We start from the raw sequence: 72,089 nt of genomic DNA on the forward strand, positions 1-72,089 counted from the left end.
AACAAACCGTAGCAACCATTTGGAGTACCCTAGCAACCGTACAAACACATGAATGAGCTATATCTCAGCACCAGAACATTGTATAGACATGGGGGTGTGTTTGTTTGTTTTGGTTGGGAAACCAGTCTGTAAATATCATCATGGTAACTGTGTAACCACACCATAGCAACCGTTTAGAGCTACCTAGCAACCATAGCAAAATCCTAGCAACCGAGTGGTGAGTTTTGCCACTGCAAGCACCACTTCACATTTTCTTCAGGAAATGTACATTCTAGTGTTGTGATTACTATTCATCTAGACAAAACTTCGGCACATTACTCCTCCCGCACCGTTTCTCGTAGACCCATGAATGAGGTGTCAAATCGACTGGTTTATTGAGGAGAGGTGTGCTATGACTTTTATAATCGATCGGGTGTACGATGTTCGTCTGGCGGGCGAAAAATTAGCCGAAAAATGTCCCATAGACTTAACATTGGCACAAAATTTGGAAAATCATATCTTTGGCTCAGAAGGTCATAGAGGCTTGGGGTTGGGCTCTTTTGATTCGTCCTATCAAGCAGCCAATAAGTAGTGACATAACAACTTCATAGCCATGCCCTAGCAACCAGTTACAGGCCCCTAGCAACCATTGAACAACATTTACAAGCCATATCTCAGCATCAAAACATTGTAAAAACACAGAGTTGGGCATTTTTTGACCCAGACCTTCAAATACTCTTTAAATATTACCCCATAAACTGTATAAACAAACCTTAGCAACCATTTGGCGTACCCTAGCAACCGTACAAACACATGAATGAGCTATATCTCAGCACCAGAACATCGTATAGACATGGGGGGTGTGCTTGTTTGTTTCGGTTGGGAAACCAGTCTGTAAATATCATCATGGTAACTGTGTAACCACACCTTAGCAACCATTTAAAGCTACCTAGCAACCATATTTCAACATATAGAAGCCATATTTCAGCTCCACAACATCGTACAGACATGGTTGTTGGCTCGTATGCAATCATGTACAACACCGTAGCAACCGAGTGGCGAATTTTGCCACTGCAAGCACCACTTCACATTTTCTTCAGGAAATGTACATTCTAGTTAGTGGTGCTTTTTCAAAGCACCACTAGTGTTATTGTCACTCATACTTATTAGTGGTGCTTTTCAAAGCAACACTATTGTTATTGTCATACTATATTCTGGACAAAGTTTGGCGCGTAACTTGCCCCGCACCGTTTGTCACAGACCCCTGAGTGAGGTGTCAAATCGACCGGCTCATTGAGGAGAGGTGTGCTATGACTTTTCTAAGCGATCGGGTGTACGATGTTCGCACAGCGGACGAAAAAGCGGCCAAAAAAGTCCCATTGACTTAACATTGGGCATTCTAAAAAATTCAAATCCAAACCGACGTATTCACACACACACCACTCCAAAGGGCCTGACACCCCTGCGTTTCTCTCCCTCTCTCTCTCCCTCAGAGGATTTATATTATCAAGCAACCAATAAGTAATGGCCTAAAATCTTCATAGCCACACCCTAGCAACCAGGTACAGCACCCTAGCAACCACTAAGAGCTCCCTAGCAGCCACCCTAAACCAATAAAAAAAAAATTATTATTTTTTTTACATTTTTTAAAGCAATATCACACTCGTAGCCTTGCGATATTGCTCCATACTTGTGCCTATTCGGCCATAGTGAAGGAACTCGTTATTAAAGATTTTAAGAACTCTATAAAAACTCCATAGTAACCATCTTTGACAACTACCAACCACCTAGTAACACCATAGCAACTACCAAAAATTCCTTAGCAACCACCCTGAACACCCTAGCAATGTCTTGAAATGCTCTAGTAACCACCAAAAAACTCTAGCAACCACACAGAACACCCCATCAACCACCTAGCAAAGCCCTAGCAACCACCAATAATACCCTAGCAACCACCTAGCAACCACCCAGAACACCTTAGCAACTGCCTAGCAACACCATAGCAACCACCCAGAACACCCTAGCAACCACGTGGCAACAGCATCTTGCTAAAAATATGCTAGCAACATGCTAATCATGCTAGCATCATGCTAGAAACATGCTAATCAAGCTAGCATTATGCTATCAACATGTTAATCAAGCTATCAAAATGCTAATAATGCTAGCATTATGCTACCAACATGCTAATCAAGCTAGCATCATGCTAGCAACATGCTAATCATGTTAGCATCTAGCTAAAAACATGCTAGCAACATGCTAATCATGCTAACATCATGCTAGCAACATGCTAATCAAGCTAGCATAATGCTAGCAACATGCTAATAATGTTAGCATCTAGCTAAAAACATGCTAGCAACATGCTAATAATGCTAACATCAAGCTATCAACATGCTAATCAAGCTAGCATCATGCTAACATAATGCTAATCATGCTAGCATCATGCTAACAATATGCTAATTAAGCTAGCACAATGCTATTCAAGCTAGCATCATGCTAACAACATGTTAATCAAGCTAGCATAATGCTAGCAACATGCTAATCATGTTAGCATCTAGCTAAAAACATGCTAGCAAAATGCTAATCATGCTAGCATCATGCTACCAACATGCTAATCATGTTAACAACATGCTAATCATGCTAGCATCATTCTAACAACATGTTAATCATAGTAAATCATGCTGGAATGTGGTAAATCATCTTAGAAACATGGTAAATCGTGGTAAATAATGCTAAAACGTGGTATATCATGGTATCACAACATGTTAATTGTGTTAGCATCTGCCCAGTGGCGAGTTTTGCCACTGCAAGCACCACTTCACATTTTCTTCAGGAAATGTACATTCTAGTTAGTGGTGCTTTTTCAAAGCACCACTAGTGTTATTGTCACTAAACTTATTATTATTCTTTTTCTTATTATTCTGGACAAAAGTTTGGCGCGTAACTTGCCCCGCACCGTTTGTCACAGACCCCTGAGTGAGGTGTCAAATCGACCGGCTCATTGAGGAGAGGTGTGCTATGACTTTTCTAAGCGATCGGGTGTACGATGTTCGCACAGCGGACTAAAAAACGGCCAAAAAAGTCCCATTGACTTAACATGGGGAGTTCTAAAAACATTTGAATCCCAACTGCCGTTTTCACACACACCACTCCAAAGGGCCTGACACCCCTGCGTTTCTCTCCCTCTCTCTCTCCCTCAGAGGATTTATATTATCAAGCAGCCAATAAGTAATGGCCTAAAATCTTGATAGCCACACCCTAGCAACCAGTTACAGCACCCTAGCAACCACTCTGAGCTCCCTAGCAACCACCCTAAACCAATAAATAATATAAAAACATTTTTTTTACATTTTTTAAAGCAATATCACACTCGTAGCCTTGCGATATTGCTCCATACTTGTGCCTATTCGGCCATAGGCACGAGGCCGCAGGCCGAGTGCCGTACTGAAGGAACTCGTTATTAAAGATTTTAAGAACTCTATAAAAACTCCATAGTAACCATATTTGACAACTACCAACCACCTAGTAACACCATAGCAACTACCAAAAATACCGTAGCAACCACCCTGAACACCCTAGCAACGTCTAGAAATGCTCTAGTAACCACCAAAAAACTCTAGCAACCAACCAGAACACCCTAGCAACTGCCTAGCAACCACCCAGAACACCTAGCAACTGCCTAGTAACCACCCAAAACGCCTAGCAACCACCCAGAACACCCTAGCAACTGCCTAGCAACACCATAGCAACCACCTAGCAATGCCCTAGCAACCACCAAGAATACCCTAGCAACTGCCTAGCAACCACCAAGAATACCCTAGCAACTGCCTAGCAACCACCCAGAACACCTTAGCAACTGCCTAGCAACACCATAGCAACCACCCAGAAAACCCTAGCAACCACCACCTGACAACAGCATCTTGTTAAAAACATGCTAGCAAACATACTAATCATGTTAGCATCATGCTAGCAAAATGCTAATCAAGCTAGCATAATGCTACCAACATGCTAATCAAGCTAGCATCATGCTAGCAACATGCTAATCAAGCTAGCATTATGCTAGCAACATGCTAATCATGTTAGCGTCTAGCTAAAAACATGCTAGCAACATGCTAATCATGCTAGCATCAAGCTACCAACATGCTAATCAAGCTAGCATCATGCTAGCAAAATGCTAATCAAGCTAGCATAATGCTAGCAACATGCTAATCAAGCTAGCATCATGCTAGCAACATGCTAATCAAGCTAGCATCATGCTAGCATCATGCTAGCAACATGCTAGCATCATGCTAGCAACATGCTAATCAAGCTAGCATTATGCTAGAAACATGCTAATCATGCTAGCGTCTAGCTAAAAACATGCTAATCATGCTAGCATCAAGCTAGCATCATGCTAACATAATGCTAATCAAGCTAGCATCATGCTAGCAAAATGCTATTCAAGCTAGCATTATGCTAACAACATGTTAATCAAGCTAGCACAATGCTAGCAACATGCTAATCATGTTAGCATCTGGCTAAAAACATGCTAGCAAAATGCTAATCATGCTAACATCTTGTTAAAAGCATGCTAGCAACATGCTAATCATGCTAGCATCATGCTACCAACATGCTAATCATGTTAACAACATGCTAATCATGCTAGCATCATTTTAACAACATGTTAATCATAGTAAATCATGCTGGAATGTGGTAAATCGTAGTAAATCATCTTAGAAACATGGTAAATCGTGGTAAATAATGCTAAAACGTGGTATATCATGGTATCACAACATGTTAATTGTGTTAGCATCTGCCCAGTGGCGAGTTTTGCCACTGCAAGCACCACTTCACATTTTCTTCAGGAAATGTACATTCTAGTTATTCTTCTTCTTCTTTTTCTTATTATTCCGGACAAAAGTTTGGCGCGTAACTCGCCCCGCATCGTTTGTCACAGACCCATGAGTGAGGCATCAAATCGACCGGCTCATTGAGGAGAGGTGTGCTATGACTTTTCTAAGCGATCGGGTGTACGATGTTCGCACAGCGGACGAAAAAGCGGCCAAAAAAGTCCCATTGACTTTACATGGGGAGTTCTAAAAACATTTGAATCCCAACTGCCGTTTTCACACACACCACTCCAAAGGGCCTGACACCCCTGCGTTTCTCTCCCTCTCTCTCTCCCTCAGAGGATTTATATTATCAAGCAGCCAATAAGTAATGGCCTAAAATCTTCATAGCCACACCCTAGCAACCAGTTACAGCACCCTAGCAACCACTCTGAGCTCCCTAGCAACCACCCTAAACCAATAAATAATATAAAAACATTTTTTTTACATTTTTTAAAGCAATATCACACTCGTAGCCTTGCGATATTGCTCCATGCTTGTGCCTATTCGGCCATAGGCACGAGGCCGCAGGCCGAGTGCCGTACTGAAGGAACTCATTATTAAAGATTTTAAGAACTCTATAAAAACTCCATAGTAACCATATTTGACAACTACCAACCACCTAGTAACACCATAGCAACTACCAAAAATACCTTAGCAACCACCCTGAACACCCTAGCAACGTCTAGAAATGCTCTATTAACCACCAAAAAACTCTAGCAACCACCCAGAACACCCTAGCAACTGCCTAGCAACCACCCAGAACACCTAGCAACTGCCTAGTAACCACCCAGAACGCCTAGCAACCACCCAGAACACCCTAGCAACTGCCTAGCAACGCCCTAGCATCCACCCAGAATACCATAGCAACTGCCTAGCAACACCATAGCAACCACCTAGCAACCACCAAGAATACCCTAGCAACTGCCTAGCAACCACCCAGAACACCTTAGCAACTGCCTAGCAACACCATAGCAACCACCCAGAAAACCCTAGCAACCACCACCTGGCAACAGCATCTTGCTAAAAACATGCTAGCAACATACTAATCATGCTAGTATCATGCTAGCAACATGCTAATCAAGCTAGCATCATGCTAGCATCATGCTAATCAAGCTAGCAAAATGCTAATAATGCTAGCATAATGCTACCAACATGCTAATCAAGCTATCATCATGCTAGCAACATGCTAATCAAGCTAGCATAATGCTAGCAACATGCTAATCAAGCTAGCATCATGCTAGCAACATGCTAATCAAGCTAGCATCATGCTATCAACATGCTAATCAAGCTAGCATCATGCTAGCAACATGCTAATCAAGCTAGCATAATGCTAGCAAAATGCTAATCAAGCTAGCATCATGCTAGCAACATGCTAATCAAGCTAGCATTATGCTAGAAACATGCTAATCATGTTAGCGTCTAGCTAAAAACATGCTAGCAACATGCTAATCATGCTAGCATCAAGCTACCAACATGCTAATCAAGCTAGCATCATGCTAAAATAATGTTAATCAAGCTAGCAACATGCTAATCAAGCTAGCATTATGCTAGCAACATGCTAATCATGTTAGCGTCTAGCTAAAAACATGCTAGCAACATGCTAATAATGCTAGCATCAAGCTACCAACATGCTAATCAATCTAGCATCATGCTAACATAATGCTAATCAAGCTAGCATCATGCTAGCAACATGCTAATCAAGCTAGCATTATGCTAGCAACATGCTAATCATGTTAGCATCTAGCTAAAAACATGCTATCAACATGCTAATCAAGCTAGCATCATGCTAACATAATGCTAGTCAAGCTAGCATCATGCTAGCAACATACTAATCAAGCTAGCAACATGCTAATCAAGCTAGCATCATGCTAGCAAAATGCTATTCAAGCTAGCATAATGCTAGCAACATGCTAATCATGTTAGCATCTGGCTAAAAACATGCTAGCAAAATGCTAATCATGCTAACATCTTGTTAAAAGCATGCTAGCAACATGCTAATCATGCTAGCATCATGCTACCAACATGCTAATCATGTTAACAACATGCTAATCATGCTAGCATCATTTTAACAACATGTTAATCATAGTAAATCATGCTGGAATGTGGTAAATCGTAGTAAATCATCTTAGAAACATGGTAAATCGTGGTAAATAATGCTAAAACGTGGTATATCATGGTATCACAACATGTTAATTGTGTTAGCATCTGCCCAGTGGCGAGTTTTGCCACTGCAAGCACCACTTCACATTTTCTTCAGGAAATGTACATTCTAGTGTTGTGATTACTATTCACCTAGACAAAACTTCGGCGCGTAACTCAACCCACACCGTTTGTCACAGACCCCTGAATGAGGTGTCAAATCGACCGGTTTATTGAGGAGAGGTGTGCTATGACTTTTATAAGCGATCGGGTGTACGATGTTTGTCTGGCGGGCGAAAAATTCGCCGAAAAATGTCCCATAGACTTAACATAGGCACAAAATTTGCTAAATCATATCTTTGGCTCAGAAGGTCATAGAGCCTTGGGGTTGGGCTCTTTTAATTCGTCCTATCAAGCAGCCAATAAGTAGTGACATCAAAACTTCATAGCCGCGCCCTAGCAACCAGTTACAGGCCCCTAGCAACCATTGAACAACATTTACAAGCCATATCTCAGAAACAAAACATTGTAAAACACAGAGTTGGGCATTTTTTGACCCAGACCTGCAAATACACTTTAAATATTACCCCATAAACTGTATAAACAAACCTTAGCAACCATTTGGAGTACCCTAGCAACCGTACAAACACATGAATGAGCTATATCTCAGCACCAGAACATCGTATAGACATGGAGGTGTGCTTGTTTGTTTCGGTTGGGAAACCAGTCTGTAAATATCATCATGGTAACTGTGTAACCACACCTTAGCAACCATTTAAAGATACCTAGCAATCATATTGCAACATATAGAAGCCATATTTCAGCTCCACAACATCGTACAGACATGGTTGTTGGCTCGTATGCAATCATGTACAACACCCTAGCAACCGAGTGGCGAATTTTGCCACTGCAAGCACCACTTCACATTTTCTTCAGGAAATGTACATTCTAGTGTTGTGATTACTATTCACCTAGAAAAAACTTCGGCGCGTAACTCGCCCCACACCGTTTGTCACAGACCCCTGAATGAGGTGTCAAATCGACCGGTTTATTGAGGAGAGGTGTGCTATGACTTTTATAAGTGATCGGGTGTAAGATGTTCGTCTGGCGGGCGAAAAATTTGCCGAAAAATGTCCCATAGACTTAACATAGGCACAAAATTTGCAAAATCATATCTTTGGCTCAGAAGGTCATAGAGCCTTGGGGTTGGGCTCTTTTGATTTGTCCTATCCAGCAGCCAAAAAGTAGTGACATAACAACTTCATAGCCACGCCCTAGCAACCAGTTACAGGCCCCTAGCAACCATTGAACAACATTTACAAGCCATATCTCAGCAACTAAACATTGTAAAAACACAGAGTTGGGCATTTTTTGACCCAGACCTGCAAATACTCTTTAAATATTACCCCATAAACTGTATAAACAAACCTTAGCAACGATTTGGAGTACCCTAGCAACCGTACAAACACATGAATGAGCTATATCTCAGCACCAGAACATCGTATAGAAATGGGGGTGTGTTTGTTTGTTTTGGTTGGGAAACCAGTCTATAAATATCATCATGGTAACTGTGTAACCACACCTTAGCAACCGTTTAAAGCTACCTAGCAACCATATTGCAACATATAGAAGCCATATTTCAGCTCCACAACATCGTACAGACATGGTTGTTGGCTCGTATGCAATCATGTACAACACCCTAGCAACCAAGTGGTGAGTTTTGCCACTGCAAGCACCACTTCACATTTTCTTCAGGAAATGTACATTCTAGTGTTGTGATTACTATTCACCTAGACAAAACTTCGGCGCGTAACTCGCCCCACACCGTTTGTCACAGACCACTGAATGAGGTATCAAATCGACCGGTTTATTGAGGAGAGGTGTGCTATGACTTTTATAAGCGATCGGGTGTAAGATGTTCGTCTGGCGGGCGAAAAATTAGCCGAAAAATGTCCCATAGACTTAACATAGGCACGAAATTAGCAAAATCATATCTTTGGCTCAGAAGGTCATAGAGCCTTGGGGTTGGGCTCTTTTGATTCATCCTATCAAGCAGCCAATAAGTAGTGACATAACAACTTCATAGCCACGCCCTAGCAACCAGTTACAGGCCCCTAGCAACCATTGAACAACATTTACAAGCCATATCTCAGCATCAAAACATTGTAAAAACACAGAGTTGGGCATTTTTTGACCCAGACCTGCAAATACTCTTTAAATATTACCCCATAAACTGTATAAACAAACCTTAGCAACCATTTGGCGTACCCTAGCAACCGTACAAACACATGAATGAGCTATATCTCAGCACCAGAACATCGTATAGACATGGGGGTGTGCTTGTTTGTTTCGGTTGGGAAACCAGTCTGTAAATATCATCATGGTAACTGTGTAACCACTCCTTAGCAACCGTTTAAAGCTACCTAGCAACCATATTGCAACATATAGAAGCCATATTATAGCTCCACAACATCGTACAGACATGGTTGATGGCTCGTATGCAATCATGTACAACACCCTTAGCAACCAAGTGACGAGTTTTGCCACTGCAAGCACCACTTCACATTTTCTTCAGGAAATGTACATTCTAGTTAGTGGTGCTTTTCAAAGCAACACTATTGTTATTGCTCATACTTATTAGTGGTGCTTTTTCAAAGCAACACTAGTGTTATTGTCACTCATACTTATTATTCTTCTTTTTTTTATTATTATTATTCTGCCAAAAGTTTGGCGCGTAATGCGCCCCGCACCGTTTGTCACAGACCCCTGAGTGAGGTGTCAAATCGAGCGGCTCATTGAGGAGAGGTGTGCTATATCTTTTCTAAGCGATCGGGTGTACGATGTTTGCACAGCGGACGAAAAAGCGGCCAAAAAAGTCCCATTGACTTTACATGGGGAGTTCTAAAAACATTTGAATCCCAACTGCCGTTTTCACACACACCACTCCAAAGGGCCTGACACCCCTGCGTTTCTCTCCCTCTCTCTCTCCCTCAGAGGATTTATATTATCAAGCAGCCAATAAGTAATGGCCTAAAATCTTCATAGCCACACCCTAGCAACCAGTTACAGCACCCTAGCAACCACTCTGAGCTCCCTAGCAACCACCCTAAACCAATAAATAATATAAAAAATTTTTTTTACATTTTTTAAAGCAATATCACACTCGTAGCCTTGCGATATTGCTCCATACTTGTGCCTATTCGGCCATAGTGAAGGAACTCGTTATTAAAGATTTTAAGAACTCTATAAAAACTCCATAGTAACCATATTTGACAACTACCAACCACCTAGTAACACCATAGCAACTACCAAAAATACCTTAGCAACCACCCTGAACACCCTAGCAACGTCTAGAAATGCTCTAGTAACCACCAAAAAACTCTAGCAACCACCCAGAACACCCTAGCAACTGCCTAGCAACCACCCAAAACGCCTAGCAACCACCCAGAACACCCTAGCAACTGCCTAGCAACACCATAGCAACCACCTAGCAACGCCCTAGCAACCACCAAGAATACCCTAGCAACTGCCTAGCAACCACCCAGAACACCTTAGCAACTGCCTAGCAACACCATAGCAACCACCCAGAAAACCCTAGCAACCACCACCTGGCAACAGCATCTTGCTAAAAACATGCTAGCAACATACTAATCATGTTAGCATAATGCTAGCAACATGCTAATCAAGCTAGCATTATGCTACCAACATGCTAATCAAGCTAACATCATGCTAGCAACATGCTAATCAAGCTAGCATCATGCTAGCAACATGCTAATCAAGCTAGCATTATGCTAGCAAACATGCTAATCATGTTAGCGTCTAGCTAAAAACATGCTAGCAACATGCTAATCATGCTAGCATCAAGCTACCAAAATGCTAATCAAGCTAGCATCATGCTAACATAATGCTAATCAAGCTAGCATAATGCTAGCAACATGCTAATCAAACTAGCATCATGCTAGCAATATGCTAATCAAGCTAGCATTATGTTAGAAACATGCTAATCATGTTAGCGTCTAGCTAAAAACATGCTAATCATGCTAGCATCAAGCTACCAACATGCTAATCAAGCTAGCATCATGCTAACATAATGCTAATCAAGCTAGCATCATGCTAGCATAATGCTAATCATGCTAGCATCATGCTACCAATATGCTAATTAAGCTAGCACAATGATATTCAAGCTAGCATCATGCTAACAACATGTTAATCAAGCTAGCATAATGCTAGCAACATGCTAATCATGTTAGCATCTAACTAAAAACATGCTAGCAAAATGCTAATCATGCTAGCATCATGCTACCAACATGCTAATCATGTTAACAACATGCTAATCATGCTAGCATCATTTTAACAACATGTTAATCATAGTAAATCATGCTGGATTGTGGTAAATCGTAGTAAATCATCTTAGAAACATGGTAAATCGTGGTAAATAATGCTAAAACGTGGTATATCATGGTTTACCACACTCTAGCAACCGAGTGGCGAGTTTTGCCACTGCAAGCACCACTTCACATTTTCTCCAGGAAATGTACATTCTAGTGTTGTGATTACTATTCACCTAGACAAAACTTCGGCGCGTAACTCGCCCCACACCGTTTGTCACAGACCCCTGAATGAGGTGTCAAATCGACCGGTTTATTGAGGAGAGGTGTGCTATGACTTTTATAAGCGATCGGGTGTAAGATGTTCGTCTGGCGGATGAAAAATTAGCCGACATGTTAATTAAGCTAGCATCATGCTACCAACATGTTAATTAAGCTAGCATCATGCTAGCAACATGCTAATTATGTTAGCAAAATGCTAATCAAGCTAGCATAATGCTAGCAACATGCTAATCATGTTAGCATCTAGCTAAAAACATGCTAGCAAAATGATAATCATGCTAGCATCTTGTTAAAAGCATGCTAGCATCATGCTAATCAGGCTAGCATCATGCTACCAACATGTTAATTAAGCTAGCATCATTCTAGCAACATGCTAATTATGTTAGCAACATGCTAATCAAGCTAGCAAAATGTTAACAACATGCTAGTTATGTTAGCATCTAGCTAAAAACATACTAGCAAAATGCTAATCATGCTAGCATCTTGTTAAAATCATGCTAGAAACATGCTAATCATGCTAGCATCATCCTGCCAACATACTAATCATGCTAGCATCATTCTAACAACATGTTAATCATAGTAAATCATGCTGGAATGTGGTAAATCGTAGTAAATAATCTTAGAAACATGATAAATCGTGATAAATGATGCTAAAACGTGGTATATCATGGTATCACAACATGTTAATTGTGTTAGCATCTGCCCAGTGGCGAGTTTTTCCACTGCAAGCACCACTTCACATTTTCTTCAGGAAATGTACATTCTCGTTCTTATTCTTATTATTCCACACAAAGTTTGGCGCGTAATGCGCCCCGCACCGTTTGTCACAGACCCCTGAGTGAGGTGTCAAATCGAGCGGCTCATTGAGGAGAGGTGTGCTATATCTTTTCTAAGCGATCGGGTGTACGATGTTCGCACAGCGGACGAAAAAGCGGCCAAAAAAGTCCCATTGACTTTACATGGGGAGTTCTAAAAACATTTGAATCCCAACTGCCGTTTTCACACACACCACTCCAAAGGGCCTGACACCCCTGCGTTTCTCTCCCTCTCTCTCTCCCTCAGAGGATTTATATTATCAAGCAGCCAATAAGTAATGGCCTAAAATCTTCATAGCCACACCCTAGCAACCAGTTACAGCACCCTAGCAACCACTCTGAGCTCCCTAGCAACCACCCTAAACCAATAAATAATATAAAAACATTTTTTTTACATTTTTTAAAGCAATATCACACTCGTAGCCTTGCGATATTGCTCCATGCTTGTGCCATTCGGCCATACTGAAGGAACTCGTTATTAAAGATTTTAAGAACTCTATAAAAACTCCATAGTAACCATATTTGACAACTACCAACCACCTAGTAACACCATAGCAACTACCAAAAATACCTTAGCAACCACCCTGAACACCCTAGCAACGTCTAGAAATGCTCTAGTAACCACCAAAAAACTCTAGCAACCACCCAGAACACCCTGGCAACTGCCTAGCAACCACCCAGAACACCTAGCAACTGCCTAGTAACCACCCAGAATGCCTAGCAACCACCCAGAACACCCTAGCAACTGCCTAGCAACGCCCTAGCATCCACCCAGAATACCATAGCAACTGCCTAGCAACACCATAGCAACCACCTAGCAATGCCCTAGCAACCACCCTAGCAACTGCCTAGCAACCACCAAGAATACCCTAGCAACTGCCTAGCAACCACCCAGAACACCTTAGCAACTGCCTAGCAACACCATAGCAACCACCCAGAAAACCCTAGCAACCACCTGGCAACAGCATCTTGCTAAAAACATGCTAGCAACATACTAATCATGCTAGCATCATGCTAGCAACATGCTAATCAAGCTAGCATCATGCTAATAATGCTAGCATTATGCTAGCAAAATGCTAATCAAGCTAGCATAATGCTAGCAACATGCTAATCAAGCTAGCATAATGCTAGCAACATACAAATCAAGCTAGCATAATGCTAGCAACATGTTAATCAAGCTAGCATCATGCTAGCAACATGCTAATCAAGCTAGCATAATGCTAGCAACATGCTAATCATGTTAGCATCTAGCTAAAAACATGCTAGCAACATGTTAATCAAGCTAGCATAATGCTAGCAACATGCTAATCATGTTAGCATTTAGCTAAAAACATGCTAGCAACATGCTAATCATGTTAGCATTAAGCTACCAACATGCTAATCAAGCTAGCATCATGCTAACAACATGTTAATCAAGCTAGCATAATGCTAGCAACATTCTAATCATGTTAGCATCTAGCTAAAAACATGCTAGCAAAATGCTAATCATGCTAACATCTTGTTAAAAGCATGCTAGCATCATGCTACCAACATTCTAATCATGTTAACAACATGCTAATCATGCTAGCATCATTTTAACAACATGTTAATCATAGTAAATCATGCTGGAATGTGGTAAATTGTAGTAAATCATCTTAGAAACATGGTAAATCGTGGTAAATAATGCTAAACCGTGGTATATCATGGTATCACAACATGTTAATTGTGTTAGCATCTGCCCAGTGGCGAGTTTTGCCACTGCAAGCACCACTTCACATTTTCTTCAGGAAATGTACATTCTAGTGTTGTGATTACTATTCACCTAGACAAAACTTCGGCGCGTAACTCACCCCACACCGTTTGTCACAGACCCCTGAATGAGGTGTCAAATCGACCGGTTTATTGAGGAGAGGTGTGCTATGACTTTTATAAGCGATCGGGTGTACGATGTTTGTCTGGCGGGCGAAAAATTCGCCGAAAAATGTCCCATAGACTTAACATAGGCACAAAATTTGCAAAATCATATCTTTGGCTCAGAAGGTCATAGAGCCTTGGGGTTGGGCTCTTTTAATTCGTCCTATCAAGCAGCCAATAAGTAGTGACATCAAAACTTCATAGCCGCGCCCTAGCAACCAGTTACAGGCCCCTAGCAACCATTGAACAACATTTACAAGCCATATCTCAGAAACAAAACATTGTAAAACACAGAGTTGGGCATTTTTTGACCCAGACCTGCAAATACACTTTAAATATTACCCCATAAACTGTATAAACAAACCTTAGCAACCATTTGGAGTACCCTAGCAACCGTACAAACACATGAATGAGCTATATCTCAGCACCAGAACATCGTATAGACATGGAGGTGTGCTTGTTTGTTTCGGTTGGGAAACCAGTCTGTAAATATCATCATGGTAACTGTGTAACCACACCTTAGCAACCATTTAAAGATACCTAGCAATCATATTGCAACATATAGAAGCCATATTTCAGCTCCACAACATCGTACAGACATGGTTGTTGGCTCGTATGCAATCATGTACAACACCCTAGCAACCGAGTGGCGAATTTTGCCACTGCAAGCACCACTTCACATTTTCTTCAGGAAATGTACATTCTAGTTATTCTTCTTCTTCTTATTATTCCGGACAAAAGTTTGGCGCGTAACTTGCCCCGCACCGTTTGTCACAGACCCATGAGTGAGGCATCAAATCGACCGGCTCATTGAGGAGAGGTGTGCTATGACTTTTCTAAGCGATCGGGTGTACGATGTTCGCACAGCGGACGAAAAAGCGGCCAAAAAAGTCCCATTGACTTTGCATGGGGAGTTCTAAAAACATTTGAATCCCAACTGCCGTTTTCACACACACCACTCCAAAGGGCCTGACACCCCTGCGTTTCTCTCCCTCTCTCTCTCCCTCAGAGGATTTATATTATCAAGCAGCCAATAAGTAATGGCCTAAAATCTTCATAGCCACACCCTAGCAACCAGTTACAGCACCCTAGCAACCACTCTGAGCTCCCTAGCAACCACCCTAAACCAATAAATAATATAAAAACATTTTTTTTACATTTTTTAAAGCAATATCACACTCGTAGCCTTGCGATATTGCTCCATGCTTGTGCCTATTCGGCCATAGGCACGAGGCCGCAGGCCGAGTGCCGTACTGAAGGAACTCGTTATTAAAGATTTTAAGAACTCTATAAAAACTCCATAGTAACCATATTTGACAACTACCAACCACCTAGTAACACCATAGCAACTACCAAAAATACCTTAGCAACCACCCTGAACACCCTAGCAACGTCTAGAAATGCTCTAGTAACCACCAAAAAACTCTAGCAACCACCCAGAACACCCTAGCAACTGCCTAGCAACCACCCAGAACACCTAGCAACTGCCTAGTAACCACCCAGAACACCCTAGCAACTGCCTAGCAACCACCCAGAACACCTAGCAACTGCCTAGTAACCACCCAAAACGCCTAGCAACCACCCAGAACACCCTAGCAACTGCCTAGCAACACCATAGCAACCACCTAGCAATGCCCTAGCAACCACCAAGAATACCCTAGCAACTGCCTAGCAACCACCAAAAATACCCTAGCAACTGCCTAGCAACTACCCAGAACACCTTAGCAACTGCCTAGCAACACCATAGCAACCACCCAGAAAACCCTTGCAACCACCACCTGGCAACAGCATCTTGCTAAAAACATGCTATCAACATACTAATCATGTTAGCATCATGCTAGCAACATGCTAATCAAGCTAGCATTATGCTACCAACATGCTAATCAAGCTAGCATCATGCTAGCAACATGCTAATCAAGCTATCATAATGCCAGCAAAATGCTAATCAAGCTAGCATCATGCTAGCAACATGCTAATCAAGCTAGCATAATGCTAGCAACATGCTAATCATGTTAGCGTCTAGCTAAAAACATGCTAGCAACATGCTAATCATGCTAGCATCAAGCTACCAACATGCTAATCAAGCTAGCATCATGCTAACATAATGCTAATCAAGCTAGCATAATGCTAGCAACATGCTAATCAAGCTAGCATAATGCTAGCAACATGCTAATCAAGCTAGCATCATGCTAACAACATGCTAATCAAGCTAGCATTATGCTAGAAACATGCTAATCATGTTAGCGTCTAGCTAAAAACATGCTAATCATGCTAGCATCAAGCTACCAACATGCTAATCAAGCTAGCATCATGCTAACATAATGCTAATCAAGCTAGCATCATGCTAGCAACATGCTAATCATGCTAGCATCATGCTACCAATATGCTAATTAAGCTAGCATTATGCTAACAATATGTTAATCAAGCTAACATAATGCTAGCAACATGTTAATCATGTTAGCATCTGGCTAAAAACATGCTAGCAAAATGCTAATCATGCTAACATCTTGTTAAAAGCATGTTAGCAACATGCTAATCATGCTAGCATCATGCTACCAACATGCTAATCATGTTAACAACATGCTAATCATGCTAGCATCATTTTAACAACATGTTAATCATAGTAAATCATGCTGGAATGTGGTAAATCGTAGTAAATCATCTTAGAAACATGGTAAATCGTGGTAAATAATGCTAAAACGTGGTATATCATGGTATCACAACATGTTAATTGTGTTAGCATCTGCCCAGTGGCGAGTTTTGCCACTGCAAGCACCACTTCACATTTTCTTCAGGAAATGTACATTCTAGTGTTGTGATTACTATTCACCTAGACAAAACTTTGGCGCGTAACTCGCCCCACAGCGTTTGTCACAGACCCCTGAATGAGGTGTCAAATCGACCGGTTTATTGAGGAGAGGTGTGCTATGACTTTTATAAGCGATCGAGTGTAAGATGTTCGTCTGGCGGGTGAAAAATTTGCCGAAAAATGTCCCATAGACTTAACATAGGCACAAAATTTGAAAAATCTTTTCTTTGGCTCAGAAGGTCATAGAGGCTTGGGGTTGGGCTCTTTTGATTCGTCCTATCAAGCAGCCAATAAGTAGTGACATAACAACTTCATTGCCACGCCCTAGCAACCAGTTACAGGCCCCTAGCAACCATTGAACAACCTTTATAAGCCATATCACAGTAACAAAACATTGTAAAAACACAGAGTTGGGCATTTTTTGACCCAGACCTGCAAATATTCTTTAAATATTACCCCATAAACTGTATAAACAAACCTTAGCAACCATTTGGAGTACCCTAGCAACCGTACAAACACATGAATAAGCTATATCTCAGCACCAGAACATCTTATAGACATGGGGGTGTGCTTGTTTGTTTCGGTTGGGAAACCAGTCTGTAAATATCATCATGGTAACTGTGTAACCACACCTTAGCAACCGTTTAAAGCTACCTAGCAACCATATTGCAACATATAGAAGCCATATTTCAGCTCCACAAAATCGTACAGACATGTTTGTTGGTTCGTATGCAATCATGTACCACACACTAGCAACCGAGAGGCGAGTTTTGCCACTGCAAGCACCACTTCACATTTTCTTCAGGAAATGTACATTCTAGTGTTGTGATTACTATTCACCTAGACAAAACTTCGGCGCGTAACTCACCCCACAGCGTTTGTCACAGACCCCTGAATGAGGTGTCAAATCGATCGGTTTATTGAGGAGAGGTGTGCTATGACTTTTATAAGTGATCGGGTGTACGATGTTCGTCTGGCGGGGGAAAAATTTGCCGAAAAATGTCCCATAGACTTAACATAGGCACAAATTTAGCAAAAGCATATCTTTGGCTCAGAAGGTCATAGAGCCTTGGGGTTGGGCTCTTTTGATTCATCCTATCAAGCAGCCAATAAGTAGTGACATAACAATTTCATAGCCATGCCCTAGCAACCAGTTACAGGCCCCTAGCAACCATTGAACAACATTTACAAGCCATATCTCAGCATCAAAACATTGTAAAAACACAGAGTTGGACATTTTTTTACCCAGACCTGCAAATACTCTTTAAATATGACCCCATAAACTGTATAAACAAACCTTAGCAACCATTTGGCATACCCTAGCAACCGTACAAACACATGAATGAGCTATATCTCAGCACCAGAACATCATATAGACATGGGGGTGTGCTTGTTTGTTTCGGTTGGGAAACCAGTCTGTAAATATCATCATGGTAACTGTGTAACCACACCTTAGCAACCGTTTAAAGCTACCTAGCAACAATATTGCAACATATAGAAGCCATATTTCAGCTCCACAACATCGTACAGACATGGTTGTTGGCTCGTATGCAATCATGTACAACACCGTAGCAACCGAGTGGCAAATTTTGCCACTGCAAGCACCACTTCACATTTTCTTCAGGAAATGTACATTCTAGTTAGTGGTGCTTTTCAAAGCAACACTATTGTTATTGTCGCTCATACTTATTATTCTTTTTATTATTATTATTATTCTGGACAAAGTTTGGCGCGTAATGCGCCCCGCACCGTTTGTCACAGACCCCTGAGTGAGGTGTCAAATCGAGCGGCTCATTGAGGAGAGGTGTGCTATATCTTTTCTAAGCGATCGGGTGTACGATGTTCGCACAGCGGACGAAAAAGCGGCCAAAAAAGTCCCATTGACTTTGCATGGGGAGTTCTAAAAACATTTGAATCCCAACTGCCGTTTTCACACACACCACTCCAAAGGGCCTGACACCCCTGCGTTTCTCTCCCTCTCTCTCTCCCTCAGAGGATTTATATTATCAAGCAGCCAATAAGTAATGGCTTAAAATCGTCATAGCCACACCCTAGCAACCAGTTACAGCACCCTAGCAACCACTCTGAGCTCCCTAGCAACCACCCTAAACCAATAAATAATATAAAAAAAATGTTTTTACATTTTTTAAAGCAATATCACACTCGTAGCCTTGCGATATTGCTCCATGCTTGTGCCTATTCGGCCATAGGCACGAGGCCGCAGGCCGAGTGCCGTACTGAAGGAACTCGTTATTAAAGATTTTAAGAACTCTATAAAAACTCCATAGTAACCATATTTGACAACTACCAACCATCTAGTAACACCATAGCAACTACCAAAAATACCTTAGCAACCACCCTGAACACCCTAGCAACGTCTAGAAATGCTCTAGTAACCACCAAAAAACTCTAGCAACCACCCAGAACACCCTAGCAACTGCCTAGCAACCACCCAGAACACCTAGCAACTGCCTAGTAACCACCCAGAACGCCTAGCAACCACCCAGAACACCCTAGCAACTGCCTAGCAACACCATAGCAACCACCTAGCAATGCCCTAGCAACCACCAAGAATACCCTAGCAACTGGCTAGCAACCACCAAGAATACCCTAGCAACTGCCTAGCAACCACCCAGAACACCTTAGCAACTGCCTAGCAACACCATAGCAACCACCCAGAAAACCCTAGCAACCACCACCTGGCAACAGCATCTTGCTAAAAACATGCTAGCAACATACTAATCATGCTAGCAACATGCTAATCAAGCTATCATAATGCTAGCAAAATGCTAATCAAGCTAGCATCATGCTAGCAACATGCTAATCAAGCTAGCGTTATGCTAGCAACATGCTAATCATGTTAGCGTCTAGCTAAAAACATGCTAGCAACATGCTAATCATGCTAGCATCAAGCTACCAACATGCTAATCAAGCTAGCATCATGCTAACATAATGCTAATCAAGCTAGCATAATGCTAGCAACATGCTAATCAAGCTAGCATCATGCTAGCAACATGCTAATCAAGCTAGCATCATGCTAGCAAAATGCTAATCAAGCTAGCGTTATGCTAGAAACATGCTAATCATGTTAGCGTCTAGCTAAAAACATGCTAATCATGCTAGCATCAAGCTACCAACATGCTAATCAAGCTAGCATCATGCTAACATAATGCTAATCAAGCTAGCATCATGCTAGCAACATGCTAATCAAGCTAGCATCATGCTAGCAACATGTTAATCAAGCTAGCATAATGCTAACATAATGCTAATCAAGCTAACATCATGCTAGCAACATGCTAATCAAGCTAGCATCATGCTAGCAACATGTTAATCAAGCTAGCATAATGCTAGCAACATGCTAATCATGTTAGCATCTGGCTAAAAACATGCTAGCAAAATAATAATCATGTTAACATCTTGTTAAAAGCATGCTAGCATCATGCTAGCATCATGCTACCAACATGCTAATCATGTTAACAACATGCTAATCATGCTAGCATCATTTTAACAACATGTTAATCATAGTAAATCATGCTGGAATGTGGTAAATCGTAGTAAATCATCTTAGAAACATGGTAAATCGTGGTAAATAATGTTAAAACGTGGTATATCATGGTATCACAACATGTTAATTGTGTTAGCATCTGCCCAGTGGCTAGTTTTGCCACTGCAAGCACCACTTCACATTTTCTTCAGGAAATGTACATTCTAGTTCTTATTATTATTCTGCCAAAAGTTTGGCGCGTAATGCGCCCCGCACCGTTTGTCACAGACCCCTGAGTGAGGTGTCAAATCGAGCGGCTCATTGAGGAGAGGTGTGCTATATCTTTTCTAAGCGATCGGGTGTACGATGTTCGCACAGCGAACGAAAAAGCGGCCAAAAAAGTCCCATTGACTTAACATGGGGAGTTCTAAAAACATTTGAATCCCAACTGCCGTTTTCACACACACCACTCCAAAGGGCCTGACACCCCTGCGTTTCTCTCCCTCTCTCTCTCCCTCAGAGGATTTATATTATCAAGCAGCCAATAAGTAATGGCCTAAAATCTTCATAGCCACACCCTAGCAACCAGTTACAGCACCCTAGCAACCACTCTGAGCTCCCTAGCAACCACCCTAAACCAATAAATAATATAAAAACTTTTTTTTTACATTTTTTAAAGCAATATCACACTCGTAGCCTTGCGATATTGCTCCATGCTTGTGCCTATTCGGCCATAGGCACGAGGCCGCAGGCCGAGTGCCGTACTGAAGGAACTCGTTATTAAAGATTTTAAGAACTCTATAAAAACTCCATAGTAACCATATTTGACAACTACCAACCACCTAGTAACACCATAGCAACTACCAAAAATACCTTAGCAACCACCCTGAACACTGATGCTAATCAAGCTAGCATCATGCTAGCAACATGCTAATCAAGCTAGCATTATGCTAGCAACATGCTAATCATGTTAGCGTCTAGCTAAAAACATGCTAGCAACATGCTAATCAAGCTAGCATCATGCTAGCAAAATGCTATTCAAGCTAGCATAATGCTAGCAACATGCTAATCATGTTAGCATCTGGCTAAAAACATGCTAACAAAATGCTAATCATGCTAACATCTTGTTAAAAGCATGCTAGCAACATGCTAATCATGCTAGCATCATGCTACCAACATGCTAATCATTTTAACAACATGCTAATAATGCTAGCATCATTTTAACAACATGTTAATCATAGTAAATCATGCTGGAATGTGGTAAATCGTAGTAAATCATCTTAGAAACATGGTAAATCGTGGTAAATAATGCTAAAACGTGGTATATCATGGTATCACAACATGTTAATTGTGTTAGCATCTGCCCAGTGGCGAGTTTTGCCACTGCAAGCACCACTTCACATTTTCTTCAGGAAATGTACATTCTAGTTATTAGGGCCCAAGCCCTGAAAGGGCGAAGGCCCTATTGTTTTCGGTAGGATTATTTATTATTCTTATTCTTATTTTTCTGTCAACCTTTCGGGCACTTTTGAGACCCTTAACGTGCTCTAAAACTCTTGAAACTTTGCACACGGGTCAGAACCCGCGGCCATCAGGGCCGGGCTGAAGCTGGTACCCGGGCGTGGCAGGGGGGCTCAACAGCGCCCCCTTGAACGGGGTCCGAAAACTTGGTCCATAAATCAGACACGCTTGCATGTAATAATATGAAACTCGGTACATATATAGATCTCATCGGGCCGAACAACTTTCGTACTTTTACTTTTTACGCCAGCCCAACAGGAAGTCGGCTATTATGGGTTGTTTGGAAACGCATGCTGTGGAATTTAATGTACTCCTTCTAGAGAATTCATCCAATCGCCTCCAAACTCGGTGTGCATGAAGACAAGACATTGAAGATGCTAAATTGCGGACGGATTTTTGATATCTTGAACGGTTTGGCCGTGGCGAGGACACGAATTGATGGCGAATAAGGGACACAGGAAGTGTATTATAACTTCAGCATACATTAACTGATCTTGATTAAACTTCAGCAGTGTGTTCGTTGTAAGAGGCCGATCACATGGATGTGACTATTGTGAGTCAAAGTTATAGCGCCACCAACTGGCAGCAGGAAGTGTGTCCCTTTCAAAATGCTTTGAAATCACCCTCTTATTTTTACCCGATTTGCTTCAAAGTTTATGTGTATAATGTAAACACACGGCAGATGTAGACCTGTGAAAGGATTTTTGATATCTTTAATACTGTTGCCATGGCAACGCTTCAAACTTTAATATTCTTTTTTGATGCTTTTGAGACTCTTAACATACTTGAAATTGGATGAAACTCGACAGACACATCACATTTATTAGCCCGTAGACATGTGCAAAGTTTCAGAAACGGGCGTGGTGAGGGGCTCAGTAGCGCCACCTTTAGTCATAAGTGGGGGGGTTAGTTTTATCAACAGCAACAAAACTTGGTATGTGTATTGTTCTCATCAAGACGGACAACTTTCTAATTTACATTAACAATCTCCGACCAACAGGAAGAGAGATATTTTGGTTTGAATGTGGATTTTCTGAAGAATTTTCTCTCCCTCTCTCTGTGTCTCTGTGTGTGTGAGGGGAGGGGGGATTTGACTATTGCTTTTATATTGTTAATCAAGGTTTCAGGGGCTTTTGGGGTCCTTAACGTGCTCAAAAACTCTTGAAACTTTACATACAAGTCGGAAACCCCTGCCATCAGGGACGGGTTGAAGCTGGTACCCGGGCGTGGCAGGGGGGCTCAACAGCGCCCCCTTGAACGGGGTCCCAAAACTTGGTCCATAGATCAAACACGCTTGCATGAATTAATTTGAAACTCAGTACACATATAGATATCATCGGGCCGAACAACTTTCGTGCTCTAAGTTTTACGCCAGCCCAACAGGAAGTCGGCTATTATGGGTTGTTTGGAAAACGCTTGCTGTGGAATGCGAAGTACTCCTCCTAGAGAATTCATCCAATCCCCACCAAACTCGGTGTGCATGAAGTCAAGACACTGAGGATTCTAAGTTGCGGACGGATTTTTGATATCTCGAACGGTTTGGTCGTGGCGAGGAAACGAATTTATGGCGAGAAAAGAGAAACACGAAGTGGAATAACTTCTGCATACATTAACTGATCTTGATGAAACTTCAGCAGTGTGTTCGTGGTAAGAGGCCGATCAGATGGATGTAACTATTGTGAGTCAAAGTTATAGCGCCACCAACTGGCAGCAGGAAGTGTGTCACTTTCAACATGCTTTTGACAAAAGTGGGCGGGTTAGTTTTAACTACAGTAAAAAAAAAAATGTTTGTATATTGTACTCATCAAGCCGGACAACTTTCTAATTTACATTCATTAGCTCTGGCCATCAGGAAGTCAGATATTTTGGTCTGAATGTGGATTTCTTTGCAAAATCAGCCTCTGAATTTTTAGCCACTCCTCTTAAACTATTTATTTTATTCCCACCAAACTTTTTCAACATGATGAAAATACATTAAATATGCTAAATTGTGAACGGATAATAAATATCTCAAACGGTTTTGCTATGGCGAGGGATTAAAGTAATGTCCAAAAAGGAATCAGAAAACATCTCATATCTTCTACAAATGTAATTATACACCGTTTATTTTTATATAAAATTATACAAATATTAGAACTAAACCCATTTTATTCTGTTTTTGCAATTCAAGAAGTATAAAAAAGTTAAAAACAGGCTATTTAGTGCTATTTGGTTCAACAAAAAAAGCAAATATAGGGCTATACTGCCCTCTTGTGTCCAAAAGGATATAAATATAGTATATAAAACTTTTTACTAGGTAGGCCTATATTGTATTTAAATATAAATGTATTAGGTATATGACTGTGAGGATATTTTCCCAACGGTTAATCGACGTGTGACACGAGCGGGTGCTTTTAAATCGCTAATATAAAAGTGAAAGTAAAAAACGGACGTCCGCACGGACATTGATAATGTTGCACACACAAATCACACACACGTTGGAAAGAATGATACTTTTAAACATAACACTAAACCGCCATTAAGTGTCGCCAGGCGACCGTCTTAATGAGTGAGTCATTGATTCATTCGTTCAAACGATTCGTTTGAATGACTGAGTCATTCATGATTAAGACATGTTTATGGATTGATCATTCAATCTTTGAGTCAACCGATTCGTTCAAAATGCTGAAACATTCAGAAATGAGAAAACACATTGCTGAGAGATGCGCGTGATGATTCTGCTGTGATCTTTTTGTTTAACTATTTTCGCTGCTGAAACAGAACAAAAACAGTCAATATTGCATCTAAAATGTAAGTGACTTGATTGTAACTGTTTTTTAACCTGTTGTATGAAATCAATGTCACAGTTTCAATCGTGATTGTATTCAGGAAACAGCCTTCTCGTCAAGTGAGGTTGCTTAACTGTTATAAAATATATCAAAACTCCATATTTATAATTTTTATAGTCAGTAAGTTGTTAACTGAGTTTGTTTTTTGTGTGCTGATCTCATTTGTTTACATTTCTTCTGGAGAAGCTGCACGAGCCTCAGCAGCGCAACCTTGTTACCATTGATCAACTGATTACTGGTAATCCATTTATTAACAACTGTTGATTGCAACTTAAAATGAATGTAATAAAATTAGAATAATCTCTCGTTTTAGTGATTCCCAAGTTATTTTTTTGTCATTGACGTTCTAATCAGGCTACTCTGGTCGGGCAAGTAAAATTCTCTTTCAGGTTGGCCTATTGTATTTATATATAAATATATTAGGGATGTGACTGTGGGAAAATTTTCCCACCGGTTAATCGATGTGTGACACCGCTGGGGGCTTTTGAATCGGTAACTTAAAAACGAAAGTAAAATATGTTCGTCCGCACGGACATTGATAATGGTGCAGAGCGAGCGCATTGCAATCTTGATATCGCAGTCTGTTCATTATAGCCTTTATAAAATATAATAATAAAATAGTCAACCTAACATATAAAAATTACACTGCTCTGAATAGTATGAATTGTACTGACTATTTAAACACAGTAATCACCGCTAAACTGTGATGTTTCCAAGCACATATTTGCGCATGTGAAGAGGATAATTTTTCCCTTCAATAGTGGAACGTGAGTGAAGTACAAAGCCTATAATAAACAAATGTTTAGCATCCAAAAAATGTAATATATATATATATATATATATATATATATATATATATAACAAAAAAAAATACATATATATATATATATATATATATATATATATATATATATATATATATATATATATAAACACACCTAAAAAAAAAAAATATATATATATATATATATATTTTGTTTTTGTTTTTTTTGTTATATATATATATATATATATATATATATATATATATATATATATATATATATATAAATATAGCTGCGAGCAGCGATGGAGGGCCCAAGCCGGTGAAACCGCCACCCCGGTGCCTTTAGTGTAACTAAAGGCACCAGGGTGGCGGTGCCACCGGCTTGGGCCCGCAATCGCTGCTCGCAGCTATATTTATTATTATTCTTATTTTTCTGTCAACCTTTCGGGCACTTTTGAGACCTTTAACATGCTCGAAAACTCTAGAAATTATGCAAACAGGTCAGAACCTGCGGCCATCAGGGCCGGGCTGAAGCTGGTACCCGGGCGTGGCAGGGGGGCTCAACAGCGCCCCCTTGAACGGGGTCCCAAAACTTGGTCCATAGATCAAACACGCTTGCATGAATTAATTTGAAACTCAGTACACATATAGATATCATCGGTCCGAACAACTTTCGTGCCCTAAGTTTTACGCCAGCCCAACAGGAAGTCGGCTATTATGGGTTGTTTGGAAAACGCTTGCTGTGGAATGCGAAGTACTCCTCCTAGAGAATTCATCCAATCCCCACCAAACTCGGTGTGCATGAAGTCAAGACATTGAGGATTCTAAATTGCGGACGGATTTTTGATATCTCGAACGGTTTGGCCGTGGCGAGGAAACGAATTTATGGCGAGAAAAGAGAAACACGAAGTGGAATAACTTCTGCATACATTAACTGATCTTGATGAAACTTCAGCAGTGTGTTCGTGGTAAGAGGCCGATCAGATGGATGTAACTATTGTGAGTCAAAGTTATAGCGCCACCAACTGGCAGCAGGAAGTGTGTCACTTTCAACATGCTTTTGACAAAAGTGGGCGGGTTAGTTTTAACTACAGTAAAAAAAAAAATAGTTTGTATATTGTACTCATCAAGCCGGACAACTTTCTAATTTACATTCATTAGCTCCGGCCATCAGGAAGTCAGATATTTTGGTCTGAATGTGGATTTTTTTTGCAAAATCAGCCTCTGAATTTTTAGCCACTCCTCTTAAACTATTTATTTTATTCCCACCAAACTTTTTCAACATGATACAAATATATTAATGATGCTAAATTGTAAACGGATATTGAATATCTCAAACGGTTTTGCTATGGCGAGGGATTAAATTAATGTCAAAAAGGAAGCAGGAAACATCTCATAACTTCTAAAAATGTAATTATACACCATTTATTTTTATATAAAATTATACAAATATTAGAACTAAACCCATTTTATTCTGTTTTTGCTATTCAAGGAGTATGAAAAAGTTAAAAACAGGCTATTTAGTGCTATTTGGTTCAACAAAAAAGCAAACATAGGGCTATACTGCCCTCTTGTGTCCAAAAGGAAATCAAAATAGTATATAAAACGTTTTACTAGGTAGGCCTATTGTATTTAAATATAAATGTATTAGGTATGACTGTGAGGATATTTTCCCATCGGTTAATCGACGTGTGACACGAGCGGGTGCTTTTAAATCGCTAATATAAAAGTGAAAGTAAAAAACGGACGTCCGCACTGACATTGATAATGGTGCACGTTGGAAAGAATGATACTTTTAAACACTAAACCGCCATTAGGTGTCGCCAGGCGACCATCTTAATGAGCGAGTCATTGATTCATTCGTTCAAACGATTCGTTCGAATGACTGAGTCATTCATGATTGAGACAGATGTTTATGGATTGACCATTGAATCTTTGAGTCAACCGATTCGTTTCAAAATGCTGAATCATTCAGTAATGAGAAAACAAGTTGCTGTGAGATGCGCGATGGTTCTGCTGTGATCTTTGTTTAACTATTTTTGCTGCTGAAACAGAACAAAAACAGTCAATATTGCATCTAAACTGTAAGTGACTTAATTGTAACTGTTTATTAACCTGTTGTATGAAATCAATGTCACAGTTTCAATCGTGATTGTATTCAGGAAACAGCCTTCTCGTCAAGTGAGGTTGCTTAACTGTTATAAAATATATCAAAACTCCATATTTATCATTTTTATAGTCAGTAAGTTGTTAACTGAGTTTGTTTTTTGTGTGCTGATCTCATTTGTTTACATTTCTCCTGGAGAAGCTGCATGAGCGTCAGCAGCGCAAGCTTGTTACCATTGATCAACTGATTACTGGTAATCCATTTATTAACAACTGTTGATTGCAACTTAAAATGAATGTAATAAAATTAGAATAATCTCTCGTTTTAGTGATTCCCAAGTTATTTTTTTGTCATTGACGTTCTAATCAGGCTACTCTGGTCGGGCAAGTAAAATTCTCTTTCAGGTTGGCCTATTGTATTTATATATAAATATATTAGGGATGTGACTGTGGGAAAATTTTCCCACCGGTTAATCGATGTGTGACACCGCTGGGGGCTTTTGAATCGGTAACTTAAAAACGAAAGTAAAATATGTTCGTCCGCACGGACATTGATAATGGTGCAGAGCGAGCGCATTGCAATCTTGATATCGCAGTCTGTTCATTATAGCCTTTAAAAAATATAATAATAAAATAGTCAACCTAACATATAAAAATTACACTGCTCTGAATAGTATGAATTGTACTGACTATTTAAACACAGTAATCACCGCTAAACTGTGATGTTTCCAAGCACATATTTGCGCATGTGAAGAGGATAATTTTTCCCTTCAATAGTGGAACGTGAGTGAAGTACAAAGCCTATAATAAACAAATGTTTAGCATCCAAAAAATGTAATATATATATATATATATATATATATATATATATATATTATATATATATATATATAAACACACTTAAAAAAAAAAATATATATATATATATATATATATATATATATATATATATTGTTTTTGTTTTTTTTGTTATATATATATATATATATATATATATAAATATAGCTGCGAGCAGCGATGGAGGGCCCAAGCCGGTGACACCGCCACCCCGGTGCCTTTAGTGTAACTAAAGGCACCAGGGTGGCGGTGCCACCGGCTTGGGCCCGCAATCGCTGCTCGCAGCTATATTTATTATTATTCTTATTTTTCTGTCAACCTTTCGGGCATTTTTGGGGCCTTTAACATGCTCGAAAACTCTTGAAATTTTGCACACAGGTCAGAACCTGCGGCCATCAGGGCCGGGCTGAAGCTGGTACCCGGGCGTGGCAGGGGGGCTCAACAGCGCCCCCTTGAACGGGGTCCGAAAGTTTGGTCCATAAATCAGACACGCTTGCATGTAATAATATGAAACTCAATACACATATAGATCTCATCGGGCCGAACAACTTTCGTACTTTTACTTTTTACGCCAGCCCAACAGGAAGTCGGCTATTATGGGTTGTTTGGAAACGCATGCTGTGGAATTGAATGTACTCCTCCTAGGGAATTCATCCATTCGCCTCCAAACTCGGTCAGCATGAAGTCAAGACATTGAGGATGCTAAATTGCGGACAGATTTTTGATATCTCGAACGGTTTGGCCGTGGCGAGGACACGAATTGATGGCGAATAATGGAAACAGGAAGTGTGTTATAACTTCTGCATACATTAACTGATCTTGATTAAACTTCAGCAGTGTGTTCGTTGTAAGAGGCCGATCACATGGATGTGACTATTGTGAGTCAAAGTTATAGCGCCACCAACTGGCAGCAGGAAGTGTGTCCCTTTCAAAATGCTTTGAAATCACCCTCTTATTTTTACCCGATTTGCTTCAAAGTTTATGTGTATAATGTAAACACACGGCAGATGTAGACCTGTGAAAGGATTTTTGATATCTTTAATACTGTTGCCATGGCAACGCTTCAAACTTTAATATTCTTTTTTGATGCTTTTGAGACTCTTAACATACTTGAAATTGGATGAAACTCGACAGACACATCACATTTATTAGCCCGTAGACATGTGCAAAGTTTCAGAAACGGGCGTGGTGAGGGGCTCAGTAGCGCCACCTTTAGTCATAAGTGGGGGGGTTAGTTTTATCAACAGCAACAAAACTTGGTATGTGTATTGTTCTCATCAAGACGGACAACTTTCTAATTTACATTAACGATCTCCGACCAACAGGAAGAGAGATATTTTGGTTTGAATGTGGATTTTCTGAAGAATTTTCTCTCCCTCTCTCTGTGTTTCTGTGTGTGTGAGGGGAGGGGGGATTTGACTATTGCTTTTATATTGTTAATCAAGGTTTCAGGGGCTTTTGGGGTCCTTAACGTGCTCAAAAACTCTTGAAACTTTACATACAAGTCGGAACCTGCGGCCATCAGGGCCTGGCTGAAGCTGGTACCCGGGCGTGGCAGGGGGGCTCAACAGCGCCCCCTGGAATGGGGTCCGAAAACTTGCTCCATTGATCAAACTAGCTTGCATGAATTAATATGAAACTCGGCACACACATAGATCTCATCGGGCCGAACAACTTTCGTGCTCTAAGTTTTGCGCCAGCCCAACAGGAAGTCGGCTATTATGGGTTGTTTGGAAAACGCTTGCTGTGGAATGCGAAGTACTCCTCCTAGAGAATTCATCCAATCCCCACCAAACTCGGTGTGCATGAAGTCAAGACATTGAGGATTCTAAATTGCGGACGGATTTTTGATATCTCGAACGGTTTGGCCGTGGCGAGGAAACGAATTTATGGCGAGAAAAGAGAAACACGAAGTGGAATAACTTCTGCATACATTAACTGATCTTGATGAAACTTCAGCAGTGTGTTCGTGGTAAGAGGCCGATCAGATGGATGTAACTATTGTGAGTCAAAGTTATAGCGCCACCAACTGGCAGCAGGAAGTGTGTCACTTTCAACATGCTTTTGACAAAAGTGGGCGGGTTAGTTTTAACTACAGTAAAAAAAAAATAGTTTGTATATTGTACTCATCAAGCCGGACAACTTTCTAATTTACATTCATTAGCTCCGGCCATCAGGAAGTCAGATATTTTGGTCTGAATGTGGATTTTTTTGCAAAATCAGCCTCTGAATTTTTAGCCACTCCTCTTAAACTATTTATTTTATTCCCACCAAACTTTTTCAACATGATGAAAATACATTAAATATGCTAAATGGTGAACGGATAATAAATATCTCAAACGGTTTTGCTATGGCGAGGGATTAAAGTAATGTCCAAAAAGGAAACACTCAAAGCCTAAAATCTTCTAAAAATGTAATTATATACCATTTATTTCTATATAAAAGTATACAAATATTACAACTAAACCCATTTTTTTCTGTTTTTAAAAAGAATTTTATTCTAATTTTATTCTAAAATTAAAAACAGTAAAGTAAAAAAAAAAAAAAAAAGTCATACATAGGGCTATTCTGCCCTCTTGTGTCCAAAAGGACATCAAAATAGTATATAAAACTTTTTACCAGGTAGGCCAATATTGTATTTAAATATACATTTATTAGGTATGTGTCTGAGGATATTTTCCCACCGGTTAATCGACGTGTGACACGAGCGGGTGCTTTTAAATTGCTAATATAAAAGTGAAAGAAAAATACGGAAGTCCGCACGGACATTGATAATGTTGCACACACAAATCACACACACGTTGGAAAGAATGATACTTTTAAACATAACACTAAACCGCCATTAAGTGTCGCCAGGCGAGTAATGAGTGAGTCATTGATTCATTCGTTCAAACGATTCGTTTGAATGACTGAGTCATTCATGATTAAGACATATGTTTATGGATTGATCATTCAATCTTTGAGTCAACCGATTCGTTCAAAATGCTGAATCATTCTGAAATGAGAAAACACATTGCTGAGAGATGCGCGTGATGATTCTGCTGTGATCTTTTTGTTTAACTATTTTCGCTGCTGAAACAGAACAAAAACAGTCAATATTGCATCTAAAATGTAAGTGACTTGATTGTAACTGTTTTTTAACCTGTTGTATGAAATCAATGTCACAGTTTCAATCGTGATTGTATTCAGGAAACAGCCTTCTCGTCAAGTGAGGTTGCTTAACTGTTATAAAATATATCAAAACTCCATATTTATAATTTTTATAGTCAGTAAGTTGTTAACTGAGTTTGTTTTTTGTGTGCTGATCTCATTTGTTTACATTTCTTCTGGAGAAGCTGCATGAGCCTCAGCAGCGCAACCTTGTTACCATTGATCAACTGATTACTGGTAATCCATTTATTAACAACTGTTGATTGCAACTTAAAATGAATGTAATAAATTAGAATAATCTCTCGTTTTAGTGATTCCCAAGTAATTTTTTTGTCATTGACGTTCTAATCAGGCTACTCTGGTCGGGCAATTAAAATTCTCTTTCAGGTTGGCCTATTGTATTTATATATAAATATATTAGGGATGTGACTGTGGGAAAATTTTCCCACCGGTTAATCGATGTGTGACACCGCTGGGGGCTTTTGAATCGGTAACTTAAAAACGAAAGTAAAATATGTTCGTCCGCACGGACATTGATAATGGTGCAGAGCATATTTTACTTTCGTTTTTAAGTTACCGATTCAAAAGCCCCCAGCGGTGTCACACATCGATTAACCGGTGGGAAAATTTTATATATATATATATATATATATCGCAGCTATATATATATATATATATATATACAGGTCCTTCTCAATAAATTAGCATATTGTGATAAAGTTCATTATTTTCCCTAATGTAATGATAAAAATTAAACTTTCATATATTTTAGATTCATTGCACACCAACTGAAATATTTCAGGTCTTTTATTGTTTTAATACTGATGATTTTGGCATACAGCTCATGAAAACCCAAAATTCCTGTCTCAATAAATTAGCATATTTCATCCGACCAATAAAAGAAAAGTGTTTTTAATACAAAAAAAAGTCAACCTTCAAATAATTATGTTCAGTTATGCACTCAATACTTGGTCAGGAATCCTTTTTGCAGAAATGACTGCTTCAATGCGGCGTGGCATGGCCGTAATCAGCCTGTGGCACTGCTGAGGTGTTATGGAGGCCCAGGATGCTTCGATAGCGGCCTTAAGCTCATCCAGAGTGTTGGGTCTTGCGTCTCTCAACTTTCTCTTCACAATATCCCACAGATTCTCTATGGGGTTCAGGTCAGAAGAGTTGGCAGGCCAATTGAGCACAGTAATACCATGGTCAGTAAACCATTTACCAGTGGTTTTGGCACTGTGAGCAGGTGCCAGGTCATGCTGAAGAATGAAATCTTCATCTCCATAAAGCTTTTCAGCAGATGGAAGCATGGAGTGCTCCAAAATCTCCTGATAGCTAGCTGCATTGACCCTGCCCTTGATAAAACACAGTGGACCAACACCAGCAGCTGACATGGCACCCCAGACCATCACTGACTGTGGGTACTTGACACTGGACTTCAGGCATTTTGGCATTTCCTTCTCCCCAGTCTTCCTCCAGACTCTGGCACCTTGATTTCCGAATGACATGCAAAATTTGAGCAACCACTGAGCAACAGTCCAGTGCTGCTTCTCTGTAGCCCAGGTCAGGCGCTTCTGCCGCTGTTTCTGGTTCAAAAGTGGCTTGACCTTGGGAATGCGGCACCTGTAGCCCATTTCCTGCACACGCCTGTGCACGGTGGCTCTGGATGTTTCTACTCCAGACTCAGTCCACTGCTTCCGCAGGTCCCCCAAGGTCTGGAATCGGTCCTTCTCCACAATCTTCCTCAGGGTCAGGTCACCTCTTCTCGTTGTGCAGCGTTTTTTGCCACACTTTTTCCTTCCCACAGACTTCCCACTGAGGTGCCTTGATACAGCACTCTGGGAACAGCCTATTCGTTCAGAAATTTCTTTCTGTGTCTTACCCTCTTGCTTGAGGGTGTCAATGATGGCCTTCTGGTCAGCAGTCTTACCCATGATTGCGGTTTTGAAATATGAACCAGGCTGGGAGTTTTTAAAAGCCTCAGGAATCTTTTGCAGGTGTTTAGAGGTAATTAGTTGTTTCAGATGATTATGTTAATAGCTCGTTTAGAGAACCTTTTCATGATATGCTAATTTTTTGAGACAGGAATTTTGGGTTTTCATGAGCTGTATGCCAAAATCATCAGTATTAAAACAATAAAAGACCTGAAATATTTCAGTTGGTGTGCAATGAATCTAAAATATATGAAAGTTTAATTTTTATCATTACATTATGGAAAATAATGAACTTTATCACAATATGCTAATTTATTGAGAAGGACCTGTATATATAAACACACTTAAAAAAAAAAAATTGTTTTTGTTTTTTTTGTTTTTTTTGTTATATATATATATATATATATATATATATATATATATATATATATATATATATATATATAAATATAGCTGCGAGCAGCGATGGAGGGCCCAAGCCGGTGACACCGCCACCCCGGTGCCTTTAGTGTAACTAAAGGCACCAGGGTTGCGGTGCCACCGGCTTGGGCCCGCAATCGCTGCTCGCAGCTATATTTATATATATATATATATATATATATATATATATATTTATTATTATTATTATTATTATTATTTTTCTGTCAACCTTTTGGGCACTTTTGAGACCCTTAACGTGCTCGAAAACTCTTGAAACTTTGCAGACAGGTCAGAACCCGCGGCCATCAGGGCCGGGCTGAAGCTGGTACCCGGGCGTGGCAGGGGGGCTCAACAGCGCCCCCTTGAACGGGGTCCGAAAACATGGTCCATAAATCAGACACGCTTGCATGTAGTAATATGAAACTCGGTACATGTATAGATCTCATCGGGCCGAACAACTTTCGTACTTTTACTTTTTACGCCAGCCCAACAGGAAGTTGGCTATTATGGGTTGTTTGATAACGCATACTGTGGAATTTAATGTACTCCTCCTAGGAAATTCATCCATTCGCCTCCAAACTCAGTCAGCATGAAGTCAAGACATTGAGGATGCTAAATTGCGGACAGATTTTTGATATCTCGAACGGTTTGGCCGTGGCGAGGACACGAATTGATGGCGAATAATGGAAACAGGAAGTGTGTTATAACTTCTGCATACATTAACTGATCTTGATTAAAATTCAGCAGTGTGTTCGTTGTAAGAGGCCGATCACATGGATGTGACTATTGTGAGTAAAAGTTATAGCGCCACCAACTGGCAGCAGGAAGTGTGTCACTTTCAAAATGCTTTGAAATCACCCTCTTATTTTTACCCGATTTGCTTCAGAGTTTATGTGTATAATGTAAACACACGGCAGATGTAGACCTGTGAAAGGATTTTTGATATCTTTAATACTGTTGCCATGGCAACGCTTCAAACTTTAATATTCTTTTTTGATGCTTTTGAGACTCTTAACATACTTGAAATTGGATGAAACTCGACAGACACATCACATTTATTAGCCCGTAGACATGTGCAAAGTTTCAGAAACGGGCGTGGTGAGGGGCTCAGTAGCGCCACCTTTAGTCATAAGTGGGGGCTAAGTTTTAAGTAGAGTCACAAAAATCGTTATGTATATTGTTCTCATCAAGCCGGACAACTTTCTAATTTATAGTCATAAGCTGTGACCAACAGGAAGTGAGATATTTTGGTTTGAATGTGATTTTTTGGAGAATTCTCTCCCTCTCTCTCTCTGCCTCTGCGTCTCTGTGTGTGTGAGGGGTGGGGGGATTTGTCTTTTGAGTGAGATTTGTTTAAAATTCCTGTTTTTCAAGGTTTCAGGGGCTTTTGGGGCCTTAAACGTGCTCGAAAACTCTTGAAACTTTGCACACAGGTCAGAACGTGCGGCCATCAGGGCCGGGCTGAAGCTGGTACCCGGGCGTGGCAGGGGGGCTCAACAGCGCCCCCTGGAACGGGATCCGAACACTTGTCCATAAATCAAACACACTTGCATGTAATGATATGAAACTCGGTACACATATAGATCTCATCGGGCCGAACAACTTTCGTGCTCTAAGTTTTACGCCAGCCCAACAGGAAGTCGGCTATTATGGGTTGTTTGGAAAATGCTTGCTGTGGAATGCGAAGTACTCCTCCTAGAGAATGCATCCAATCCCCACCAAACTCGGTGTGCATGAAGTCAAGACATTGAGGATTCTAAATTGCGGACGGATTTTTGATATCTCGAACGGTTTGGCCGTGGCGAGGAAACGAATTTAGGGCGAGAAAAGAGAAACACGAAGTGGAATAACTTCTGCATACATTAACTGATCTTGATGAAACTTCAGCAGTGTGTTCGTGGTAAGAGGCAGATCAGATGGATGTAACTATTGTGAGTCAAAGTTATAGCGCCACCAACTGGCAGCAGGAAGTGTGTCACTTTCAACATGCTTTTGACAAAAGTGGGCGGGTTAGTTTTAACTACAGTAAAAAAAAAATAGTTTGTATATTGTACTCATCAAGCCGGACAACTTTCTCATTTACATTCATTAGCTCCGGCCATCAGGAAGTCAGATATTTTGGTCTGAATGTGGATTTTTTTGCAAAATCAGCCTCTGAATTTTTAGCCACTCCTCTTAAACTATTTATTTTATTCCCACCAAACTTTTTCAACATGATGAAAATACATTAAAGATTCTAAATTGTGAACGGATATTGAATATTTCAAACGGTTTTGATATGGCGAGGGATTAAAGTAATGTCAAAAAAGGAATCAGAAAACATCTCATATCTTCTACAAATGTAATTATACACCGTTTATTTTTATATAAAATTATACAAATATTAGAACTAAACCCATTTTATTCTGTTTTTGCAATTCAAGAAGTATAAAAAAAGTTAAAAACAGGCTATTTAGTGCTATTTGGTTCAACAAAAAAGCAAACATAGGGCTATACTGCCCTCTTGTGTCCAAAAGGATATAAATATAGTATATAAAACTTTTTACTAGGTAGGCCTATATTGTATTTAAATATAAATGTATTAGGTATATGACTGTAAGGATATTTTCCCAACGGTTAATCGACGTGTGACACGAGCGGGTGCTTTTAAATCGCTAATATAAAAGTGAAAGTAAAATTCGGACATCCGCACGGACATTGAAAATGGTGCACACACGTTGGAAAGAATGATACTTTTAAACGTAACACTAAACCGTCATTAGGTGTCGCCAGGCGACCGTCTTAATGAGGGAGTCATTGATTCATTCGTTCAAACGATTCGTTCGAATGACTGAGTCATTCATGATTGAGACAGATGTTTATGGATTGATCATTGAATCTTTGAGTCAACCGATCCGTTCTAAATGCTGAATCATTCAGTAATGAGAAAACAAGTTGCTGTGAGATGCGCGACGGTTCTGCTGTGATCTTTGTTTAACTATTTTTGCTGCTGAAACAGCAACCTTGTTACCATTGATCAGTAATACATTTATTATCAACTGTTGATTGCAACTTAAAATGAATGTAATAAAATTTGAATAATCTCTCGTTTTTTTGTAATTCCCAAATTATTTTTTGTCATTGACGTTCTAATCAGGCTACTCTGGTCAGGCAAGCTAAATTCTCTTTCAGGTAGGCCTATTGTATATATATAAATATATTAGGGATGTCGGTTAATCGACGTGTGACACCGCTGGGGGCTTTTAAATCGCTAACAGTAAAATACAGATGTCTGCACAGACTTGAATAATGGTGCTGAGTAGAGCGAGCATTTTCAATGAATTCCTATGGAAGTAGGAATTAACTAAAAAACGTTCACTCTGTTCTGCTCGTTCCTCGCCGTGGGCGCTCACAGTTATGAATGCCTGTTTAGCCAAGAGCTTTTAGTTAAATTTTAAAATGAACGCCATTTCGGGGGGTGGATTGCTTGAATTTATTTTACAAAAGCACCATGTTGTGTTTCATTGCGAGTGTACATAAATATAAGTAAACACTTTGCAGTTTGAATGATATCCTGTATGAACCAAATTATGTGCCAATTATGTTTTTATGTGTCCACTGTTAAATCACACACACATTCCAGCATTGCAAACTTGACATCGCAGCCTGTTCATTATATCCTTAATAAAATATAATAAAATAGTAAACCTAACATATACACACTGCTCTGTTTAAATAGTCAGTAGTACAATTCGTACATTAACAGTAAGCACTGCTCCACTGTGATTTTTCCAAGCACATTTTTGCGCGTGTGAAGAGGATGATTTTTTCCGTCGATATTGGAAACCGAGTGAAGTACAAAGCCTATAATAAAGAATAGTTTAGCATCCAAATACATCACAACTGTTGAAACATTTTGATTCTAATGATAGGGTTACGTGAGCCCAACACTTACTTTCGTTTTTATTTTTACATTAAATTTAAAGGATTTGTTGTGGAATATTTTGAGTGTATCATAAAATCAGAATAAGGTAAGACAAGTAAAATTTCCTGTCTTTATTATATATATATATATATATATACACACACACACACACACACACACATATATATATATATATTTATATATACACACACACACACACACACATACACACATAAATATATATATATATATATATATATATATATATATGTAGCCTATGTATGTATGTGTATATATATATATATATATATATATATATATAAATATATATATATATAAATATAGCTGCGAGCAGCGATGAAGGGCCAAAGCCGGCGGCACCGCCACCCCGGTGCCTTTAGGTAACTAAAGGCACCGGGGTTGCGGTGCCACCGGCTTGGGCCCGCAATCGCTGCTCGCAGCTATATTTCTTCTTATTCTTATTTTTCTGTCAACCTTTCGGGCACTTTTGAGACCCTTAACGTGCTCGAAAACTCTTGAAACTTTGCACACGGGTCAGAACCCGCGGCCATCAGGGCCGGGCTGAAGCTGGTACCCGGGCGTGGCAGGGGGGCTCGACAGCGCCCCCTTGAACGGGGTCCGAAAACTTGGTCCATACATCAGACACGGTTGCATGTAATAATATGAAACTCGGTACACATATAGATCTCATCGGGCCGAACAACTTTCGTACTTTTACTTTTTACGCCAGCCCAACAGGAAGTCGGCTATTATGGGTTGTTTGGAAACGCATGCTGTGGAATTTAATGTACTCCTCCTAGGGAATTCATCCATTCGCCTCCAAACTCAGTCAGCATGAAGTCAAGACATTGAGGATGCTAAATTGCGGACAGATTTTTGATATCTCGAACGGTTTGGCCGTGGCGAGGACACGAATTGATGGCGAATAATGGAAACAGGAAGTGTGTTATAACTTCTGCATACATTAACTGATCTTGATTAAACTTCAGCAGTGTGTTTGTTGTAAGAGGCCGATCACATGGATGTGACTATTGTGAGTCAAAGTTATAGCGCCACCAACTGGCAGCAGGAAGTGTGTCCCTTTCAAAATGCTTTGAAATCACCCTCTTATTTTTACCCGATTTGCTTCAAAGTTTATGTGTATAATGTAAACACACGGCAGATGTAGACCTGTGAAAGGATTTTTGATATCTTTAATACTGTTGCCATGGCAACGCTTCAAACTTTAATATTATTTTTTGATGCTTTTGAGACTCTTAACATACTTGAAATTGGATGAAACTCGACAGACACATCACATTTATTAGCCCGTAGACATGTGCAAAGTTTCAGAAACGGGCGTGGTGAGGGGCTCAGTAGCGCCACCTTTAGTCATAAGTGGGGGGGTTAGTTTTATCAACAACAACAAAACTTGGTATGTGTATTGTTCTCATCAAGACGGACAACTTTCTAATTTACATTAACGATCTCCGACCAACAGGAAGAGAGATATTTTGGTTTGAATGTGGATTTTCTGAAGAATTTTCTCTCCCTCTCTCTGTGTCTTTGTGTGTGTGAGGGGAGGGGGGATTTGACTATTGCTTTTATATTGTTAATCAAGGTTTCAGGGGCTTTTGGGGTCCTTAACGTGCTCAAAAACTCTTGAAACTTTACATACAAGTCGGAACCCCCTGCCATCAGGGACGGGTTGAAGCTGGTACCCGGGCGTGGCAGGGGGGCTCAACAGCGCCCCCTTGAACGGGGTCCCAAAACTTGGTCCATAGATCAAACACGCTTGCATGAATTAATTTGAAACTCGGTACACATATAGATATCATCGGGCCGAACAACTTTCCCCCGGTCAAGTTTTACGCCAGCCCAACAGGAAGTCGGCTATCATGGGTTGTTTGGAAAACGCTTGCTGTGGAATGCGAAGTACTCCTCCTAGAGAATTCATCCAATCCCCACCAACCTCGGTGTGCATGAAGTCAAGACATTGAGGATTCTAAATTGCGGACGGATTTTTGATATCTCGAACGGTTTGGCCGTGGCGAGGAAACGAATTTATGGCGAGAAAAGAGAAACACGAAGTGGAATAACTTCTGCATACATTAACTGATCTTGATGAAACTTCAGCAGTGTGTTCGTGGTAAGAGGCCGATCAGATGGATGTAACTATTGTGAGTCAAAGTTATAGCGCCACCAACTGGCAGCAGGAAGTGTGTCACTTTCAACATGCTTTTGACAAAAGTGGGCGGGTTAGTTTTAACTACAGTAAAAAAAAAATAGTTTGTATATTGTACTCATCAAGCCGGACAACTTTCTAATTTACATTCATTAGCTCCGGCCATCAGGAAGTCAGATATTTTGGTCTGAATGTGGATTTTTTTGCAAAATCAGCCTCTGAATGTTTAGCCACTCCTCTTAAACTATTTATTTTATTCCCACCAAACTTTTTCAACATGATGAAAATACATTAAATATGCTAAATTGTGAACGGATAATAAATATCTCAAACGGTTTTGCTATGGCGAGGGATTAAAGTAATGTCCAAAAAGGAATCAGAAAACATCTCATATCTTCTACAAATGTAATTATACACCGTTTATTTTTATATAAAATTATACAAATATTAGAACTAAACCCATTTTATTCTGTTTTTGCAATTGAAGAAGTATAAAAAAAGTTAAAAACAGGCTATTTAGTGCTATTTGGTTCAACAAAAAAGCAAACATAGGGCTATACTTCCCTCTTGTGTCCAAAAGGATATAAAAATAGTATATTAAACTTTTTACTAGGTAGGCCTATATTGTATTTAAATATAAATGTATTAGGTATATGACTGTGAGGATATTTTCCCATCGGTTAATCGACGTGTGACACGAGCGGGTGCTTTTAAATCGCTAATATAAAAGTGAAAGTAAAATTCGGACGTCCGCACGGACATTAATAATGGTGCACACACGTTGGAAAGAATGATACTTTTAAACATAACACTAAACCGCCATTAGGTGTCGCCAGGCGACCGTCTTAATGAGCGAGTCATTGATTCATTCGTTCAAACGATTCGTTCAAATGACTGAGTCATTCATGATTGAGACAGATGTTTATGGATTGATCATTGAATCTTTGAGTCAACCGATTCGTTAAAAATGCTGAATCATTCAGTAATGAGAAAACAAGTTGCCGTGAGATGCGCGACTATTCTGCTGTGATCTTTGTTTAACTATTTTCGGTACTGAAACAGAACAAAAACAGTCAATATTGCATCTAAAATGTAAGTGACTTAATTATAACTGTTTATTAACCTGTTGTATGAAATCAATGTCACAGTTTCAATCGTGATTGTATTCTGGAAACAGTAGCCTACTCGTCAAGTGAGGTTGCTTAACTCTATCATAGGTTATAAAATATATAAAAACTCCATATTTGTAATTTTTATAGTCAGTATGTTGTTAACTGGGTTTCTTTTTTGTGTGCTGCGCTCATTTGTTTATGTTCCTCCTGGAGAAGCTGCAAGAGCCTCAGCAGCACAACCTTGTTACCATTGATCAGTAATACATTTATTATCAACTGTTGATTGCAACTTAAAATGAATGTAATAAAATTAGAATAATCTCTCGTTTTAGTGATTCCCAAGTAATTTTTTGTCATTGACGTTCAAATCAGGCTACTCTGGTCGGGCAAGCCACATTCTCTTTCAGGTAGGCCTATTGTATATATATATAAGGGATGTCGGTTAATCGACGTGTGACACCGCTGGGGGCTTTTAAATCGCTAACTTAAAGTAAAATACAGATGTCTGCACAGACTTTAATAATGGTGCTGAGTAGAGCGAGCATTTTCAATGCATTCCTATGGAAGTAGGAATTAACTAAAAAACGTTCGCTCTGTTCTGCTTGTTCCTCGCCGTGGGCGCTCACAGTTATGAATGCCTGTTTAGCCAAGAGCTTTTAGTTTAATTTTAAAATGAACGCCATGATTGCTTGAATTTATTTTACAAAAGCACAATGTTGTGTTTTATTGCGAGTGTATATAAATATAAGCAAACACTTTGCAGTTTGAATGATGTCCTGTATTAACAAAATTATGTGCCAATTATGTTTTTATGTGTCTACTGTTAAATCACACACACATTCCAGCATTGCAAACTTGACATCGCAGCCTGTTCATTATAGCCTTAATAAAATATAATAAAATAGTAAACCTAACATATACACACTGCTCTGTTTAAATAGTCAGTAGTACAATTCGTACATTAACAGTAAGCACTGCTCCACTGTGATTTTTCCAAGCACATTTTTGCGCGTGTGAAGAGGATGATTTTTTCCGTCGATATTGGAACACGAGTGAAGTACAAAGCCTATAATAAAGAATAGTTTAGCATCCAAATACATCACAACTGTTGAAACGTTTTGATTCTAATGAAAGGGTTACGTGAGCCCAACACTTACTTTCGTTTTTATTTTTACATTAAATTTAAAGGATTTGTTGTGGAATATTTTGAGTGTATCATAAAATCAGAATAAGGTAAGACAAGTAAAATTTCCCATCTTTATTATATATATATATATATATATATATATATATATATATATATATATATATATATATATACATGTGTGTGTATATATATATATATATATATGTATATGTATATGTGTGTATATATATATATATAAATATAGCTGCGAGCAGCGATGGAGGGCCCAAGCCGGTGACACCGCCACCCCGGTGCCTTTAGTGTAACTAAAGGCACCAGGGTGGCGGTGCCACCGGCTTGGGCCCGCAATCGCTGCTCGCAGCTATATTTATTATTATTATTATTTTGTCAACCTTTCGGGCACTTTTGGGGCCCTTAACATGCTCGAAAACTCTTGAAACTTTGCACACGGGTCAGAACCTGCGGCCATCAGGGCCGGGCTGAAGCTGGTACCCGGGCGTGGCAGGGGGGCTCGACAGCGCCCCCTGGAACGGGATCCAAACACTTGTCCATAAATCAAACACACTTGCATGTAATAATATGAAACTCGGTACACATATAGATCTCATCGGGCCGAACAACTTTCGTGCTCTAAGTTTTACGCCAGCCCAACAGGAAGTCGGCTATTATGGGTTGTTTGGAAACGCATGCTGTGGAATTTGATCTACTCCTCCTAGGGAATTGATCCATTCGCCTCCAAACTCGGTGTGCATGAAGTCAAGACATTGAGGATGCTAAATTGCGGACGGATTTTTGATATCTCGAACGGTTTGGCCGTGGCGAGGAAACAAATTTATGGCGAATAATGCAAACAGGAAGTGTGTTATAACTTCAGCATACATTAACTGATCTTGATTAAACTTCAGCAGTGTGTTCGTTGTAAGAGGCCGATCACATGGATGTGACTATTGTGAGTCAAAGTTATAGCGCCACCAACTGGCAGCAGGAAGTGTGTCCCTTTCAAAATGCTTTGAAATCACCCTCTTATTTTTACCCGATTTGCTTCAAAGTTTATGTGTATAATGTAAACACACGGCAGATGTAGACCTGTGAAAGGATTTTTGATATCTTTAATACTGTTGCCATGGCAACGCTTCAAACTTTAATATTCTTTTTTGATGCTTTTGAGACTCTTAACATACTTGAAATTGGATGAAACTCGACAGACACATCACATTTATTAGCCCGTAGACATGTGCAAAGTTTCAGAAACGGGCGTGGTGAGGGGCTCAGTAGCGCCACCTTTAGTCATAAGTGGGGGGGTTAGTTTTATCAACAGCAACAAAACTTGGTATGTGTATTGTTCTCATCAAGACGGACAACTTTCTAATTTACATTAACGATCTCCGACCAACAGGAAGAGAGATATTTTGGTTTGAATGTGGATTTTCTGAAGAATTTTCTCTCCCCCTCTCTGTGTCTCTGTGTGTGTGAGGGGAGGGGGGATTTGACTATTGCTTTTATATTGTTAATCAAGGTTTCAGGGGCTTTTGGGGTCCTTAACGTGCTCAAAAACTCTTGAAACTTTACATACAAGTCGGAACCCCCTGCCATCAGGGACGGGTTGAAGCTGGTACCCGGGCGTGGCAGGGGGGCTCAACAGCGCCCCCTTGAACGGGGTCCCAAAACTTGGTCCATAGATCAAACACGCTTGCATGAATTAATTTGAAACTCGGTACACATATAGATATCATCGGGCCGAACAACTTTCCCCCGGTCAAGTTTTACGCCAGCCCAACAGGAAGTCGGCTATTATGGGTTGTTTGGAAAACGCTTGCTGTGGAATGCGAAGTACTCCTCCTAGAGAATTCATCCAATCCCCACCAAACTCGGTGTGCATGAAGTCAAGACATTGAGGATTCTAAATTGCGGACGGATTTTTGATATCTCGAACGGTTTGGCCGTGGCGAGGAAACGAATTTATGGCGAGAAAAGAGAAACACGAAGTGGAATAACTTCTGCATACATTAACTGATCTTGATGAAACTTCAGCAGTGTGTTCGTGGTAAGAGGCCGATCAGATGGATGTAACTATTGTGAGTCAAAGTTATAGCGCCACCAAGTGGCAGCAGGAAGTGTGTCACTTTCAACATGCTTTTGACAAAAGTGGGCGGGTTAGTTTTAACTACAGTAAAAAAAAAATAGTTTGTATATTGTACTCATCAAGCCGGACAACTTTCTAATTTACATTCATTAGCTCCGGCCATCAGGAAGTCAGATATTTTGGTCTGAATGTGGATTTTTTTATGAATGTTTAGCCACTCCTCTTAAACTATTTATTTTATTCCCACCAAACTTTTTCAACATGATGAAAATACATTAAAGATGCTAAATTGTGAACGGATAATAAATATCTCAAACGGTTTTGATATGGCGAGGGATTAAAGTAATGTCAAAAAAGGAATCAGAAAACATCTCATATCTTCTACAAATGTAATTATACACCGTTTATTTTTATAGAAAATTATACAAATATTAGAACTAAACCCATTTTATTCTGTTTTTGCAATTCAAGAAGTATAAAAAAAGTTAAAAACAGGCTATTTAGTGCTATTTGGTTCAACAAAAAAGCAAACATAGGGCTATACTGTCCTCTTGTGTCCAAAAGGATATAAAAATAGTATATTAAACTTTTTACTAGGTAGGCCTATATTGTATTTAAATATAAATGTATTAGGTATATGACTGTGAGGATATTTTCCCATCGGTTAATCGACGTGTGACACGAGCGGGTGCTTTTAAATCGCTAATATAAAAGTGAAAGTAAAATTCGGACGTCCGCACGGACATTGATAATGGTGCACACACGTTGGAAAGAATGATACTTTTAAACATAACACTAAACCGCCATTAGGTGTCGCCAGGCGACCGTCTTAATGAGCGAGTCATTGATTCATTCGTTCAAACGATTCGTTCGAATGACTGAGTCATTCATGATTGAGACAGATGTTTATGGATTGATCATTGAATCTTTGAGTCAACCGATTCGTTCAAAATGCTGAATCATTCAGTAATGAGAAAACAAGTTGCCGTGAGATGCGCGACGGTTCTGCTGTGATCTTTGTTTAACTATTTTTGCTACTGAAACAGAACAAAAACAGTCAATATTGCATCTAAAATGTAAGTGACTTAATTATAACTGTTTATTAACCTGTTGTATGAAATCAATGTCACAGTTTCAATCGTGATTGTATTCAGGAAACGGTAGCCTACTCGTCAAGTGAGGTTGCTTAACTCTATCATAGGTTATAAAATATATAAAAACTCCATATTTGTAATTTTTATAGTCAGTATGTTGTTAACTGGGTTTATTTTTTGTGTGCTGCGCTCATTTGTTTACGTTTCTCCTGGAGAAGCTGCACGAGCCTCAGCAGTGCAACCTTGTTACCATTGATCAGTAATACATTTATTATCAACTGTTGATTGCAACTTAAAATGAATGTAATAAAATTAGAATAATCTCTCGTTTTTTTGTGATTCCCAAGTTATTTTTTGTCATTGACGTTCTAATCAGGCTACTCTGGTCGGGCTAAATTCTCTTTCAGGTAGGCCTATTGTATATATATAAATATATTAGGGATGTCGGTTAATCGACGTGTGACACCGCTGAGGGCTTTTAAATCGCTAACTTAAAGTAAAATACAGATGTCTGCACAGACTTTAATAATGGTGCTGAGTAGAGCGAGCATTTTCAATGAATTCCTATGGAAGTAGGAATTAACTAAAAAACGTTCGCTCTGTTCTGCTCGTTCCTCGCCGTGGGCGCTCACAGTTATGAATGCCTGTTTAGCCAAGAGCTTTTAGTTTAATTTTAAAATGAACGCCATTTCGGGGGGTGGATTGCTTGAATTTATTTTACAAAAGCACAATGTTGTGTTTTATTGCGAGTGTATATAAATATAAGTAAACACTTTGCAGTTTGAATGATGTCCTGTATGAACAAAATTATGTGCCAATTATGTTTTTATGTGTCTACTGTTAAATCACACACACATTCCAGCATTGCAAACTTGACATCGCAGCCTGTTCATTATAGCCTTAATAAAATATAATAAAATAGTAAACCTAACATATACACACTGCTCTGTTTAAATAGTCAGTAGTACAGTTCGTACATTCACAGTAAGCACTGCTCCACTGTGATTTTTCCAAGCACATTTTTGCGCGTGTGAAGAGGATGATTTTTTCCGTCGATATTGGAAACCGAGTGAAGTACAAAGCCTATAATAAAGAATAGTTTAGCATCCAAATACATCACAACTGTTGAAACGTTTTGATTCTAATGAAAGGGTTACGTGAGCCCAACACTTACTTTCGTTTTTATTTTTACATTAAATTTAAAGGATTTGTTGTGGAATATTTTGAGTGTATCATAAAATCAGAATAAGGTAAGACAAGTAAAATTTCCCGTCTTTATTATATATATATATATATATATATATATATATATATATATATGTATATGTATATGTATATATATATATATATATATATATATATATATATATGTGTATATATATATGTGTAAATATAGCTGCGAGCAGCGATGGAGGGCCCACGCCGGTGGAACCGCCACCCCGGTGCCTTTAGTGTAACTAAAGGCACCAGGGTGGCGGTGCCACCGGCTTGGGCCCGCAATCGCTGCTCGCAGCTATATTTATTATTATTATTATTATTATTATTTTGTCAACCTTTCGGGCACTTTTGGGGCCCTTAACATGCTCAAAAACTCTTGAAACTTTGCACACGGGTCAGAACCCGCGGCCATCAGGGCCGGACTGAAGCTGGTACCCGGGCGTTGGCAGGGGGGCTCGACAGCGCCCCCTGGAACAGGATCCGAACACTTGTCCATAAATCAAACACACTTGCATGTAATAATATGAAACTCGGAACACATATAGATCTCATCGGGCCGAACAACTTTCGTGCTCTAAGTTTTACGCCAGCCCAACAGGAAGTCGGCTATTATGGGTTGTTTGGAAACGCATGCTGTGGAATTTGATCTACTCCTCCTAGGGAATTCATCCATTCGCCTCCAAACTCAGTCAGCATGAAGTCAAGACATTGAGGATGCTAAATTGCGGATGGATTTTAGATATCTCGAACGGTTTGGCCGTGGCGAGGTCACGAATTGATGGCGAATAAGGGACACAGGAAGTGTATTATAACTTCAGCATACATTAACTGATCTTGCTGAAACTTCCACAGTGTGTTCGTTGTAAGAGGCCGATCACATGGATGTGACTATTGTGAGTCAAAGTTATAGCGCCACCAACTGGCAACAGGAAGTGTGTCCCTTTAAAAATGCTTTGAAATCACCCTCTTATTTTTACCCGATTTGCTTAAAACTTTATGTGTATAATGTAAACACACGGCAGATGTAGACCTGTGAAAGGATTTTTGATATCTTTAATACTGTTGCCATGGCAACGCTTCAAACTTTAATATTATTTTTTGATGCTTTTGAGACTCTTAACATACTTGAAATTGGATGAAACTCGACAGACACATCACATTTATTAGCCCGTAGACATGTGCAAAGTTTCAGAAACGGGCGTGGTGAGGGGCTCAGTAGCGCCACCTTTAGTCATAAGTGGGGGTGTTAGTTTTATCAACAGCAACAAAACTTGGTATGTGTATTGTTCTCATCAAGACGGACAACTTTCTAATTTACATTAATGATCTCCGACCAACAGGAAGAGAGATATTTTGGTTTGAATGTGGATTTTCTGAAGAATTTTCTCTCCCTCTCTCTGTGTCTCTGTGTGTGTGAGGGGAGGGGGGGATTTGACTATTGCTTTTATATTGTTAATCAAGGTTTCAGGGGCTTTTGGGGTCCTTAACGTGCTCAAAAACTCTTGAAACTTTACATACAAGTCGGAACCCCCTGCCATCAGGGACGGGTTGAAGCTGGTACCCGGGCGTGGCAGGGGGGCTCAACAGCGCCCCCTTGAACGGGGTCCCAAAACTTGGTCCATAGATCAAACACGCTTGCATGAATTAATTTGAAACTCGGTACACATATAGATATCATCGGGCCGAACAACTTTCCCCCGGTCAAGTTTTACGCCAGCCCAACAGGAAGTCGGCTATTATGGGTTGTTTGGAAAACGCTTGCTGTGGAATGCGAAGTACTCCTCCTAGAGAATTCATCCAATCCCCACCAAACTCGGTGTGCATGAAGTCAAGACATTGAGGATTCTAAATTGCGGACGGATTTTTGATATCTCGAACGGTTTGGCCGTGGCGAGGAAACGAATTTATGGCGAGAAAAGAGAAACACGAAGTGGAATAACTTCTGCATACATTAACTGATCTTGATGAAACTTCAGCAGTGTGTTCGTGGTAAGAGGCCGATCAGATGGATGTAACTATTGTGAGTCAAAGTTATAGCGCCACCAAGTGGCAGCAGGAAGTGTGTCACTTTCAACATGCTTTTGACAAAAGTGGGCGGGTTAGTTTTAACTACAGTAAAAAAAAAATAGTTTGTATATTGTACTCATCAAGCCGGACAACTTTCTAATTTACATTCATTAGCTCCGGCCATCAGGAAGTCAGATATTTTGGTCTGAATGTGGATTTTTTTGCAAAATCAGCCTCTGAATTTTTAGCCACTCCTCTTAAACTATTTATTTTATTCCCACCAAACTTTTTCAACATGATGAAAATACATTAAATATGCTAAATTGTGAACGGATAATAAATATCTCAAACGGTTTTGCTATGGCGAGGGATTAAAGTAATGTCCAAAAAGGAAACACTAAAAGCTTAAAATCTTCTAAAAATGTAATTATATACCATTTATTTCTATATAAAAGTATACAAATATTACAACTGAACCCATTTTTTTCTGTTTTTAAAAAGAATTTTATTCTAATTTTAATCTAAAATTAAAAACAGTAAAGTAAAAAAAAAAAAAAAAAAAGTCATACATAGGGCTATTCTGCCCTCTTGTGTCCAAAAGGACATCAAAATAGTATATAAAACTTTTTACCAGGTAGGCCAATATTGTATTTAAATATACATTTATTAGGTATGTGTCTGAGGATATTTTCCCACCGGTTAATCGACGTGTGACACGAGCGGGTGCTTTTAAATTGCTAATATAAAAGTGAAAGAAAAATACGGACGTCCGCACGGACATTGATAATGTTGCACACACAAATCACACACACGTTGGAAAGAATGATACTTTTAAACATAACACTAAACCGCCATTAAGTGTCGCCAGGCGACCGTCTTAATGAGTGAGTCATTGATTCATTCGTTCAAACGATTCATTTGAATGACTGAGTCATTCATGATTAAGACATATGTTTATGGATTGATCATTCAATCTTTGAGTCAACCGATTCGTTCAAAATGCTGAATCATTCAGAAATGAGAAAACACATTGCTGAGAGATGCGCGTGATGATTCTGCTGTGATCTTTTTGTTTAACTATTTTCGCTGCTGAAACAGAACAAAAACAGTCAATATTGCATCTAAAATGTAAGTGACTTGATTGTAACTGTTTTTTAACCTGTTGTATGAAATCAATGTCACAGTTTCAATCGTGATTGTATTCAGGAAACAGCCTTCTCGTCAAGTGAGGTTGCTTAACTGTTATAAAATATATCAAAACTCCATATTTATAATTTTTATAGTCAGTAAGTTGTTAACTGAGTTTGTTTTTTGTGTGCTGATCTCATTTGTTTACATTTCTCCTGGAGAAGCTGCATGAGCCTCAGCAGCGCAACCTTGTTACCATTGATCAACTGATTACTGGTAATCCATTTATTAACAACTGTTGATTGCAACTTAAAATGAATGTAATAAAATTAGAATAATCTCTCGTTTTAGTGATTCCCAAGTTATTTTTTTGTCATTGACGTTCTAATCAGGCTACTCTGGTCGGGCAAGTAAAATTCTCTTTCAGGTTGGCCTATTGTATTTATATATTGTCACGGTAGACGTATTCTCTGTTCCTTTTAGTCTCGTGTTTATGTTGTTGTGTGAGCGCGTGGGCAGTGGGTGTGTGTATGACATCACCTGATCCGCTCCAGCTGATCATCATCACTTCACCAGCTGCAAGCAATCCACTCTTCTATTTATACTCACCGTTGTTGTATCATCCTTGTCAGATCGTTGGTTGATGTCCTCTGTGTTGGTGTTCCGGTGTCCGTTCCTGCCTTGTGTTCCTGTTCCCGTTCTTCGTGGATTTCGTCGTCTTCTCACCGTCACCGTCACAGCACTTCATCACGGATCCTGACCATCTTGTCCCTGCGTCACCCATCTCACTCCTGCTTGTACTGTTGACTGTGTTGCCGTAATAAATTACTTGCACTTGCTTCCTGTGTCATCTAGTCACTTTGACAGAACGATCTGACCACGGAATGGAAGCAGCGAGCGCGGATTCTGGATCATTCGAGGAGTTTGTTCATCACAGTATCCGAAGAATGGATTCGCAACAACAGGAGATCGGCGACACGGGTCGCGCAGTACTAGCCCTGGTGACGCAGGTGTCCGAGCTCACCCAGCAGATCCAGCGCCTACAGATTCCCGCTGCGCCGCCCACACCGGCTGTTCCCCCCGCAACACCTGCAAGACCCTCCCAGTCCGAACCTCGTCTGCCCACACCGGAGACCTATTCAGGTGAACCAGCTTTTTGTAGAGCATTCTTGACGCGTTGTTCAATGCACTTTGCTCTTCAACCACAGACTTTCAGTACGGAACGGGCCAAAGTGGCGTTCGTTATCACCTTGCTGACTGGGAAGGCGGCACTCTGGGGAACGGCGGTGTGGGAGAATCAACATCCATGCTGCGCCTCGTTCCAGACCCTCTCCGCCGAAATGAAGAAGGTCTTTGACCGAGCGCTTTCGGGGAGAGAGGCTGCCAGGACATTGGCGGATCTTCGTCAAGGTGAAAGATCAGTTTCAGATTTTTCTATCGAATTCCGGACCCTGGCGGCGGAGTGCGGCTGGAACGAGGAGGCGCAGTGGGATATGTTCCTGCATGGGTTGGCTGACCACGTCCAGAAGGAGATCTACGCCTTGGATCTACCTACCACACTGAACGGGTTGATTGACTTGGCTCTGCGGGTGGACGCTCGGCTATCCAGGATCGAACGTCGAGTCCCGTCCACCCGTACCTTCGGAGGGGTCGACGGTTCAAGATCCAACGGCAGGGACGTGGTCAGCCCAGTCTACGATCCCGAGCCCATGCAGGTGGGTCGAGCTCGGCTTTCCCGGGAGGAGAGGGAGAGGCGGAGGTCCCAGGGCCTTTGCCTATATTGTGGAGGAGCGGGACATTTTTCATACAACTGCCCGGTAAAAGGCCAAGCCCGATAGTAAACTTGAGGCTACTATCGGGTGGGATCTCCGCCAGGAAGACCTCATCAGCTGTTACATCTACCTCCACGCTCCTCCCGGTAAGACTAAGATGGTCAGTCCACCAGCACGACTGTCGAGCACTTCTGGATTCTGGGGCTGAAGGTAATTTTATGGACCACTCATTCGCACAACAGTTACAAATTCCCCTCAGACCTCTCACCCACAGAATCGCAGTTCACGCTCTAAATGGACAGACACTTCCCACCATTTCACTATCCACTGAAGAATTAACCCTCATCACTTCTGGTAACCACTCTGAGACTATTTCATTCTACATCATGGATTCACCTCTGGCACCCGTCGTCCTCGGACATCCCTGGCTCATTCAACACAACCCTCGAGTGGACTGGCATCATAGAGTCGTGCTGGAGTGGAGCAAGGAATGTCATAAGTCTTGTCTCGTGTCTGCTTGTTCGTCCGTGCCTGTTTCTGTTTTTCAGGAGGAAACAGGGGATTTGTCTAACGTGCCCGCGGAGTATCTGGACCTGAAGGAAGTGTTCAGTAAGTCTCGTGCTGCTTCTCTTCCTCCGCATCGTCCCTATGACTGTGCGATAGATCTACTGCCAGGTAAGTCTCCGCCTAAGGGCAAGTTATATTCACTCTCTATTCCGGAGAGGGAGGCTATGGAGAAATACATTTCTGATTCTCTAGCAACCAAGTTCATTCGCCCTTCCTCTTCTCCAGCGGGGGCGGGGTTCTTTTTTGTGGGGAAGAAGGACGGTTCTCTGCGACCTTGTATTGACTACCGGGGGTTGAATAACATCACGGTAAAGAATACTTATCCTTTGCCGTTGATGTCTTCAGCCTTCGAGAGGTTGCAGGGAGCGTCCATCTTCACTAAATTGGACTTGCGTAACGCTTATCATTTGGTTCGCATTAGGGAGGGGGATGAGTGGAAGACTGCCTTTAACACCCCCAGGGGGCACTTTGAATATTTGGTCATGCCCTTCGGGCTGTCCAACTCCCCGGCAGTTTTCCAAGCACTGGTCAATGATGTGTTGCGAGATATGATCGATCAGTTCATATATGTCTACCTGGACGACATATTGATTTTTTCTTCTTCTCTCCAGGAACATGTGCAACACGTCCGACGAGTGCTTCTGAGGTTGCTAGAGAATGGGCTTTTTGTCAAGGCGGAGAAATGCGAATTCCATGCACAGTCAGTTCCTTTCCTTGGGTACATCGTGTCGTCTGAGGGGATGCGGATGGACCCTGAGAAGATCAAGGCTGTGGTAGATTGGCCAAGCCCGGATTCTCGCAAGGCCCTGCAGAGGTTCCTGGGGTTCGCCAACTTCTATCGGCGTTTTATTCGCAATTTCAGCCAACTAGTCGCACCTCTGACCGCCTTGACCTCCCCCAGGACGACGTTCAGGTGGTCTAACACAGCCGAGGCTGTGTTTACTAAACTGAAAGGCCGCTTTGTTTCAGCCCCCATTCTTGTCGCCCCTGATCCATCACGTCAGTTCGTGGTGGAGGTCGACGCGTCAGAGGTGGGAGTAGGTGCAGTGTTGTCCCAACGCTCCCCTGTAGACGACAAGGTGCATCCATGCGCGTTTTTTTCTCATCGGTTGTCCCCGGCAGAGCGTAATTACGACATTGGCAACAGGGAGTTGTTGGCAGTTAAGCTAGCGTTGGAGGAATGGCGCCACTGGTTAGAAGGGTCAGGGGTACCTTTTATCGTCTGGACTGATCACAAGAATTTAGAGTATATTCGCACTGCTAAAAGACTGAACTCCAGGCAGGCTCGGTGGGCACTTTTTTTCGGTCGTTTCGATTTTTCTATTTCGTACCGCCCGGGTTCTAAGAACATCAAACCCGACTCTCTATCTCGCATATTTGATTTTTCCGCACGCCCGACTACTCCCGAGTGCATTTTGCCCGAAACTCTAGTCGTTTCCACACTCTCATGGGAGATCGAATCGAGGGTCCAGAAGGCCTTAGAAGGGGTAACGCCTCCGCCCGGGTGTCCACCGAGCCGCTTATTCGTGCCGGAGGGATTACGGTCCGACGTTATCCAGTGGGGTCATGGTTCCAACGTGGCGTGCCATCCAGGAGTTAATCGGACTAGTTTTTTAGTCAAGCAACGATTCTGGTGGCCACGTATGGCTCGCGACATTCACGATTTTGTCTTGGCTTGCTCGGTTTGTGCCACTGGTAAGACTTCCAATCGACCTCCTGATGGGTTACTTCAACCGCTGTCGGTTCCTTCGAGACCCTGGTCCCATATCGCTCTAGATTTCATTACCGCCCTCCCACCCTCTCAAGGGAACACGGTCGTTTTGACCGTGGTGGACCGGTTCTCGAAGGCAGCCCATTTTGTCCCCTTACCCAAATTACCCTCAGCTAAGGAGACAGCGGTAGCCGTCGTAGACCACGTCTTTCGCTTACATGGCCTCCCGATTGACGTGGTCTCTGACAGGGGTCCCCAGTTTGTGTCCAAATTTTGGCGAGAATTTTGTAGATTACTGGGGGCGACGGTTAGTCTGTCCTCAGGGTTTCATCCCCAGAGCAATGGTCAGACCGAGAGAGCCAACCAAGATTTGGAAAGGGTGTTGCGATGTTTGGTGTCCAAGAATCCTTCCTCATGGAGCCAGCAACTCTCTTTGGTGGAGTACGCTCACAACACGTTGCCAGTGTCGGCCACGGGCCTTTCTCCATTTGAGTGTAGTGTAGGTTACCAGCCACCTATTTTTCCCAGTCTGGAATCCGAGGTTGCGGTTCCCTCCGCTCACGCCTTTGTCCAGAGGTGTCATCGTACTTGGACTAGAGCCCGTGAGACTCTACTCCAAGTGGGAGCGCGCACCAAGGCCAAGGCCGATCGCCACAGGTCGAAGCCTCCCGTATACGTCGTGGGTCAAAAAGTGTGGCTTTCTACTAAGAACATTCCTTTGCGTACCGTCTCTAATAAGCTTGCACCTAAATTTATTGGCCCGTTTACTGTCACCAAAATCATTAGTCCGGTGGCAGTCCGCCTCAAATTGCCTCCCGCGTACAGGAGGATTCATCCCGCCTTCCATGTGTCTAAGATTAAACCAGTGTTTCATTCTCACATTAATCCGCCTGTCCCGGTTCCTCCCCCACCGCGACTCGTAGATGGGGAGACCACTTATTCGGTTAATCGTATTCTGGACTCTAGGCGGAGGGGACGCGGATTTCAGTACTTGGTGGACTGGGAAGGTTACGGTCCGGAGGAGAGAAGTTGGGTACCTGCTAGAGACATCCTGGATCACTCCCTTATCGATGATTTCAATCGACAGGTAGGGGGACCTGGGAACGCCAGGAGGCGTTCTTAGGAGGAGGGGTACTGTCACGGTAGACGTATTCTCTGTTCCTTTTAGTCTCGTGTTTATGTTGTTGTGTGAGCGCGTGGGCAGTGGGTGTGTGTATGACATCACCTGATCCGCTCCAGCTGATCATCATCACTTCACCAGCTGCAAGCAATCCACTCTTCTATTTATACTCACCGTTGTTGTATCATCCTTGTCAGATCGTTGGTTGATGTCCTCTGTGTTGGTGTTCCGGTGTCCGTTCCTGCCTTGTGTTCCTGTTCCCGTTCTTCGTGGATTTCGTCGTCTTCTCACCGTCACCGTCACAGCACTTCATCACGGATCCTGACCATCTTGTCCCTGCGTCACCCATCTCACTCCTGCTTGTACTGTTGACTGTGTTGCCGTAATAAATTACTTGCACTTGCTTCCTGTGTCATCTAGTCACTTTGACATATATAAATATATTAGGGATGTGACTGTGGGAAAATTTTCCCACCGGTTAATCGATGTGTGACACCGCTGGGGGCTTTTGAATCGGTAACTTAAAAACGAAAGTAAAATATGTTCGTCCGCACGGACATTGATAATGGTGCAGAGCGAGCGCATTGCAATCTTGATATCGCAGTCTGTTCATTATAGCCTTTATAAAATATAATAATAAAATAGTCAACCTAACATATAAAAATTACACTGCTCTGAATAGTATGAATTGTACTGACTATTTAAACACAGTAATCACCGCTAAACTGTGATGTTTCCAAGCACATATTTGCGCATGTGAAGAGGATAATTTTTCCCTTCAATAGTGGAACGTGAGTGAAGTACAAAGCCTATAATAAACAAATGTTTAGCATCCAAAAAATTTAATATATATATATATATATATATATATATATATATATATATATATATATATATATAAACACACTTAAAAAAAATTAAAAATAAATATATATATTGTTTTTGTTTTTTTTGTTATATATATATATATATATATATATATATATATAGCTGCGAGCAGCGATGGAGGGCCCAAGCCGGTGAAACCGCCACCCCGGTGCCTTTAGTGTAACTAAAGGCACCAGGGTGGCGGTGCCACCGGCTTGGGCCCGCAATCGCTGCTCGCAGCTATATTTATATATATATATATATATATATATATATATTTATTATTGTTATTATTATTATTAGGGAAGGCTACTTTTATTATTAAAGTGATAGGCTATTATAATTAAATTGCCACGCAACAATTTCATAGCGCATCACCGCATAACCAACGCGCTGTGAGGATAATAAAATATTACATAGAAGCTTACTTCTCCTCATTGAAAATTATCTAAAACATTTAGGTCGATTACAATGAATTATATACATATAATTAATTATTAACAGTCTATGTCCGACCACTGCAATAATTCATCAATGAAAATTAAAAACAGCTTTATTTCAAAAACATTTTTTAACAATAAAAGAGGCAAAGTGTACATCGCAGGTGGCTTGGAAGAAGTGGGTAATGGTTAATCCATTTTGCAACACGAACTGGAGGTAAGCAACAGTAATTTGTAGCTTTGAACTATACAGAACTTAAATAGGCCTATCTCCCTTTTCTTTTTTTCTTTTTTTCTTTTTTTTTGTTGTTGCTGCAGATGAAACTGTTTTGGCGCAGGCGCAGTGAGGGAAAAAACACTGCGTTTAGGGCAATCGGTTCGTATCTCTGCTTCAACTGTGCGATATAGTCACGAGGGGCGACCAAAATTTCTAACATGCCAGAAATTCATCCGACCATCCGATTGCCGGTCGTGAGAGGTTAATCGCCTCTCGTTTCCCCCTGTACACTGCACGAACACTGCACGACAAACGACGCACGACAAAGCTGAAAATCGGCCCGACCCGAAAAAGAGTCGCACGAGTCAGAATTCGGCTCAAAATCGGACGAAAATCGCACAGTGTATGCCCGCCTTAAGGTACCCTCATGTTTCTTGTTTCCTGTAAAGTCCTGCTACCTGCCTTGTTTTCCCCTATGGGGTTAGTTTTGGTTTGGTTTTGTTTAAATATTTTACTTAATAAAAACCCATTGTCTTGCACTTGATTCCTCGCTACTTCCACCTACCCTAGAGTCAGACCTTAGTTTCAGTAGTCATGTCAAAGCAATAACTAAATCAGCATACTATCATCTGAAAAATATTGCAAGAATAAGATGCTTTGTTTCCAGACAAGACTTAGAGAAACTTGTGCATGCTTTCATCACCAGCAGGGTGGATTATTGTAATGGACTCCTCACTGGCCTTCCCAAAAAGACCATAAGACAGTTGCAGCTCATACAGAACGCTGCCGCCAGGATTCTGAGCAGAACCAGAAAATATGAACATATCACACCAGTCCTCAGGTATTTACACTGGCTCCCAGTTAAATTTAGGATTGATTTTAAAGTATTATTACTGGTATATAAATCATTCAATGGCCTAGGACCTCAATACATTGCAGATATGCTCACTGAATATAAACCCAACAGATCACTCAGATCATTAGGATCATATCAGCTAGAAATACCAAGGGTTCACTCTAAGCATGGTGAGTCTGCTTTTAGCTATTATGCCAGCCGCAGCTGGAACCAGCTTCCAGAGGAGATCAGATGTGCTCCTACAGTAGTCACATTCAAATCGAGACTCAAAACACTTCTGTTTAGCTATGCATTTACTGAATGAGCACTGTGCCAATGCTCGTCCGACTGTTTGTACTGTACTGTATTTTATTTTATTTTTCTAAACTGTTTTAATTATTCTTATTTCTTTTATTATTTTAATTTCTTCTATGTAAAGCACTTTGAATTGCCATTGTGTATGAAATGTGCTATATAAATAAACTTGCCTTGCCTTGCCTTGCCTTGCCTTACCCAAACCCTGACAACTAGTGATGGCAAAATGAGGCTTCCTGAACCACTGAGACCTCGCAGCCCATTGCTTCAGCCAAAGGTTCATTACTCGAAGCTTCATTCAGCATTGCTCACTAGTTCCATAAATCCCATCACATAGAGCCTCTTTCACCTAGATATCATCATATAGAGACTGTGTCTGTTCCCGAATTTGGAAATCCGAAAAACGTCCAAACCCATCTAAGGTTAAAAATGTAATTGATGTTCAACAAATAAAAAACAGATATAATACGGATGAACAAATGATAAAGCTTGGGTTGCTAAATATTCGATCCCTTACTCCAAAAGCACTCATTGTTAATGATATGATTTCAGATAATAATCTAGATGTGCTGTGTTTGACAGAAACCTGGCTAAAACCAAACGATTACATTATTTTAAATAAGTCCACCCCACAAGATTACTGTTATAAACATGAGCCTCGTCTGAAACGCAAAGGGGGTGGTGTTGCTGTAATTTATAGTAATATCTTCAGAATTACTGAGAAGTCTAGTTTTAAATATACTTCTTTTGAAGTGTTGGTGCTTAATGTAACACTATCTAGTGTAAATGATAAATCACGTTTGAGATTTGTGCTGGCTACTGAATAAAGGCCACCAGGGCACCATACAGACTTTATCAAAGAATTTGCTGACTTTCTATCAGAGTTAGTATTGGCTGCAGATAAAGTACTAATTGTTGGTGATTTTAATATACACATCGATAATGAAAAAGATGCATTGGGTATGGCATTTAAAGACATTGTAAACTCAATTGGAGTTAGTCAACACGTGTCAGGACCTACTCATTGTCGTAATCATACTATAGATCTAATATTATCACATGGAATAGATGTGGATGCCGTTGAAATTCTGCAACACAGCGATGACATCTCAGATCATTATTTAGTCTTGCGTAAACTTCATTTAGCCAAGGCTGCAAAGCCGACTCCGTGTTATAAATATGTTAGACCTATCACTTCTGCCACTAAAGATTGCTTTATTAATAATCTTCCTGATCAGTTTCATCATCTCAGCATCCCGGATAGCTCAGAAGAACTTGACATTGCAACAGAAACTTTTAACTCTCTCTTTTCCAGCACTTTAGACACAGTTGCTCTGTTGCGCTTAAAGAAGATTAAAGAAAATAGTCCAACGCCGTGGTACAACGAGCACACTCAGGCCCTTAAGAGAGATGGAGTGCAACTGGAAGAAAACAAAACTAGAGGTATTTCGGATTTCATGGAAGGAGAGCACGATTGCATACAGAGAGGCCTTAAAAGCTGCTAGATCTGCTTATTTTTTCAACCCTATTAGAAGAAAAAAAACATAATCCTAGGTATTTATTTGAAACGGTGGCTAAACTAACGAAAAAAAAGCTTCAAGCACCGAAGTTTCCAAGCAACACAGCAGTAATGACTTTATGAACGTCTTCACTATCACAAGATTGATAATATCAGGGACAAAATTATAACTATGCAACCGTCTACTACAGTATCGCATCAGGCAGTGCATTGTAGTCTCCCTGAGGAAAAATTTGATTAATTTATTGCTATAGGAGAGAAAGAATTTTGCAAACTCGTTAATTCATCTAAATCGACAACATGTATGTTAGACCCTATTCCGACTAAGCTACTGAAAGAGATGCTCCCAGAAGTCATAGATCCTCTTCTTAATATCATTAATTCGTCTTTGTCTCTAGGATATGTACCAAAAACCTTTAAGCTGGCTATGATTAAACCGCTTGTTAAAAAACCGCAACTTGATCCTACAGCATTAGTCAATTACAGGCCGATCTCGAATCTGCCTTTTCTGTCAAAGATACTAGAAAAGGCAGTGTCCTCACAACTGTGTTCCTTTATTGAAAGAAATGATATCTGTGAGGATTTTCAGTCCGGATTTAGACCGTACCATAGTACCGAGACAGCTCTCATTAGAGTCACAAATGATTTGCTCTTATCATCCAATCTCTATTAGTGTTTCTTGATCTTAGTGCTGCATTTGACACCACTGACCACAACATTCATTTAAATAGACTCGAACATTATGTTGGCATTAGTGGAATTGCACTAGCATGGTTTAAATCATACTTATCTGACCGTTATCAGTTTGTAGCAGTAAATGAAGAGATGTCTCATCGATCACAAGTTCAGTATGGCGTACCACAAGGCTCAGTACTAGGACCGTTGCTGTTCACTCTGTACATGCTACCATTAGGAGATATCATTAGGAAACATGGAATTAGTTTTCACTGTTATGCTGACGATACTCAGCTGTATATTTCTTCAAAACCTAATGAAACTTACCAATTCACAAAATTAACGGAATGCATAGCTGATATAAAAAATTGGATGACTAGTAATTTCCTACTACTTAATTCTGAAAAAACAGAGATTCTAATTATTGGACAAAAAACGTCCTCACGTAATAACCTAGAATACTGTCTAACACTTGATGGCTGCTCTGTTAAGTCCTCGTCGTCGGTTAGCTCTTTGATACAAATCTTTCATTTGAAAGTCACGTGTCTAGTATCTGTAAAACCGCATTTTTCCATCTTAAAAATATATCTAAATTATGCCATATGCTCTCATTTACAAATGCAGAACAATTAGTTCATGCGTTCATGACCTCAAGGCTAGATTATTGTAATGCTCTACTGGGTGTTTGCCCTGCATGCTTAATAAACAAACTACAGCTGGTCCAAAACGCAGCAGCTCAAGTTCTTACCAGAACCAGGAAGTATGACCATATTAGCCCGGTTCTGTCAACACTGCACTGGCTCCCTATTAAACATCGTATACATTTTTAAATATTGCTGATTACTTACAAAGCACTAAATGGTTTAGCTCCGCAGTGCTTGAGCGAGCTCTTAACGCATTATAGTCCTTCACGTCTATTGCAATCTCAAAATTCCGGCCAGTTGATAATACCTACAATATCAAAGTCGACTGCTGGCGGTAGATCCTTCTCCTATTTAGCACCAAAACTCTGGAACAGTCTTCTGTTGTGGCAAAAATTTCTTAAACATCATCATCACTGCGTAAGACACACTCTGAATCCAATTGTCTTTTACAATTGTCTAAAGTATTTATTCTTGCAAGAATAGGCCCAGTTGCCCACACAGAAGTGACAAAGTACAATCTGTGAAGCAAGTGCGACAGTCAGGGAGGAGTGCAGAGCAGCCTTTATACCTTCTCTCAAGGTTACCTGCTTACAGGCTCTTATCTAAACAAGGGAAGGTTTCTCTGCTAGTGATCTAATGCTGCTGAGTTTATTCTTACAAACTCACAAGTTCTAAATTGGACGACCTCTGACCCTAGGGGTCCCTTTCAATCTGTCTCCCCCTGACGTCTCACCTGTCTCCCATTGTTTAAAAACACAAACACATTAGTCAACTAAAGTTGGCAGACCACGTACAGTCCAGCAAAGGGTCAGTTCAATGTCTTACTGGAAATAAATGAAAATCAACACTGTAAATCAATAAAAATCTAAATTTTCCATTACACTTCCTAACATTGTCCGGGAAGCAGACACACTCTGTCAGTTCGAAGCTAGATTAAAGACACATCTCTTTGACCTAGCATTCACATAATACATTATAGACTTCTATAATTCAGTGTTAGGCTGCATAGGTCAGCCGGAACCGGGAACACTTCCCATAAATCCTGATGTACTCGTTACATCATAAGAAGAATGGCATCTACGCTAATTTTAGTGTCTTTGTTTATCCCGAGGATTTCCCGCAGCCTGCCGGATCCAGGCCGTATCCAGATCTGATGAAGGACCTTCGCCTGGACCCGATGACAACGCAGTGCTGAAGTGCCAACTAGTCTCTCCCTATGAAGGATCCCTTTACCACTCTACAGATAAAGCGTTGTCGGGAAAATTCGTTTCGCAAATTTACCAATTTACCAATACCAATAGCAAATTTTATTTTACAAAATAAAATAAAATTCTGTATCAAAATTTATAAGGAAACATCAGTACTTTGTTTAGGCTTGGTTTGTAGGGAATTCCTAACCTGCGCACATATATTCAAACGCACATAACTATAGAACCAATTCTTAATGCACATGTGAACGCCATCAGCGTTTATCACAGGTTCGCGTTTAAAGTCTGTGTAGAGAGAATGGTGTCGTCTTAGCGGCCCCTAATTTAATAACGAATGATTGTTGCGACGGAAGCGAATCAATCAAAACTAACTTTAGCTGGAAAATAACTTTATTAAAGAACCGCTATAAAGCCAAAACAATCTCTGTTACCTTAAATTATACGTTTATCTCTGTAAAGCTGCTTTGAAACAATCTACATTGTTAAAAGCGCTATATAAATGAAGATGACTTGACTTGACTTAAAGGGAATGGGAGATGAGACTCTGATTGGTTTAACGCATGTAAATCCCAAAACACACCCATTACTCATTAAAGTGTAAATTGCATGTTAAATTTTTCACGAAGATAATGCAATGTCCTAATTAAACCTAAAGATAAGAACCGCCCACCATTGTTTTGTATGTTTTTTATACCAAAATGCTGAATATAATATGAAAAGTTGGTACTTTTTACAGTGGTTTTAAGCACTCCATCTCCCTTCCACTAGGCTGGGCGTGACGTCATAAGAGGGACTCCAAGCCTAGAGTTACCGTAACGTACGGTTAAACGTAACGGTTAACCTAGCTAGCAAAAATGGTTAACTATTGTGTTTGTGCGGGATGTACGAATACATAAAAATTCACCTCCACGGCGTTCAGAGTTCGGTTGCTCGGCACTCTGTGGTTTTTGTTCATCTTTCGCTAACTGGACCCAGCCGCAGAAACACACTTGCCCTCCCGAGGGCTGCGCTCATCCGCCGGGAGCTCGGTCCGTCCAAAACGGCTTTCCTCGGCTTAATCCAGTTAAAGGCGCGTATCTCGCGACAGCTCCGTGTCGTTGCGGAGTTGCGTTTTTGCGCTGACAATATCACGTTCTGTCAGCAGAGCCCGGCAAAGCGCCATTGTGCCTGTGCAGTGTGTGCATCTCTACAGCTCTGATTAGGACTACTGACACCATGTAAGTAAATAATGTCTTCAGTCGCTGTCCCTCCTTGCTATTCTACATGACGGCAAGATTTTGAAAAGACTTTGGCTTGTACCCTAATGTTATCAGTCTCCCAGTCGTTCTCCATAGTCAAGCCACAAACAGTAGGAATCTAGCAGAGGATGGGCTGCTACTCCCTCTTATGATGTCATCACCCAGTAACTGTAAAAACACGCTACCTTTGAAGAAACCCTAATAAATGTCATTTTAACTTTTTTAACATGTCACATTTAAATATATACATATTGAGCACTTTAATTTACACATTAATTGGTTGAGGTGGTTAACCTGCAATTTACACTTTAAGAGAATAGGGACAACCCTTTTAGACCATGCGCCTGGCGCGCCGACCATTTTCCCATCGTTAAACTAGCAAAAGTGGATTTGGACGCCCTAAGTGCACTTGCACCTTGTGCTTTAGACAAGTGGTTCTCAAACCTGTCCTGGAGGACCACCAACACTGCACGTTTTCTTTGTCTCCCTAATCAAACACACCTGATTCAATTCATCAGCTCATTAACCCATGTGATAATGAGCTGATGAGTTGAATCAGGTGTGTTTGATTAGGGCGACAAAGAAAACATGCAGTGTTGGTGGTACTCCAGGACAGGTTTGAGAACCACTGCGATTAGACCATGTGCTTAGATCGTTAAAATAGACCCTTTATCGTCCTTGATGTGAACAGGCCTTAACACTAATTCTTGTTGTAAAGTATAAATATGTGGTGTATAATAAACAGTTTGGCTAGAAAATCTAGCAGTATTTGTATTGTCGTGACGCTTTGGATGAGTGGTAAACAGAAAAAGAATTGCACAGACATGATGACATGTCACACAGATCAATGTCCCTTTATAATGAGTTTAGCATCATGCCCTTGCTGTGTCCTTGCACCCTGATAATAACTTTATATTTTAGAATTTTCAATGTAGTACATCAGCAAGTTAAAGTTATAAACTCTCTGATGAATAGTAAATGTGCAAATAAAGGTTCAGTAAGGAAGAAATCTGAGAGTAAAGCTGCTCTGACGTTAGGACTCATTGTGACCGTTTATCTGCTTTCCTGATTTCCCACTATGATATTTCACCAAAGCAACCTTTCTGGTCAAAATCTTGACTGATTTTGTCATTTTGTCACTCAATTTTTGTATTCAATTTATATTAAGGTTGGTAAAGCACAAACACATTGTAGCTTATGTCATAGACTGAGAGAATATCTATTTCCTCTGTTGTAATAATGAGGGAAATGACAGATCTGATGTTATATTTCACTCCTACATTTGGTAGTAGGACGGAAATGCCATCTGAGAGAGACATAAACAGGGAAGCATAGCTAAAATAAATTAAATATTTTTTATTGTGTTTGCATAATGTTGTTAATAGATCATTAGTTCACCTAATGAAATTTGTCATTATGTCTTATTATTCTATAGGTTTATCTTGAGATTTTTCTATGAATGCTTATTATAGAAATATGCACCATATTCAACATATTAACGGTGCAAAATTTGGTAACACTTTATTTTACAGTGTCCTTGTTATATATCTGAAAAATGTATTTACCATAGTAATAACAGTAAATTATGCATAATGACATGCAACTAACCCTAAACCAAACCTTAATGCTAGCCTAACTTTAAAGTACATGTTGTTATTAATAATCAGTACTTAAATATATAATTACACTGTAACAATGACACCGTAAAATAAAATGTAACCAAAAATGTTGTTGCATGTAATGTGTGTGTGTGTGTGTGTGTGTGTGTGTGTGTGTGTGTGTGTGTGTGTGTGTGTGTGTGTGTGTGTGTGTGTGTGTGTGTGTCCAGGTAAACCCAAACGTCCCCACAAAGATAGTAATATCAGAAATGTCTGTCCTTGTGGAAAAAATGTTTTATGGTCCCCATGAAGAAAACATGTTATAAATTATACTAAATTATGTTTTAGTTTTTTTTGAAAATATAAGTTTTCTGTGAGGGTTGTGTTTTGTGTAAGGTTGTGTAAGGTTAGGTTCAGGGGATATAGTTTGTACAATATAAAAATCATTATGTCTATGTCCCCATAAAATATGGACACCCAACATGTGTGGTGCGTGTGTATATAAAGTATTCATTCATTTACACACACACACACACACACACACACACACACACACACACACACACACACACACACACACACACACACACACACACGCACACAAACGCATTACATGCAACAACATTTTTGGTTACATTTTATTTTACAGTGTCATTGTTACAGTGTAATTATATATTTAAGTACTGATTATTAATTAAAAACATTGACTTTAAGGTTAGGTTTGGTTTAGGGTTAGTTGCATGTAATTATGCATAATTTACTGTTATTACTATGGTAAATACATTTTTCAGATATATAACAAGGACACTGTAAAATAAAGTGTTACCAAATTTTGCAATGTTAATATGTTGAATATGGTGCATATTTCTATAATAAGCATTCATAGAAAAATCTCAAGAACTAATCTGAACTAATGATCTATTAAAAACATTATGCAAACACAATAACAATATTTAATTTATTTTAGCTATGCTTCCCTGTTTATGTCTCTCTCAGATGGCATCTCCGTCGTACTACCAATGTAGGAGTGAAATATAACATCAGATCTGTCATTTCACTCATTATTACAACAGAGGAAATATGCTCTCAGTCTATGACATAAGCTACAATGTGTTTGTGCTTTACCAACCTTAATATAAATTGAATACAAAAATTGAGTGACAAAATGACAATCAGTCAAGATTTTGACCAGAAAGGTTGCTTTGCTGAAATATCATAGTGGGAAATCAGGAAAGCAGATAAACTTTCACAATGAGTCCTAACATCAGAGCAGCTTTACTCTCAGATTTCTTCCTTACTGAACCTTTATTTGCACATTTACTATTCATCAGAGAGTTTATAACTTTCACTTGCTGGTGTACTACATTGAAAATTCTCAAATATAAAGTTATTATCAGGGTGCAAGGACAGAGCAAGGGCATGATGCTAAACTCATTCTAAAGGGACATTGATCTGTGTGCCATGTCATCATGTCTGTGCAATTCTTTTTCTGTTTACCACTCATCCAAAGTGACCCCCAAAGTGTCATGAAAATACTGCTAGATTTTCTAGCCAAACTGTTTATTATACACCACATATTTATACTTTACAACAAGGATTAGTCTTAAGGCCTGTTCACATCAAGGATGATAAAGGGCCTATTTTAACGATCTAAGCACATGGTCTAAAGCACAAGGTGCAAGTGCAGTTAGGACGTGTCCGAATCCACTTTTGCTAGTTTAACGACGGGAAAAAGCTGGGCAGTTCAAAGCAAGACTAAAATCTCTTTGACCTAACATACACATAACACATTATAGACTTCTATAATTCAATGTTAGGCTGCATAGATTTGGTCAGCCGGAACCAGGAACACTTCCCATAAATCCTGATGTACTCGTTACATCATAAGAAGAATGGCATCTACGTTAATTTGAGTGTTTTTGTTTATCCCGAGGTTTTCCCGCAGCCTGCCGGATCCAGGCCGTATCCAGATCTGATGAAGGACCTTCGCCTGGACCCGATGTCATAGCGGGGTGCTAAAGTGCCAACTAGTTTCTCCTTATGGAGGATCCCTTTACCACTCTAGAGATAAAGCGTTGTCGGGAAAATTCGGTTCGCGTATCTACCCCGAAGTGATAAAATTCTATATCAAAATTGTTAAGGCCAGACAAGTAGTTTTTAAGGCTTGGTTTGTAGAGAATTTCAAACCTGCGCACATATATTCAAACGCGCATACCAATAGACTGAACTCGTAATACGCATGTGCACGCCATCAGCGTTCTCACAGGTTTGGCGTTTAAAGTCTGTGTAGAGTTTCCTATTAAAACGGTGTTGTGTTAGCGGCCACTAAGTTAATAACTAATGATCATTTCTACCAAAGTGAATAACTTTAGCTGGAAAATAACTTTATTCAAGAACTGCTATAAAGCCAAAACAATCTCTGTTACTTTAAGCGTGCAGGGCAACCACCCAGTAGAGCATTACAATAATCTAGCCTTGAGGTCATGAACGCATGAACTAATTGTTCCGCATTTGTCAATGAGAGCATATGGCGTAATTTAGATATATTTTTAAGATGGAAAAATGCAGTTTTACAGATACTAGACACGTGACTTTCAAATGAAAGATTGGTATCAAAGAGCACACCCAGGTTCCTAACCGACGACGAAGACTTGACAGAGCAGCCATCAAGTGTTAGACAGTATTCTAGCAGGGGCGGAGTGGCAATCGGGAGAGTCGGGACTTTTCCCGGTGGGCCGGTAGTGTTTTGAGGCCGCGAGGGCCGGTCTGATAATAGTTAACGAAGTTATACATTGCGAGTTATATTCTAGCAACAGAATCTGGCGGCCTGATATGCGGCCGCTTCCCGCTGGTCAAACTGTGCAGCCTCTCTGCTCAACACAGTAGCTATATAAAAGTGCTCAACCCGTTCGGCAGGTCCAACCATGTCTAGGATTTTCAAAAACATAGGGGGATCAGTGTGCGGCCCCTCCCCAAATGACATAGCCTGTCGGGCCGGCCTTTGATATAAAAAGCCGCCGAACACCTCTTTTTCCTCGTCACGTTTTGGAAGTCTAATGAGTGAGTTAAATGATGGAAAGGAAAAAAAGAAAACTGAAAGGTGGCGGCATGGGCGGCGCTAGCAGGTGTTTCAGCACCCCCAAGAAAGACCAAAGCACCCCGATAGCACCCCCAAAAATAATTTCTGGAAGCAATTATATGCAGGCTGTGTTCTATGGAAGCCCTGAACCGCATTTTGAAGAAAAAAAGAAAACTTATCTTGTTATTTCGAGATATTAAGTCGTTATTTCAACATAATATCTCCTTATTTCGACATAAGAAGTCGTTATTTCGACATAATATCTCGTTATTTCGACATAATAAGGGGACATTCTAATCTGCATTAAGCCACATTAAGCGTTCTTATAATGCTTTTCTATGGGAGGAAAATGCTTAACATTAAAAGTTGCATTCATATTCTAAGCTCATCTGATTTTTTGTACATAGCAGCCTACTTTGTTATGATTTTAGTATCATAATGATTAATAAATGCACGCACAATTATCCGTGAACTTGATTTGAACAAATGCCTTGCAAAATTCAGAATTAAATGAATGCGCAGCAATTTGTACAAATAGAGTCTATAGGCCTACTATACTGTTGTAGCTATTAAATAAGCGCATTTAGTTTCATATTTGTTAAAATATTATAATGTTTTTTTTTTTTTTCATCTATGTTGATTATGGAAAGTGAACAGCACGAGTAAGACAGGATGCGCAGTATATTGAGAGACATGGAGCGGGTCAGACATGATTTTGACCACTTCATTAAGTTTTGTTTTGTAGAAATCCTTTCTTTAAAGTGAATTTCGTTTTGTATAAATTGTATCTTAATTTTAATAAATTTTTCATCAACCAATGGCCTGGATTAATAAGAAGCCAGTACAGGCAATATAATCATGGAGGCGCCCGCGCGGTCAATTGCATTGCACGATAAATGGAGCGCATCTCATCCTAACTTAACGAAACTCAGTGTATGCCTCACACAGACATGAGAAATACATCAAATACACAAAGCTTGAAATGTCTTTAAACGAAATAATTCAAAACGAAAAGAAAAAGGCTACTCTCTGATTATGTAATCCATTATGTGCATTTCTCTCTATAGGCGCGTTCACTATGGCGATCGTCAACTTCATCTTTGCAGTCGACACTGTCAGAAAACACTAGTTTATTATTAAAAATCAATGCACGCGTCACCGGATTTACAAATGCACATCTTGCTTGTTGCACGCACACATCTTCGAAATAACGAGATATTATGTTGAAATAACCTTATTATTAATAATACATCTTTTAGAATATTTGATTGAATGCTGAATGTTGCGCTTGTTCAATTTAATAAAATTAAAACTTTAATTGTGATCATTAAAATAACTGAATATTAAATATTTAGTGGCCAAGTTTTGCTGAATTATTATTAGTATATATAGCTCCCCCTGTCAATGATCTAGCACCCCCTCAGCACATGCGTTAAAAATTCTCTCACTATACTTTATATTATATTACCTTTTTATAAAATTACAAAAAACTAGTTAATGCTGCTGTGAGGGTTTCTAATACAGCGTCTGTGGGAGTGATGACAAATTGACATATATTTCTCTCTTCGGAGTTCTGACTGCCATTATCCATCTCTCGCATTTTTTTTCCCTCTTTTTGAAAGTTGTGAAAAAACTATAGAGGAGTTTTTCTTTTGCTATTTGAGCAAATGGGAACAAAAATATATAGGCCTATTTAATATTCTCTCACTCACCGCTATATATATATTTTTATTTATTTATTTTTTTGACCACCGAGGGCCGGTGGTCTACGAAATTTCCCGGTAGATTTTTTGGTCCCACTCCGCCCCTGTATTCTAGGTTATTACGTGAGGAAGTTTTTTGTCCAACAATTTTTTATATCAGCTATGCATTCCGTTAATTTTGTGAATTGGTAAGTTTCGTTAGGTTTTGAAGAAATATACAGCTGAGTATCGTCGGCATAACAGTGAAAGCTAATGCCATGCTTCCTAATGATATCTCCTAATGGTAGCATGTACAGAGTGAACAGCAGCGGTCCTAGTACTGAGCCTTGTGGTACACCATACTGAACTTGTGATCGATAAGACATCTTTTCATTTACTGCTACAAACAGATAACGGTCAGATAAGTATGATTTAAACCATGCTAGTGAAATTCCACTAATGCCAACATAATTTTCGAGTCTATTTAAAAGAATGTTGTGGTCGATAGTGTCAAATGCAGCACTAAGATCGAGTAACACTAATAGAGAGATACAACCACGATCGCATGATAAGAGCAAATCATTTGTGACTCTAATGAGAGCTGTCTCAGTACTATGGTACGGTCTAAATCCCGACTGGAAATCCTCACAGATATCATTTCTTTCAAGAAAGGAACACAGCTGTGAAGATACTGCTTTTTCTAATATCTTTGACAGATAATGTAGATTCGAGATCGGCCTGTAATTGACTAATTCTGTAGCATCAAGTTGCGTTTTTTTAACAAGCGGTTTAATCATAGCCAGCTTAAAGTTTTTTGGTATGTATCCTAGAGACAAAGACGAATTAATGATATTAAGAATAGGATCTGTGACCTCAGATCAGATTCAGTAGCTTAGTCGGTATAGGGTCTAACATACATGTTGTAGATTTAGATGATTTAATGAGTTTAGTAAATTCTTCCTCTCCTATAGCAACAAATGAATAAAAATTTTCCTCAGGGACACTACAATGCACTAACTGATGCGATACTGTAGTAGACGGTTGCATAGTTATAATTTTGTCCCTGATATTAGCAATCTTATAAGTGAAGAAGTTCATAAAGTCATTACTGCTGTGCTGCTTGGAAACTTCGGTGCTTGAAGCTTTATTTTTCGTTAGTTTAGCCACCATTTCAAATAAATACCTAGGATTATGTTTATTTTCTTCTAATAGGTTTGAAAAATAAGCAGATCTAGCAGCTTTTAAGGCCTCTCTGTAAGTAATCGAGTTCTCTTTCCATGAAATGCGAAATACCTCTAGTTTTGTTTTCTTCCAGTTGCGCTCCATCTCTCTGGCTGCTCTCTTAAGGGCCGAGTGTGCTCGTTGTACCACGGCGTTGGACTATTTTCTTTAATCTTCTTTAAGCGCAAAGGAGCAACTGTGTCTAAAGTGCTGGAAAAGAGAGAGTTAAAAGTTTCTGTTGCAATATCGAGTTCTTCTAAGCTATCTGGGATGCTGAGATGATGAAACTGATCAGGAAGATTATTAATAAAGCAATCTTTAGTGGCAGAAGTGATAGGTCTAACATATTTGAAACACGGAGTCGGCTTTGCAGCCTTGGCTAAATGTAATTTACACAAGACTAGATAATGATCTGAGATGTCATCGCTCTGCTGAAGAATTTCAACGGCATCAACATCTATTCCATGTGATAATATTAGATCTAGAGTATGATTACGACAATGAGTAGGTCCTGAAACGTGTTGTCTAACTCCAATAGAGTTTACAATGTCTTTAAATGCCAGTCCCAATGCATCTTTTTCATTATCGATGTGTATATTAAAATCACCAACAATTATTACTTTATCTGCAGTCAATATTAATTCTGATAGAAAGTCTGCAAATTCTTTGATAAAATCTTTATGGTGCCCGGGTGGCTTGTATACAGTAGCCAGCACAAATCTCAAACGTGATTTATCATTTACACTATATATTTTTACATTAAGTACTAACACTTCAAAAGAATTATATTTAAAACTTGATTTCTTAGTGGTTTTGAAAATATTACTATAAATTACAGCAACACCTCCCCCTTTGCCTTTCAGACGAGGCTCATGTTTATAACAGTAATCTTGCGGGGTGGACTCATTTAAAGTAATGTAATCGTTTGGTTTTAGCCAGGTTTCTGTCAAACACAGCACATCTAGGTTATTATCTGAAATCATATCATTAACAATGAGTGCTTTTGGAGTAAGCGATCGAATATTCAGCAACCCAAGCTTTATCATTTGCTCATCTGTATTATAGCTGTTTTTTATTTGTTGAACATCAATTACATTTTTAACCTTAGATGGGTTTAAATGTTTTTTGGATTTCCAAATCCGGGGAACAGACACAGTCTCTATATGGTGATGATATCTAGGTGAAAGAGGCTCTATGTAGCTATGTTTCCATCAACTTGTCAATCGAATTATCTGAAGTTCGGTAAAAAAAATCATGCGAATAAAGCTCGTGAAAGTGTGTTTCCATCAAACGGCTTTAAAGCAAGTAAAAACCTGTGCGTAATGACGTCACATGCTGTTTTGC

This window comes from Leuciscus leuciscus, assembly GCF_965113295.1.
Source record: "Leuciscus leuciscus genome assembly, chromosome: 1".
In the NCBI taxonomy this organism is placed as follows: Eukaryota; Metazoa; Chordata; class Actinopteri; order Cypriniformes; family Leuciscidae; genus Leuciscus; species Leuciscus leuciscus.